We start from the raw sequence: 68,148 nt of genomic DNA on the forward strand, positions 1-68,148 counted from the left end.
CTGTAATCGCAGCCTGAGGAAACTGACCTATCTTACATCCGTATCTGAATGCCTCACAGTCTTTAGGGTATTTATCCTCCTAACACACCTGTGAGGGAAGGCGTAGCGCGATAGAGTCCCGGACTGGGATTCGAGGCCTGGTTCCGTTGGGTGGCCTTGGATAAGTCACGTCCTCTCTCTGCCTCAGTTTCCCCATCTGTAGATGGGGATAATGGGACTGACCTCATTTGAAGCATTTTGAGATCGAGTGAGGAAAAGTGCTAGATATTTGTTGTCTCCCATTGCTGCCTCAGTTTCCTCAGCTGTACAGACTACGTGACTTGCCCCACGGTCGCACAGAGACTCTAGCAGAGCAGGGAATTGAACCCGGGTCTCCTGAGTGCCAAGTTGGCACTCTAACCACTGGGCCATGCTTCCTCCAAGATCCAAAGGAGGCTAGGTGACAGGTGGTCCTAGTCTCTGAGCCTAATTCCCGTGCCTGTGCTGAGCATGGCAGTGTCTGAGACAGCCTGACAAGCACGTTGAGTTAGGCCCCGCACTGAATGAGGAGGCAAATGGAGAGAGCGCGGCATAAGGGTGACTCAACTCAGCTGATGGGGAATCAGGACTCCTGGGTTCTATTCCCATCTCTCCCGCTGCCTAGCCTTCGGCTCCGTGCCTCAGTTTCCCCATCTGTAAAATGGGGATAGTGCTACTTTGTAAAGGTCTCTGATGTCTGCCAATGAAAAGCACTACAAGAGAGTTGGGATTTATGATTTATTTATTACTACCGTACCTGGCTTTCACACAGCAGGGGTGAGTCTAGTGCTGCCGCAGGGTCTCAGCGATCGGGGTGGGGGTTTAGAGAGAGGCATCCCGTTGAAATGGCCGGAGCAGCTGGAATCCAGGCTGGGACGCTGGGGCTAACGCCCCAGTGGTGCTGAGAAGCGCCATGGAATGGCCAACGAACACAAGGAGTCCGTAGCAGAGCTAGGATGAAGACGTGGGAGTCCTGATCCTTTGCTCTGAGCACTAGGCCGTGCTACTCACTGTGATCAAGGTAGCAGCATTGTACACTGGGACTTGTCCATATTAAAGAGAGGGGGCAGGCTGCAAGTTGCCTTGGATGATTCCCAAGGGCTGCATTCTTGGTATGGTATGTCCTGCCTTGCCAAGTCGGAGCACGGTCCAGCCGTTTCAACGGCCCAATCAGGAAACCAGACGTCTCTCTCCAACAGTTGGTCTCTGTCCATCACCCCTAGACTCTGTTGGAAAAGCATCTCTGCTTTTCCTTTTGTTTTTTAAATACATAGAGGCAGAGCTAATCCCATTGCAGACAGAGCTAGCAAACGTGCCTTCCGTGGTGCAGACACAGTCTATAAACCCTTAGACATAGCGCAGGGTGCTGTCTGAATGCTTTGTTGAGCTTCAGAAAGCCATAGCTTCGGACAGAAAATCGAGGTGTGCAAACAACACAGGAAAGTCAGAGGTCGCGGTAGCTCAGGAGTTCAAGACGTCTTGTGTGAGAATTCCACACCCGTTAGGCTATGAGAAGGAAAAAAAAAAATCTGAGACAGTTACGTGGCTGGAATATGAAGCACCTGTTGTCCTTCCACTTAGCCAAAGCTGCTTCTCTTTCTCATACAGCCTTCAGTGTTCAGCATTGTCAGTTCTGAAGTGCTGTAGCTGCAGAATGGCTGTGCCGCAGAGCTGATGTTCCCCCCCCCCCCCACACACACACACACACCCCACCACTGGAGCTAGTGTGCTTCTTCCCTGCCTTTGAGAGAACCAACCTCCCCCCACACACACACAGACACACATCCTGCTAAGAGGGAGTTCTTTCTTCACAATCTAGTTAATCCCCTCTTGGAGCAAAAAGGGCCAAGGAATTTTGGGTTCCTAGATAGGCCCCTCTGGATTAGAAAGAAACTGCAACAAAAGGGTCGTTAAGTTCCCCTTGTGACACTGATTTGTGCCCCGGATCCCCATCTGCTAAACCAGAGGGTTAATGGGGGAGTGTCGTGATAGGAGAAAATGGGTCTTTAATTGTTTGCTGAATAGGCGGTGAAAGCCAGTTTCCTTTTCAGCCCCCTTACTGCTGTCCCTCTCCTCTCTTATCTCTGCCTCTCTTGTGCAGTCCTGATCCTGGTATTGTGCTTGCGTGCCGGGAGCAGGTGAATCTCCAGGGACGCCGGCGACGCAAAATCTTGTTGGTTTAAAAGCAAAAGTTAAAAGCAGCTGTAGGTCCTAACGCATGCCCTGAAAATGCTTCCTTTTGAGGCTTTACAGTTGGTCTACCTTGTCCGCTGTCCGGGCTTTACCAACATCCAGTGCCTGATGCTTAAGGTGAATCCCCTTCTCATCCAGCCAACTCAATCTAGTAACTTTCTCTTTGTTAAGCTAAAGGGGTGACTTGATCCCAGTCTATAAATACCTATGCGGGGAACAAATATTTAACAGTGGGCTCTTTGGTCTAGCAGACAAAGGTCTAACGCGATCCAATGGCTGGAAGTTGAAGCTAGACAACTTGAGATTGGAAATCAGGCATAAATTTTTAACAGCGAGAGTAGTTGACCCTTGGGATATTGTTCCAATGGTGGTCGTGGATTCTCCATCACTGACCATGTTTATATCAAGACTAGATGTTTTTCTGAAAGCTCTGCTCTAGGAATTATTTTGGGACAGGTCTCTGGCCGGTGTTATCCAGAGGTCAAACTAGGTGATCACAATGGTCCCTTTTAGCCTTGGAATCTGAATTGCACAATACCGTACGTGGGGGAAACGGGGAAGAAAAGTGAATTCATCTCTCCCACCTGAGGTCTGATTTGCACCAACATAACTGGTCATAAAGCTGTCCAGATGCAATAGTTGACTCTCTCTGATCTCCTGTGGCGATGAGTTCCGCAGGTGGGCTTTCCGTTGGGCTCAAGATATAGCCTGTTGCATGTTTGGATGTGTAATCGTCCCACCTGTCTGCTGTTGTAAAGCAAGAGAGGCCTTAGACCTGGTTATAGAACAACGCAGGCTGTGCTCCGGGGTGGCCAATCTTTCTTAATCGATCTCGTATTTCTTTTTCCTTGCAGGGATCTCCAAGGCAGTCTGCTTAGAGGAGAGCCCTGCAAAAGGATCTAGACGGAGAAAGATCTTTTGGGACAGTCCCCCCATGTGATCCCAGCTTCACTGGCAGCAGGATTTGCATTCCAGGTCGTGCCCTCCTCCACCCCCGGGCCAAACCGTAGGATTTAAAGCTGAAACCATGTGAGGGGGTTTCCCTTGCTCCCCCCTCTCCCCTGACCCCCTTCCCTCCCCTCCCCCAGCCTTGGGCGTGCTGCTGCCGAGCCGCGTTGACGCGCCTGCCACCATGATGTTCCGGGATCAGGTGGGAATCCTGGCCGGCTGGTTCAAAGGCTGGAATGAATGCGAGCAGACGGTGGCTCTGCTCTCCCTTCTCAAGCGCGTCACTCGCACCCAAGCCCGCTTCCTGCAGCTGTGCCTGGAGCACTCGCTGGCCGACTGCACCGAGATCCACATCGTGGAGTCGGAGGCCAACAGCGCAGGTAAGTTGGGCGCAGCTTTGGGACGCGGCTGCTGTCGGTCCGGTGGAGCCGTTTGCCCCCCAGTCTGAGGTGGAGCAGGCTGAGATTAGCATCAGGAACGGGGTGGGTTTAGATCAGCGTAGTTTAATCTGACTCTCCCCTCTCTGAACTCTAAAATGAGTCCATTGTTGTGATATGCGAGACTAACCATCTCTGAAATGCAGCCATGTCTGGGGCGAGACAGGGCAGCTGACAACAGCCTTGCACCAATGCTATACAGAGGTTTAGGGTGGAAAAGGAGGCATGCTATATCCATTAGGATTGTAAACCTCTTGGGTCAGGGGACCGTCTTTTTTGTGTGTTTGTGTAGCAAACTGGGGCTCCTAGGTGCTACTGTAATACACCTGTACAGCCCCTAGCGTAATGGGCTCCCGGTTGATGGCTGGGCACAACTGTCATACAAATGATGGTAATTTAGACTCTGTTAATCATCCTACACCAAAGATTGAAATAGACAATTGGTTTATATAATCCAGCCCACCGGGAATCAGGGCAGCGTGCTTCCTAAGTACAATCCTCTCTCTGACCTAGTTCTAAACGTTCCAGGAGCCGGGGCTCCTTTTTCCATGGGCGGAGAATGTTCCCCAGCTTCAACTCAGCCTCTGTTCCCCTCTACTCCATTTCATCCCCTTTCTTCCTGGTCCCACCCCCAGCCACTCTCCCGCCTTTGCTATTCACATTCTTCGGATTCTTGGAGAGCAATTGCAGTGTATTGGAACTACTTAACTCTCCTCCCTGGTAGCAGCGTGTGTCTCTTTGCACTTGGTCACTTAAGCATCTCCGAAGCACAGAAGTTTAAAGCTCTTTCAGGGTAGATCTGGCCTTAATGCAGATTTACTTGTAGGGTGATGCAGCGTTACTCAGCCTTCAGGCTGGCGACCCCTTATTCGAAGGCAAACATTTTCCTGAGCCTCTGATGCTTACTATAAAAGAATAAAATATATGTAACAATCAGTGATAATGCTAAGCCTGTATAACTTTTTTGTGTGTTTCGAGAGGTTGGTCGAAGAATGCTTGACCATGAAAAGGTCAGGATGTGCCAGAAATGGGGGAGTGAGATTTTCCTTGCTTTAGATTGTAATAAAACTTTTCAGCATCTCGTAACCCCCTTGAAAGTTGTGGCCTTCCTGGTTGAGAGATGCCTGGTCTAAAGTCTTGTAGGCATCCATGTTCTCCCTCCTCCTCCCCCTCCCCCCCCCGCAACTATGTTGGGGGGTGGGGAATAAACGTGAGGAAATCAAACTGTCTTAATCAAACTGGGGCAAATCTCAACGTGGACACTTAAGGCGTGTCTACATGGGGACCCTCAGGAAAATTAATCTGAATTAACCAAAAGGTGTAAATTTAGTGCCATCACTTTAGACCACTGGGTGGACACTCCCATTGTAAATTAAAGTGGCCTTAATTTGATTCAGTTTAATTCACTATGGAAGTGAATTATGAGAGTGAGGTTTTGGAATTGAATTAAACTCATCTGAATTAAGGCCACTTTCATTCTTAATGAGTGCATCCACACGGGGTTTAGTGTAGTTTAACTAATCCACTTTGAATTTACGTGTCTAGCCAACTTGGATTAATTTTCCCGAGTGTCCCCTTGTAGACAAGCTCTTATTTCATTTTAAGCTCTGCTCACACAGAGATTTTTGTTTGTGTCACTGTCATTTAGGAGTGTGATTGTCTTGTTGTAGGTCGTCTTTTTACATCAATGTAGTTCCATGGAGGCAGTCCCTAGAATAGATGTTGTTATACTGGTCTCTAACTGGTATAGCATATTCCCATATGGAAAGCAGAATGAGCTATAGGGAGAACCCTGTTAAATTCAGAGTCCATTGTAGTCAGTTTCACAGTCATAGGATTTTAAAAATTGTAAATTTCATGATTTCAGATATTTAAATCTGAAATTTTATGGTGTTGTAACTGCAGGGGTCCTGACCTAACTGGGAACGCAGCAGCGCAGAAGTAAGGGTAGCATGGTATGGTATGGTATGATATTACCACCCTCACTTCTGTGCTGCTGCTGGCCGGGCGCCGCCGGCAGAGCTGGGCACTTGGCCAGCAGCTGCCGCTCTCTGGCCACCCAGCTCTGGGCGGCAATACCACGACCCCTCTACAATAACCTTGCATCTTCCCCCCCCCCATATGACCCTCTTCTGGCTCGGGACCCCCAGTTTGAGAAATGTTGGTCTCCCGCGTAAAATCTGTATGATGTAGGGTAAAAGCACACAAAAGACCAGCTTTCACGGGGGAGACCAGATTTCATGGTCCGTGACACGTTTTTCACGGCCGTGAATTTGGTAGGGTCCTAGCTATAGGCCAGGTCTGCTCTACAGACATCTGCCAGCCTAGCTACATCAGTAAGGGTTGCGAAGAGGTATGATCCCCGACCAACCTAGCTTTTGTCACCAAAAGCCCCAAAGTAGATGTAGCTAGACCAGTAAAACTGCGTTTTTGTACCAGTGTAAGATGCACTTACACTAGGACCGCTTTACTGCTTTAGCTAGGCCAGCAAAGCACCCCTAACACACATCTGGCCACAGTGATATTAAAAACATGGATAACTGCATCCGTCTGCGGGGAGGCAGGGGTGTCTTTGTGTGTACCACTGTCATTATACTGGCATATTTAAAGTGTGTGCAGACAAGCTCCAAGACACCTTAATGAGCCCATGCTTGTGTAGCTGGTCCTAGCAAAGCGACTTAATATTGCAACTAAGTGCTCTAAGGGCTTGTCTGCACTTCAAATCTGTGGGTGAGGGTGGTGACAGTAATCGCCTTAGTGCAGGCGCAGTTACACCAGCGTAAGGGGCTTTTCTTCCAATACAGCTGCTTCTGCTTTGCCAAAGCAAGGTACGCTATACCAGGAGAACTCCTCCTAGGGTGGGGGGTTGTGTTTTTGCCACTCAGACTGGTAGCAATGGGGTGGAATCTGCCCTTTACATATCCTGGGGTGTAGATATGAAGCAGGGGTGTGGCCAACCTTCTGACCCTGTGAGCCACATGCAGTAATCTTCAGAAGGTTGAGAGCCACAAGACGTGCACAGCCTGTCCTGCCGGGTGGCACCTGCTGGGGCTAAAGCCCTGAGCCCCCCCTCCCTGCAGGGCAGAAGCCCCAAGCTCCCTCCCTAGTCTAGTAGATGGAGAATGGGGGGGTGGAGGAGGGAATGGGGGGCTCCATGGGTTGTACTTTAACTGTAAAGGGGCCTCGGTTTGGCCATGCCTAATATAAAGTGTCAGCAAGACCCAACGTTTTTTCAGTCTTAATTTTGTGGCTACCTTGGTTTAAAGCTTTTCTGTGTGTGTGATTTTATTTTTTATGAATTTTCCTAAAGAAACAATCAAACAACTACAAAAAGGTCAAGAACTTGCGGCTTGTATGTGTTACCAGATCCTGCCCCTGTCACAGGCTAGCCAATACGATGATGCCGATAGGTGACTTTACAACTTGTCAGAGCTGCAAGACCAGACAATGCAAAATCAGACAATATTACGCAGACGTAACCTGCTAGGGTGAGAGAGACAGTAAAAAGACACACAAATAGGCAACAAAGGGAAGGGGGGGGGGGTGTTGAAGAGGGAGGGGAAAAAGCAGAGGTCAGATGAATGGCAGTCCGGTATTATTTGAGCTATCTCCGCATTCTTGATCCAAACGAATCAAGAAACAGGGTCATAAGAACGGCCAGACTGGGTCAGACCGAAGGTCCATCTAGCCCAGTATCCTGTCTTCCGACAGTGGCCAATGGCAGGTGCTTCAGAGGGAATGATCAGAACAGGGAATCATCAAGTGATCCATCCCCTGTCACCCATTCCCAGCTGCTGGCAAACAGAGGCTAGGCACATCAAATTTCTTTGACTTTCTATCATTTCTCTCTACGTCGTTAAGCTGTTCTTTAACTCAATTCCGCCCCCGAAATCAGCACTAGCAAAACTCTTTAGACAGTTCAACATTGTTTCTGTCTAGCTGAAGCAAACTACGTAATGCCGGCCATGGATGCATCATGGGAAAGCTTCTCAGCCAAAAGTAATTAGCCATTTCCCCTCTTTGGTAGCCAGTTTTCAAAGCAAAGTAAAACTTGACCGTCTAAGGGGCCTCTTGTGTTGTTCCTGAAAGGGAATGATCTGAATTGAAAGGACCGTTGGATTTAAAAACAAGTAATGAGTGAACTGTAAAAAGCATGTTGCTTTTGAGCTGGGAAGAAGTGTCCGATTCGGAATGGGTCAGGCCTCAGAACAGACTAGATTTTGAAAAAGAATTCCACCTATTCGGCTTTTTTAAAGCAAGAGCTCTTGATTCAGCTAAAATTCCCCCTCTCGCTTGTGCCACGCTTCAGCTCGCATGTGAATTTTAACAGCCTTGTTCCAGAATTCCCCCATGAGGCGATTTGAGATTGGAAACGTGGCAAACCCTGTGCCGCATGGCACCCTTTTAGCCCCCAGCTGTTCTCTGTGGGTGAGGATGGTCCTTGGTCCCTCGATGAAGTAGCAAAGCAAATCTTGTCAAGTTTGCGCAGGGCCTGCTGGCAGCTTGCAGGAGACACTCGCTGAATCGTTGGCCTCAGCCTCTGCGGCCTGGCCTTTCCCTAAGCCTTAATTTCCAGGTTAAAAATAGCGCTGTGTGTGTGTGATGGGAGATGCCCCAGAGGTAACCGCTCTGTCCTTTCCAAGTGTGTCTCCTGCTCCCTGGCTGAGATTGCGTGCTCTGCTAGGGGCAGGCAGGGATGGGTCATAGCCCAGATTGGAGTGTCAGACGGGTGCTTGTTTCTACAGTCGCTCTGGCGATGTGTGGATCCCCCTAAATAAACCACGAAGGCGATAGATTCCAGTTCCATTAATTGGACCACCCATCCTCCGGGGACTCGGGACTTAGGCCGAGCCAGTGCTTTTCATCCCGAGATCTGTAAGCGCCCTGCAAACGTATGGCTATACCTGTTTTACAGATGGGGAAACTGAGGTGCGGGGCGAGGCAGTGACTTACCCTAGCGCTCTCAGCAAATCGGTGGAAGAGCTAGGAATAGAACCCAGGAGTCCTGCCCCTCCAGGCATGTGTCATGCCCACACTGTCTCCCTTGCAGGGGACTCTCAAGAGCGGAGTAGCAGCACAAGATGTGGAAGGGGTCCTTGTGCAGGGCACTCCTCTGTGCAGCAGGCCCGTTCTTCCACAGGTGTGGGAAGGATCTTTCCCTAGGAGGCCAAGAGGAAACAGCGGGTAGGAGCTAAGATTTAAAGAATTAAGATTGCCGGGCCTGCATGTGCCGCTCAATGTAGCTTCCCTTGGCAGAGGGTATCTTCCATCCGACAGGCACGCGGTGAGCAGACCCTGCCCTTCCGGGGCTGTGGGCCCCCCTGCGCAGTTGGTGGGTAGCTCCAGGCCTGTAACTGTAACCTTTGGGCGTCTGCCCGTGGTGATGGCAGCGTGTACTGGAATCTGTCTGCTCTGACTTTGTAGGGAAAGTTTCTCCTGAAGCCTCCCGTCCCCTCTCTCCGGCAGTGAATGTTCTTCAGCGCTAGGGGGGGCGTTGAAGTCGCTATTAAAGAACAAGAGATCCCAGTTCTGCAGCCTGCGCTGCCAGGGAAGAGTTGGCTAGAGCTTCAAGCATCCAAATGCATTCCCCATGGTGTTGGGGAAACCGAGGCAGGGCAGGAAAGTGACCCCTCCACCCTCAGGCTATACACGGTCGGTTAGTAGCAGAGCTGGGATTAGCCCTGAGGTAGTGTTGAGGGAGCTGCACAGACTGCGCCAACAGCACCACCAATGCAGCTGCTTCTGGGGTGGAGAGCAACGCGGACCAACAGTGGAGGTGGGAGAGGAAATTTTGCCTCAGGAGACCAGGGCAAAGCCCCTGCTCCCTCAGAAAGTTCCCAAGGAGATATTCATGTCCATGCAGAGTGGATAGGACCTTGGATCTCCTCTGACCCGAGACACTCTCACCCATCTTCCTGGAACGCTAGGGCACTATCTCTGAAGGCTGAGGGGGCTTGGTCATCTCTGTTGAGAGTTTGAACCCATGGCTGTTCCAAAGAGCCGGTAGCACCTGCTTGAGTTAAGCTTGGGTCTAGCTGACCGTTGACCAGCTGACTTTCAGAGCTCCAAAATCCGCAGGCTGACTCGGATGGTCTTGAAACTTTCTGTGCCTCATGGGGGTACGGCGTAGCGTGACCGAGTCAAACCTGAGGTGGTTTGAGCGTGGGGTGCCTGAGATACAGCCCCCTCCCTTACAATTTTTCTTGCATGAGATCAACATTTGACATAAGAACGGCCTAGTATCCTGTCTTCCGACAGTGGCCAACACCAGGTACTTCATAGATTCTAGGACTGGAAGGAACCTCGAGAGGTCATCGAGTCCAGTCCCCTGCCCGCATGGCAGGACCAAATACTGTCTAGACCATCCCTGATAGACATTTATCTAACCTACTCTTAAATATCTCCAGAGATGGAGATTCCACAACCTCCCTAGGCAATTTATTCCAGTGTTTAACCACCCTGACAGTTAGGAACTTTTTCCTAATGTCCAACCTAGACCTCCCTTGCTGCAGTTTAAGCCCATTGCTTCTTGTTCTATCCTCAGAGGCTAAGGTGAACAAGTTTTCTCCCTCCTCCTTATGACACCCTTTGTCAGAGCAGACAGATTTCAGAGGGAATGAACAGAACAGGGCAGTTTAGAGTGATTCATCCCCTGTCGTCCACCCTGTTTCTGGCAGTTTAGGGACACCCGGAGCATGGGGTTGTGTCCCTGAGCATCTTGTCTAATAGCCATTGATGGACCGATCCTCCAGGAACTTATCTAGTTCTTTTTTGAACCCGGTTATTCTTTTGGCCTTCACAACATCCCCTGGCAAGGAGTTCCACAGGTTGACTGTGTGCTCGGTGAAGACCTGCTTCCTTTTGTTTGTTTTTAAACCTGCTGCCTGTTAATTTCATCTGGTGAAATTAATAACGGTTCTTGGGACTTTGGTTTGAACCCCAGGCGTGAGCAAACAGAGGCGCCAAGTTCCTGGCGGGTGCTTGACCCCTGCTCCACCCCAGGCCCTGCCCCTACTCCACCCCTTCCCCCAAGCCCCCACTCCTGCCCCCTCCCCCCCACTGCATCCTGCATGCCACTGAACAGCTGATCACAGCTGGCAGGAGACCTTGGGGGGGGAGGAGCTGATTAGTGGGGCTGCCAGTGGGTGCTTAGCACCCACAATTCTTTTTCAGCCCCGGAGCACCCATGGAGTCGGTGCCTATGGTTCAAACTATGGCGCTGATCCTCCCTGAACCGATATCATCTGTTTAGGATTTTATTCCACTGCACACTGAGGTTGGGGTAGCTGGCAAAGGAGAGGAAGGATAAATCCAATGGTTAGGCACTAACCTAAGACTTGGAGACCTAGGTTCAATTCCCAGCTCTGCCACAAACTCCCCGGGCAAGTGACTTTGCCGCTGGCTGCCTCAGTTTCCCCATCTGTGCAATGTTGACAGTAGCCCTTCTCTGCCCCACTAAAGATTTTGAGGCGCTCGGATACAGGAGGCCAGATAAGGACTTAGGACTCGCTCTGGTTCACAAGCCCTTATGCTATGTCTGCTGGCTGTGCACGTGGTGATTTCCCAATAACTGTACGGTTATTTACCTAATCCCTAAACGGTTGAGAAAGCTCTCTGCCAGGCTCCCCGTCCCTCAACTTCCCCCCCATACGCCCATAACAAATACGTCCGCTTCAGCGTGGAGCACCCTCTCCCTTCAAAGGCCTCTTTTACCCTCCCCGCCCAGATCGATTCCGGTCTTTAAGTTTCGCGCGCTGTCCGGGGGAAGGGAGTTCAAATCAGAGCTGTCCCGTTAGTTTTGGGCAGAGTGAGCTGGAGAGTTCAGCAGGGAGAGGTGGCATGGCCTAGTGGATAGAGCACTGGAGTTTAATCGCAGGTCTGATGAGCCCAGCTCTGCCGCTGACCTTGGTTAAGTCGCTGCCTTCCCCGTGCCTCGGTTTCCCCAGCTATAAAATGGGAGAAATGAGACCACATTTGCCAAGTGCTTGGAGCTCTCTTTGTTGCTGGAAGTGGTGACATTTTGGGGGACACACAGACTGATCGCCTGGATTGCTTGAGCTCACCGTGTCTGGGGTCGGGGTGTCCATTCCAGGTGGCTGGTTCTGGTAAGCCCCCTTGGTCACCCCACGCTGTGGCTTTCGGTAGGATACAAATCTCCCTGCCTGAAGCTGTTGCTAGTGTTCCTACACACCTCTTCACTAGCTGTCTTGTTCCTCCCCAGAAGTGGCTGCATTGATTTCTCTGTGGCGAAAGTGCCTGGAGGAAGGAGCAGGCTCCTGTTTGTTCCGGTTCTTCACCCCCTCTGCTCTCTCTCCCCCAAACAGCTGTCATCAGCCAATGGCACCAGGAATCGAAGGACAAGGTGGTCTCCCTGCTCCTGTCTCACCTGCCCCTGCTGCAGCCTGGCAACACAGAAGCCAAGTCCGAATACATGAAGCTATTGCAGAAGGTCCTGGCCTACTCCATCGAGAGCAACCTGTTCATCGAGGAAAGCCGGCAGCTGCTGTCCTACGCCCTCATCCACCCGGCCACCACGCTGGACGATCGCAACTCCCTGGCCCTGTGGCTCAACCACCTCGAGGAACGCCTGTCTAGCGGCTACTCCGGCCAGGGCAGGGGCCGGCCCGACACTGCCTACCACTCGCGCCAGGGCTCGGATGAGTGGCAGGGCCCGGGGGACTCGGGCATGGGGGAGCTGGGACACGGCTGGCAGGAGAAGCTGCCCCGCGAAAACGGACACTTGCCTTTCCACTCCTCCAGCTCGGTGCCCTCGGCCATCAACAGCATCGGAAGCAACGCAAATGCAGGTACGGGGCGGGGCCAGGATGGGGCGTGGGCAGTAGGTAGGCGCTTGGAGGCCAATATAATCTTATTGCCAGTCCGAGTTGGTCTAGCTTCAACATCCAGCCATTGGATCGTGTTTGACCTTTCTCTGCGAACTTGAAGACCCCATGATCGAATGTTTGTTCCCCACGTAGGTACTTAGTCTGGGATCAAGTCATCTCTTAACCTTTTCCTTAAGCTGCGTAGATTGAGTCTCACTCTGATTAGAAAACATGCCTTATTCTCATGGCTGCCTTCTGTAGAGCTCAAAATACTTGACAGAGGTGCGGTGTCCCAACCTTGTTTTACCCATTGGGGAAACTGAGGCACAGAGCGGGTGAAGCCACTTGCCTGTGGCTAGTCAGCAGGAGAGAGGGGAACAGAACCCAGGAGTTCGGAGTCCCTATCAGCTGAGCCGTGCTTCCTCCTCGGACTCCGCGCCTGCTTCTTGATGGGCCCCAGAAGAAAATATTTTGAGGCCCAAGCAGCGGGGGGGGTTGGAGGGATGGCAGTGTGTCCAGGTGGGTGGTCTGTGGTGTTTGGGGGCAAAGGGAGGTGGGGACGATGACAGATCAAATCTAAGCTCTGACATTGGGGGACAGGTCAGCGCCCCGTGGCTCAGTGCCTCAGTTTCCCCATCTATAAAATGGGGCTGATAATATTGGTTGCCCCTCCATCCCAAGGGGCATTAGTTTGCACGGTGCTTTGGGCCTGCAAAGTGCTTGGAGTCCAACGTGCCATGGCGGCTGGGGGTGTGCTTACACGTACGTACAGATGCCACGGTGACTGGTGAGGTAAATGAAGCTTGAAGACGGTCAGAGGAGTGTCAGGATGGGCGGCTGGGGGTGTCAATTTTGGAGGTGACCTACTGAACCCCACCCAGTGGCGTAGCCAGGTGGAGGGAACAGGGGGCACGATCCAAAAAAGAAAAAAAGGCGTCACCCGCTGTGGCGCTTTTACTCACCTGGCGGCGCTCCGGGTCTTCGGCAGCGGGCCCTTCACTCACTCCGGGTGTCTTCGGTGGCACTGAAGGACCCGCCGCCGAAATGCCACGAAGACCCGCAGAGCGTGCCGCCGAAGACCCGGCGCGCCGCCGGGTGAGTAAAAGTGCCGCAGCGGCTGTCACTTTTTTTTTTTTTTTTGATCGCTCCCCCTGTCCCCTCCGGGTGAGTAAAAATTTAAAAGGCGCCAAGAAATTGACAAGGTGCCACTTGTGCTCAGTGGGGGAGCGGCCGCTGCCCCGCTCCCCCCCCTAGCTACGCTACTGACCCCACCACCTCCCAATAACTGCCTCTCCTTCTATTAAAGAAACAGGAGTTGTTATTATTAAAGCTAATCAAATGCAGTCGTTCCTTCTAGACACTTTTTCCTTCCCTTCCGTCTCCTCCTGTCCCATTGGGGCGGTTCCGGGTGGATTTCCCTCCCTGCAGCCCCCAGCGCTCCGGTGGCTGTGGGGGGAGTGGGAGGGGAGAAAACGTGTGTTCTCTTCGCACCAAAACAGGAATAACACGAATCAAAACGGAGGCAGCTAAACTTGACTTACCAGCGTCCCCTTTAACTTGAAAGCCGCCTCTGAGGGTGTGCCCAGGGTTTGTACAGTTCAGGGGGAAAACCAACTGTATCCCAGAGCGGCGCTTAGACCTGGCCGTAGCTGTAACGTACAGCCTGGGTCCCTTGGCCGAACCGGGCTCTGCCTTGCTCATGTGCCATCCCCCTGCTTGGCGTTGGCTAGCTCCTTGGCAGTCCCCACAGGGGCACTCGGGATAGTGGGAGATCCGTAGCGAGGGAGGGGGAGAGAGCGGTGGCAGGGGCTGGAGGGTACCTGCCTCTTTTCACTGCCGCCAAATACAGCAGGGAGACAAGACGGGGGTTGAACTGCTCCCCGGCTGCTTCACGGTGCTGGGGAAGCAGACGGAGCAGTGCAGACAGAACCCCCCAGCCCAGACTGACCCTCCTAAGCCCTTTGCTGCTGTTCGTCCCTCTGCACGGGTGACTGGCAAAAGGAGCGTGGTCACGTGGCTAGTTCCCCGATCGGTGTGGGTTTGGTTCTCACTTGCACTGTCAATCCTCTGCATGCCCTGGAGCAGGGGGCTTCCCGGAGAGGGGTCCCGACTCCTGCTGGTCAGTTGCATCAAGGCCCTTGGATGAAATGCACCATAGCCGTGCAGAGAATTCTGCCCATGTGGGTCTGGGGGAGCCTCGCTGGGGGGGCAGGGCCCATTCTGGGGCCATATCCTGAATGGGGAGAGGAGGAGCCCAGCTAAAAACCACTTTCCGAGCGCCAGGCCCTGAGGCATCAGCTGCCTTGAGTTGTAGGTGGCTGATCTCTCCTCTCTCCGTCCGTGTCTCTCTTCCCTTCCCCCCCCCCCCCCCCCCCCCGCCCAGAGGCGCGAGGCTCATCCTCCCTGGTCGATCTGTAGGATGGGAGATCCAGCCCCGATGTCGTCATGCTAATTCTCTGCCCTTCCCTTCCAGCTCTGCCCTGCCAAATCCACCCCAGCCCGCTCAAGCGCTCCATGTCCCTCATCCCCACCAGCCCGCAGGCCCCCGGCGAGTGGATGAGCCCCGACGAGCTTTGCGCCCGGCAGGCGTTCATCCCGGGGGACCATGCGCCCCTGTCCCCCCAGAGCAGCGTGGCCTCCTCGGGCAGCGAACAGACGGAGGAGCAGATGGGCAGCCGAAACAGCTTCCAGGAGGATGGCAGTGGCATGAAAGGTACGGCTGGGGGGAGGCGCTCTGCCGGCCAACCCCGGAAATGCTGGATCAGACCCCCGCCTGTGCAGCCCTAACCGGGGGGATTTGACCAGGGCTGCTAGGCCGGGGGCTGGAGGGAACATGGGCAGTGGTGAGCAAGGGGGATGAGCCTTTCCTATGTCTGTGACGGGTAGAGCCCTGCGCGGATACAAACGTGGATCCACGTCCGATCCGCAGCGGCCAGGATCAACCCGCGATCTGCTAGCTGTCTTTTACCTGTATCCAACCCCGCAGCGGCAAGCCGTCTCACAAGGGCTAGTGAGGGAGGCGGAGGGGTCTTGCAGGGAAGAGGCGGGGTGGGGTCTCAAGAAGGGGCAGCGCAGAGGGGGAGTCGGGGGGGCCACATCAGGTGCTGCTCCCGGAGGATCACAAGCGACGGCACACGGCAGCAGTGGTGAGGGGGAGGGGTTGGGCACCAGGTCCAATCCCAGGAGCCGGCGGGCTGGGACTGGGAGCGTGTCCAGTGCTGCCAGGCCAGGCCGTGGTGGGGGACGCTGACGCTGCCCGAGGGGCCCGAGCTGCTGGACAGGAAGCGGCACGGCGAGCGGGTGCTGGACCGCCCCGACGCCGACCTGCCGCTGGCCCCAAGCACACTGCACCCCCCCGGGCTGCCGGACACCGCAGGACAGGTGCCACCAGTGAGTAGAGCCCTCACGGTTGTATCTGCATCCAATCCACTATCTGCAAAAATGGTCCATGGATTTTCAGGGCTCTAATGATGGGAATCCTGCTGTGGGTATCAGCCAGCCTTGGTCGAATGCCCTTCCAATACCCTCTCTTACACACGCCCCTTGTCACCTGAGAAGGCCCTGCCTTGAAAGGGGAATGTTCCTGTGGCTCTGGGGAGCCCCAGAGTGGCCGGTGCGTAACGCCGGCCGTCCCGGGAGCTGCGGACGCTTCCCCAGGCCTGGCCGGTGAGTGGCGGCTTGGGTCACACTAAAGGGCCGGTCTCTCCCGTCTCCGCAGACGTCCCCTCGTGGCTGAAGAGCCTTCGTCTGCACAAGTACGCAGCCCTCTTCTCCCAGATGACGTACGAAGAGATGATGACCCTCACGGAGCAGCATCTGGAGTCCCAGGTGAGGAGGGGACAGCAGGGTCCCAGCCTCCACTCGCCCGTGCGCTTCCTGGGGGCAGCAGCCACCTTGCGGGTCCCGGGCAGGGGGACTGTGGTGTCGTAGGACAGGCGTCTTCCACAGACTTAGGGGGCCGCTCCGGCCCCCGCCAGCTGGGAAGGGGCTCTCAGGACTGCATAAACGTATGGACACCCATCACTGTCCCCACAGCTCCTGATTTGATCCAATCACTAAATTCCAGGGGCTTCTCTGGATACCTCCAGCCCAGAGCCCGAAATTCCCACCTACCCGTGGGGCAAATGCCACGGAAGAGCCCTGAGTTCCTGTCAGGCAGGGGGCACCTGCGGCTGTGACCTGTTCCCAGGGCGTGTCTCTGAGTCTGTCAGGGGCTGCGTCCGTGGCTGTCACCTTAGCTCCCACGTCTCTTCCTTCCTGCACAGAACGTGACCAAAGGAGCCAGACACAAAATTGCCCTGAGCATCCAGAAGCTGCGGGAGAGGCAGAGTGTTCTCAAGTCTCTGGAGAAGGTAAAAGACCCACCGGCTTCCCCTGCGAGGTCTGAGCCGGAGGCCTCGAGGTCAAGGCACCCAGCCCCGGGGTTGATTCCTGACGCTTCCTTAGGCCCCTCGAATCTCCCACCTGTAAAACGGGGGTCGCAGTCCTTGCTTAGGCTGTGAGCGCCTTGGGATCTGTGCCTCTCGGTCAGGGCCTGCATTGCACCTGGTGCAAAGGGGGCGGCGCAGCCCTGATCTCGGTCATGGCCCCTAGGTGCTACTGGAATTCACGTAGTGGCAGATCGCACATCTGAACCGCAGCCGGGGGAGTTTGCTTCGAGGCTGCTGGCGTTAAAACCCAAGATCTCGGGGCAGGTGCCGTGCAGGGCAAACAGGATCGTGTGGCTGCGAGTCCTAAATTACCTGCCACACAGGGCTGCTGGGACTCGAACCCGTGATCTCCGGTGCTCTGAACCTGATGCTTGGACCACTGCGCCCCTTGGTCCTTTTTTGAGACGTGGGGCTGCCCTTAATTTTTCATGGCATCTTCCCCACCCCCTTTGCCCTTTCTCCCACCCCCTTTCCCTGGCCCCTCCGCAGGACATCCTAGAAGGAGGGAACCTGTGGAACGCGCTCCAGGAGCTCCAGCAGATAATCATCACGCCCATCAAAGCATACAGCTCCCTCCAGGCCATGGCCACGCCCAAGGAGGGGCAGCAGGCGGTGCCTGAGCGCCACGGAGCCCCCAGGCCGGGCCTGGACAAAGCCACCAACGGGGCAGAGGACAAGGAGCCTGCAGTGGACGGCTTCCCATCCCAGACGGCCTCCCCCTGCGACGGGGAGTCGGCCACGGCACCCATCGCGGAAGGGGACATCCCGGGGCAGTTCACCCGGGTGATGGGGAAAGGTAAGGGCGTCCCCGTGCCCGGCATCCGGTCCGGAGGGCACTGCCTTTCCCCCAGGGGCATTCAGGGAGCCCGGGGTGGGGGTCCTGGGGCATTAGAGGGAGCGCTACTGCTTCTCTCCCGGATGGGGGCGGTACAGATTCGGGGGCATGCCCTCGTGTTGGCATGTGTGGCTGGGGCTGACTGACGTCTCCAGCCCTGTTTCAGGCGGATGGGTCCCACTGACTCCCGCTTGGCGGGGCAGGGAAGCTGGATGACTTATCCCCTCTGTCGTGGGAGGGGGCGGGAGCTGGGCTCAGGACACCTGGGTTCTCTAGCAGGTAAACAAAACGAAGCGCGGGAGGAAGGTTGGCTGTGTGTGTTAGGCATAGGACACCTGGGTTCTCTTCCTGGCTCTGGGTGGTCAGGAATCCTGGCTTCTATTCCTGGCTGGGGGAGGGGGATGCGGTCTAGTGGTGAAAGCAGAGGGGGGTTGGGAGTTGGGACTCCTGGGTTCTATTCCTGGCTGGGGGAGGGAAGTGGGGATTGAGTGGTTAGAGCAGTGGTGGGACTGGGCAGGATTCCTGGGTTCTTTCCAGCCCTGCTGCTTGCTCACCACTTGTCCTTGGGTGAGTCCCTTTTCCTGTGAGCTGCAGCATCCCCTTTCTGCTGACCCACCTCCGGGGGGACATGATTTTTATAATTTAATTTAATTTAATTTTAATTTAATTATTTAATTTTTTTAAAATTTAATTAATGGAGATATCCTATCTCCTAGAACTGGAAGGGACCTTGAAAGGTCATCAAGTCCAACCCCCTGCCTTCACTAGCAGGACCAAGTACTGATTTTGCCCCAGATCCCTAAGTGGCCCCCTCAAGGATTGAACTCACAACCCTGGGTTTAGCAGGCCAATGCTCAAACCACTGAGCTATCCCTCCCCCCATGCTGAGCATTGGGCGGGGGGCGGAGGGGAGAGGCTCTGGAAGGGCCTGGGGAGTAACCCCTCTGCTCCCCTCGCAGTGTGCACGCAGCTGCTCGTCTCCCGGCCTGACGAGGAAAACATCACCAGTTACCTCCAGCTCATAGAGAAGTGCCTGACTCACGAGGTATCGTCTGCATGGAAACCTCCCTCTGATCCCGGGGGCGGGGGCTGCTGGCTCCCCTCAGGACTCCTGGGTTCTTCTCCGCCGTGCCCAGCAGGCCAGGCCCCAGGGCTGTTGAACTGATCCAAGCGGGTCATTTAAGGACCTTCCCCCGCCTCCACACACACACACACACACACACACACACCTGCTTTGGGCTGGATGTGTGCTCGAATCCCTCCGCTCTCTGTAGCAAAGTGCCCCGTTCTGTGCCCCTCCTCCCTGCGGCTGCTCCCGCCCCCTCCTTATGCCCCAGCGCCAGCCCAGCGTCCTGACGGCGCTGTCCCTGTGCGCCGCAGGCATTCACGGAGACGCAGAAGAAGAGGCTGTTGTCCTGGAAGCAGCAGGTGCTGAAGCTGTTGCGAGCGTTCCCCCGGAAGGCCGTGCTCGACATGCAAGGGTACCGCCAGCAGAAAGGGTAGGTTTGCAGGGCTCAGCTGTGGAATGGCGTGAAGGCTGGGAGTACGGGGGGGGGGGGGAAACAGAGCTGAATAACACCCCCTGGGTGATCTGGCTAGACAATATGGCCCAGTGGATCGGGCTCTACGGAACCTGGATTCTGGTCCCAGCTCTGCCTTGATGTGTGACTTAGGCTGCCTCAATTTCCCCAATCGCAGTTGCAAGGTGGAACCAATAAATAAATTGTAGGTGTGGGGGGGTCCCCAGCGGTGCCTGGAGCCACTTGGCTCCTAGATCGCTAGGATCTAATGGCTGTGGAAGGGAGGCAGCAGGACCTAGCGGTTAGAGCATGGACGGGGACTAGGAGTTGGGACTCCCAGGTTCTAGCCCCAGCTCTCTGGGGTCATCGCTGTGGGCAGGTCGCTGCCTGTCTTGATTCCAGCCCTTCCTCGCCGCCGAGGGGGGGCTGGGGAGCTGGTCGGTCGCTCCCAGGGGCACAGAAGCAACACGCCTCGCGTTACGAAATCCCCCATCCTCCCACATGCTCCTGCTCTGCGGCCTTCCCCCTGACGAGCCCAGGGAGGAGCAGGCGCTGGGATCCCGGCCGACAGGGCTGGCTGGGGGTGGGGGTGTCTCCGAAATCCCAGAGGGGGGGGCAGGCTCATGCGAGTTTTGAAGCCCTGCTCTGTGCGCTGCCCCCCAGTCCAGGCTGAGCGGCTTGGGTCACCTGTCAGGCATCCCCGGCTGTCTCTTCCTGTCCCCGTCTCTGGGAGCGGGGACGCCCTTGACCGCTAGTGGCCAGCTGGGATCCATCCACATGTCAGCTGCGACCCAGGCCTGTGGGAAGCCCGTTTAGTTTGTGCCCCTCCTACTGGGGGGGAGCGGAGGGGGGTTAAGGCCGGTTCCAAGGGGCAATCCGTCTCTGCGCAGGCCAGATTTTCAAGTGGCGGGTGGGGGAGGCCACTTGAGCTGCATTTAAAGGACCCCTATTTTCACAAGGGCGGGAGGGTGCTAAGCACCACCGGAAAACCAGCCGCACCCTCTAGGCTTCCCTGGTGGGGCCCCCACCTGGCAACACATCACAGATCACTTGGCCCAGGGGTGTCTAACGCCCTGAGATGCTCAGATGTGTGGGCTGCTGTGGGAGGGGGCGCTCCAAAGACCTGTCCCACGTGAAATTGGGGCGGGGGGTGTGTCAATCCAGCAGCAGGTAGCTAGCTTCTCTGGTGACTTCAGAACAGTCCTTTATTTATTTTCGCCTTCTCCCCTCCCCCAGGTGGGCCTTTGGTTCCAACTCTCTCCCCATAGCTGGATCTGTGGGGGTGGGCGTCGCGCGCAGAGGGCAGCGGCCGTTCCAGATGCCCCCTCGAGCCATGCCCCCGAGCCGCCTCGGGCTGCTGAGTCCGGCGGGGATTGGAGGGGTCTTGCCCCGGCATGCACTTACCAGCCCCATCGGGAGCCAGGGACGACAGGTGAGTCCGGCGGGGCGGGAGGTGTCGCTCCGGCCGCGGGTGTGGGCCGGTTTCTCTAACCGGACTCCCTCGTGGCTCTGGCTGACGCCCCAGCTGAGCCGAAGGGGATTTTACAATGAACGGGAGCAGCGGGTGCCAGCCTAGAAGGGCTCGTTTGTCTAGGTCAGCAGGTTGTAGAGAGAAATGTCTAGGGCCATGAACACAGGGCTGGGAGGGGAGAGGGGTCCACTGGAGAGGGCTGGGAGCCAGGACTCCTAGGTTCAATCCCCAGCTCTGGGAGGGGAGTGGGGTCTAGTGGTTGGAGCAGGCAGGGCTGGGAGTCAGGACTCCTGGGTTCTATCCCTGGTTCTGGGAGGGGAGTGCGGGCTAGTGGTTAGAGCAGGGGGCTGAGAGCCAGGACTCCTGGGTTCTAGTCCCAGACCAGCCATTAGATTCTCCGTCATAGTCTCTCCGTGCCTCAGTTTCTCCATGTTACTCTGGGGTTAATAGATCTGCCCTGCCTGCCAGGGGGCATGTGAGGACAAATACATTAAAGATTGTGAGGCGCTTGTGTATTACGGTGACCAGATAGGTATCTTGAATGGAACTGGGAGCTAGGACTCCTGGGTTCTATCCCCAGTGCTAGTGGTTAGAGCAGGGCGGGCCTGGGGGAGGGAGGATTTCTGAGCCCCATTCCTGGCCGTAGGAAAGGAGTGGGATCTAGTGGCTAGAGCAGGATAAATTGATGGGGCCCCCCCCTCTTTTTTTAAATGAATTTCTGCTCTCCAAATGGCCTGGTGGGGCTCTCTGTTTGGGAGAGGGAGGGTTAAGAGCTGCTCTGTGAGGTCGGAAAGCTGGGATTGCAGAATCGAGCTGGGCTCTCCCCTTGCAGTGTTATCTCCCCGCCCCTGTGGGGGGCGCCAGGGCCTTGTGACTGGCTCGGGCACGGGAGCCCGGCCCCCTCTCCCAGCGTAGCGTTAGCCCGCTGTTCCTTCCAGGGGAGCGTGACTCAGAGCCACGCCGATCCTTTGCTGCTATTGAACGTTGCCTCTGGATCCCCCATGTGCCAGGCTGGCGCTGGTGAGCCTGGGGGATCCAGCTGCTCTGGGCCAGGCTCCTGCAACCTCTCTCCCGGTCTTTCCCCTCTGTCCGCAGAATCTGTGGTTCGCCAATCCCGGGGGCAGCAACAGCATGCCGGGCCAGAACCGCAGCTCGGTCCAGCGCACCCATTCGCTACCCGTCCACACGTCGCCGCAGGCCATCATCATGTTCCCCCAGGGTGAGTAGCCAGGTGGCTCGCCCGGTACCGGCCCTTGGCAGACTCAGGACAGGAGTTGTTCTTGGAGAGACTGTTCTGCCCAGCTGAGGCCGGTGGGAGGCCGTCTGCTGCCAACTCGCTCTCCTCCTCCTCCTCTCCGGCTGTTTGGGCTGTGGGGGGGAAGCCTGTCGTGCTCCTCCCCAGAGCAGGCTGCACGTGTTGGCAAGCAGTGTCCATCTGCTGCAAGTCAGGACTCCTGGGTTCTATCCCTGGTTCTGGGAGGGGAGTGGGGTCTAGTGGGTTAGTGCAGTGGGGGCTGGGAGCCAGGACTCCTGGGTTCTATTCCCGGCCCAGTCATTGGATTCTCCATCACTGACCATTTTTCAGTGGAGAAGGTGGCAGCACACGGGTTAATAAGGGGATGAGGCTCGAAGCTGCCACCTTGCCGGGTGGGCCGGGGCGGTCACATGAATGCTGCATGAATCCAGTTTCCATTGCCCACCAGGGAGTGTGGGGGCACCTGGCTAATCCCCTTCCTCCGCCCCCCCTGTAGATTGCCAGATCCCCGGAACAGACCTGGAGATCAACCCCACGCTGGAGTCGCTGTGCCTGAGCATGACGGAGCACGCGCTGGGCGGTGAGATGCGGGGTCAGCCCCGGGAGGGGAGCGTGTTAAAGGGCGATACAACCCAGCAGGTCCCCGGGAGACCGAGATGGGGCCCAAACCCTCCCCTTGACCCCGCCCTAGGGTGGGCGACTCTCTCTCAGCCCTAGATCGCAGCCAGACGCATGGGGCTCACGTATCTATCGGTGACCTTGTCTGCAGTGGGGTGCCTGTGGCGGAACCCAGCACGCAGCTGGGTGTAGTCGGCAGCAAAACCCTGGGCCCGAGACCTCCCGCTACTCTTGGCATTTGGGGGGGCCCGGTGAATTCCTGGCTTCTTTCTTGCGCCTGGAGCCACCGCCAGGCACGCAGAATCACTGGCCCCTTATGAACGCCCTTGGCCCGAACCCGGCCACGGGACGACGACTCGTCCCCTTCTGCCTCAACACTGAACGCTCTCCGGTCCTGTTTTCTCTCCTAACAGATGGCACCGACAAGACCTCCACCATTTGACCAGCCTCGGGGATCCGTGGTTCCTGAGACGCTTTAGGGGGTTCTCTTTATTTTTTGGGGGGGTGCTTAAAGGGGTGGTTGAATCTTCCACCCCACTCCCCCTCCCGCCCTCCCCCAGCGTTTGCCATCAACTCCGCCACGGTGGGGGGGTTGGAAGAAGCTCTCACTACAAACTTACCATCTTATATGTTCTAATATTTTTCTACTTTATTATTACTTTAACTATGGTTTAATACTGAGCTGCATCCTGTAACTCCCAGGGTAACGAAGCCAGAAGCAGCAGGATCTTGGGTCACGCATGTGTGTGTGTGTGTCCTCCCGCCCCCCTCTTCACCCCCCCCCCCCCCCGCCCATCCTTTCTCAGCATGGGGAAAAAGCTCCTGAGAGGGAGAAGGGGAGATAAAGCGCATCTCTGATTCACTTTCCTCCCCACCCCAACCCCGGGGCAGTACGGCCGCTCTTGGCCGATGCCGGTTGCCACGAAAGGCACCGGGGGGCTAACCTGGCGAGCTGGTTTCTTCTGGGTTAGCCCCCCCACCTGCTTTTCGCACCTGATCCCTGCGATGGGGGGAAACACCTCCACAGATGGGGGCCGAGAACTCTTCTGGAACTGTTATTAAGTGCCTGTAACTCCCCACCCCACCCCTGTGACTACTTGGGGGCGTGGCCTTTGAAGGAGGGCCACGCCCTCCCCCATAAGAGGGTGGCTGGGGGCGTGGCCTTTGAGGGGGTCCGTGCTCTCTCCCCTTGGGCAAGTGGTGGATTCAGGGAAAGGAGCCACGCCTCAGAGAAGGGGTGTTGGGCCGGGGCTGAAGAGCGGGGGTGGGGGGTGATGGGGATACCCGGGGGGGGAGAGGGGTCGGCGCATTGGAGGGTATTTAACCCTTTGGGCGTCTTCTCCTGGGGTGCATCCCCTCCGGAGGGGATTATAAAGTGCACGTGATTGGAGCATTAGAAGGTTGGTGGGTGTTGGTTTGGCTGCATCTGGGGCCCTCGAGAGTCAGCTCGGTTGACGGGTTTGCCCCCCCCCGTGTGTGCCCCCGGCAGAGGCTGGGAAGGCTCCGCCCACACAGGGCAGACCCGCCCGGATGAATTGGCGGCTCTGCCTGTGGGTCACCTCTCCCTGCCCGGAGCTCGTCTGCGTTGGCAGCGCCGTCAGGCCAAGCTCAGGCAGCCGGGTTAGAGCGCCCCTTCCTGGCCGGGGGCCGCAGTGCGGGGCTCTCACGATGCTAATGAACTGAGAAAGGGCTGTGACGCGGGGGGTTGTTTGCAAGCCCGTTTGGGGTGGTCTGGAAGACACCCCCCCCCCCCCCCGGTTTGGGGGCGGCGGGGACAGCTGTTCCGTAAATGCCTTGATGGGGGTGTGAGGGGAGATGAGGATTGAGCCCTGTGAGCTTGGGGGTGGGTGGGGGGCCTCAGGCAGGAGCGAGCCCTCCCCTAAGCCCCAAGCTTTGTGTGTGCGTGTGCATGTGTGTAAAACAAAGAAAACACTACATGGGCTGGGGGGTGGGAGGAGCCTGCAGGCAAGGGGTGTGGCTTTTACCCATCCCAACCCCCGTTTTGATTGGATTAACCTATTTTTTTTTCCTTCTGATTTGTGACTCATTTGTTTAAAAAAACAAATAGATTTAAAAGCTTCCAAATTTTCCCTCCCCCGAGCTCCGCTCCCACGAGGCACCGAAGGGTGCAGGCCCGGCTGCGGGAAAGGGGCCCCCATCTCTCCACCACCTTGCGCCGTCACTGATAACTGGGCAACGGGAGGTGCAAATGACGCCGTTTCAACGGGGGAGCGGCACTGGCGCAAAGGACTGCGCCAGGCGGAGAACCAGGGTCGCCCCGAGACTTGTGGTATCCTCAGGCGTTCAGGGGCAGCGGACGGGGAATCTGGGGTGAGGGTCACACTAGGGATTTGAGGGGGGCAGGGGAGGACTGGACTTTGCAAGAGCCCCATGGATTTATTTTGGGGGGGGGAGAGGGGAACAGGGTCCTGCCCAGACCTAGGTACAATTTTGTCTTTTCCCAGAAAGACGCCCTGGGACAAAAGTCCCTTGTCTCCCCAGATGTCTCTGCAGCGTGGGGGGAGACGCATGCCCCAAAGTAGATGACCCCCACAGGCTGAGCCCCTCCCATTGGTACAAAAGAAATTCCCACCCCACCCCCCAGACCTGTTTAAATGTTAAAGGCCTTTCCAAAGTATATACCGCATAGTAGTGTGTACACAAAACAACCCCCCCGACCTATTTCTACAGTAGAGCGACAAGGTTCCTGTTTCAGATAGAAATGTTATTTTAGATACATTTTATTATGAATAACTTTTGTTATGACTATGGCTGGTAACCATGAATACGTTATTAAAAAACAAAACGGAAAAAAAAAATTTACAAAAAAAAAAACCAAAAACCAAACCCGGCAGCCCGTGTTCGCTGGCTCTTTGTCTCGCTGCGCCCCCGCCTCTCGCTGTCTGACCGTGTGAAAGGACCTGCCCTCGAACCAAATACGAGACCTCCCCGTGGAAACCTCCCAAAACCCTCTCTGATAAAGTTGTACTTATTTTGTAACCCTGCTTTTTATTCTTGATTTGTTCGGGGGGTGAGTGTATTTCTTTACAAAGGTAAGAGCCAGGATGGGACAGCTGGCCCAGTGGTTAGAGCGGTGGTGAGCGGTGGTTTGCTACTTGGCCAGGCGGAGATCTGGGCACCATCAGGTATTTTTAAAACCAAGGTTTTGAGGCCTTCGCTAGCGGGGAGGGCGGGGCACTGATTGTGTTTTGTTCCTTCCCTATGCAGGGCAAGTGCCAGGGGAGCGGTAGGAGGGACCCAGATGTGCCACAGCTGTTTAGGTGAATCCTGTCTGGTGTGCCCGGCTTTCAATGTCCGTCCCCCCCCCCCTCCAGGGCCTGCCCCTTCATGCCAGAGGCTGTGCTGCTCTGGGACGCGTGGGCACCGCTGGGGGCCAGCTTGGCTTCCCAAATGGAGAGCCAGGGCTGGCTGCTTGAGGCGGCAGCATCATCTCTGCTCGCGTGTGAGGCGTAACTGGTTTTTTCTCCTCTCCGTGATCCCGAGCGGTTTTCTCTCTGCAATAGCTGGTGCCAGGCTTCTCTGCAGTCACCCCCAACTCTCGGCTGCTTCATCCAAACCGTCTTGGGGCAGAAAATGGGGTTTTCAACAGTGATTTCCTCCCCACCCCCTTCTAAAAGTTTGCAGGCAAAATTCAGCTTTGTGGGGTCAGAAAGGTCTGTGTTTTGGGGAGGCTCGCCTGCCATCGGCCCTGGGTGTCATCCTCCCGCTGCTGCGGGTCGCCCTTTCCCTCTGGGGCCGGGCTCTGCTGACTGAACTACATCTCCCACTGTGCACTGCTGCCAGGGACTGCGTGGTGCATTGTGGGAGATGTAGTCTGAGCCGGGGGAACAAACGGGTCCCTGAGCCTCCCCTGCAGCCTGTCGACACCAAACTTGGGGCTTTCAGCTGTTTTTTTCCAAACAGGCTATCAAATCCCCCCCCACACACACACACTCTTCTCTTCTGCAGACTAAATAACCCCAGTTCCCTCAGCCGCTTCTCGTAAGTCATGTGCCCCAACCCCCTGATCATTTTCGTTGCCCTCCGCTGGACTCTCTCCAATTTGTCCACATCCCTTCTGTAGTGGGGGGCCCAAAACTGGACCAATACTCCAGGTGTGGCCTCACCAGTGCCCAATAGAGGGGAATAATCACTGCCCTCGATCTGCTGGCAATGCTCCTACTAATGCAGCCCAATCTGCTGTTGGCCGTCTTGGCAACAAGGGCACACTGCTGACTCATATCCAGCTTCTCGTCCACTGTAATCCCCAGGTCCTTTTCTGCAGAACTGCCGCCTAGCCAGTCGGTCCCCAGCCTGTAGCAGTGCCTGGGATTCTTCCGTCCTAAGTGCAGGACTCTGGGATAGCGCCAACCAGCCTGAGTCATGTGAGCCCGTACTGCCCCTCCCCTGGCCCTGCAGGGCTGTAACCAGCCCCGCTCTCCAGTTGGAGCAGACACTCTTGTAGCAGCTGGTGGGAGCACTGGACGGGACTGATTGCACTGCCAGAGAGCTCGGCGCTTCTGAAAATCAGGGCTGTGGTTCGGCCCTTGACCACTCACTCGCTGGTCTTGGTCCAGGCCTCAGTGTCCTGCAGCCCCCGGCACCTCCCCCTTCTCTCCACAGCTCTGCCTTGGCCTTGCTCCTGTCTTTGGAAGCCGGGGGTGAGACACTTTGGAGTGAGGTCTCGGATTCTCTTTCCTGGATTGCTCTCACACACACACACCCCCGCCTGCCCCCAGGAGGCAGAACAAACCTATCCTGGGCCTGTACCGTCCCCCCATACTGCCGGCCTGGAAGTGGGGCCCAGTTTGCTGCTTGAAGTGTCCCTAAGGTGGGGGATTGTGGGGCTGCCCTGGGGGGGAAGATGGGTCCTGTCTCTCACACCCCCAGGGCTGGGTGGCTCTAGGCCACACGGCTGGAGAGCTGAGATGGTGCTTGGCTGGTTGCGGGAAAATGGAGATTTATAAACAACTCAAGGGGTGTCTCCGGAATGGGGAGACGCCCCTGCTCCCCACCCCTAGAGCAGACTGGGCATCCTACGGTCAAAATCCCCCAGACTCCAACAGCTGCAAGGGCAGGGCGGCCTATGGACCAGCTGCTGGTCTGGTGAGTCCCAGGCCGTTCACTGCCCTGGAGCTCAGTCCTGGGGTCGTCCCCTTGCCAAGGGGCCTGGTTCCCCGCTCCCGGAAGGAGGTGGTTGAGTGAAAGATGCCTGGAGGTTGGGGGCTGCTGGTGAATTAGCCCCCCAGCTAGCGCGGCTGCAGCACAGGGCCAGGCCCGCTGCTCCCAGCCATCCCTCAGAATCCACAAAGGGGACAGTTCGCCTGTTTTCTACAACCCTTTGGAGGAAGGATCTAGCTCCTGCATGCAGAGACCGTCGAGGTCCCAAGGCCGGCAGGGGCCAGTGCGATCAGCTAGTGCGGGACTTCCTGTATAGCAGGCCCAAGATAATTCCCAGCGCAGAGCTGTTAGAAAAACGCCCCGGCTTCATTTAAAAATGGGCTGCGCTGGAGAATCCACCTCAACCCTCGCTCCATGGTGCCAGAGGTTAATGCCTCTCACCATTCAAAACTGACATCTCCGTTCCAGTCTGAATTTGTCCAGCTTCAACTTCCAGCCAGGGGGTCGTGTTCGACCTTCCTCCGCTAGACTGAAGAGCCCTTGATTAAATATTCATTCCCTGGGCAGGTCCCCCCCTTCACCTTCTCTTTGTTAAGCTGTCATGGTATTCCTAGAAGATCAGGGTTGGAAGGGACCTCAGGAGGTCATCTAGTCCAACCCCCTGCTCAAAGCAGGACCAATCCCCAAATTGCCCCCTCAAGAATTGAACTCACAACCCTGGGTTTAGCAGGCCAATGCTCAAACCACTGAGTCTCTCACTACCAGGGAGGTTTTCTAACCCTCTGATCATTCTCATGACCTATCTCCGATTTATCAACATCCTCCTTGAATTGTTGGAGCCAGGATCCCAGCAGCGGCCGCAACAGGGCCAAACACGGAGGGGAAAGAACCCCTCTACTCCTATGCGAGATGCCCGTTCATGCAGCTGGAGTAGGGTGACCAGACAGCAACTGTGAAAAATCGGGATAGGGGGTGGGGGGTAATAGGAGTGTATATAAGAAAAAAAAACCAAAATCAGGACTGTCCCTATAAAATCGGGACATCTGGTCACCCTAAGCTGGAGCAGAGCCCTGCCCCAGGGAATGGTACGTAGGCTGCTCTTGTATTGTGCGGCCAGGGTAGGGGGATCGGTGGCAGGGGACAGATGGGGAGCAGACCAAGGAATGGGTCTGTCACCCCCACCCTCTTGGAGAGCTGGGATCCCAGCACGTGGCCTCCAAAGGAACCGAGCCGGGAGGGTTGCTCCCCGTTACGAGGGGCCCAGCTCCAGTGAAAAACCAGGGGCATGGAGCCCAGGGCTGGAATAGGGGGTGAAGGGGAGTGGGTCACGGTTGAGCATTGCCCCTATTTTTCTCAGTTCAGGAGTTTCATCCCAGGTGGAGCCAGGGCCGCCAAAGGCAGCCTCTCCCTGCCCTCTAGCCGGAGCAGAGACAGCTCCGAGAGCCCCCAAATCATCTGGCAGCAGCCTGCCCCCTTTCCTAGCTAGCGGCGGGGGCTGAGGGCCGGAGCTGGGTGCCCCCATCCCTGTTGCAGCCCAGAGAGACAACCCCAGGGGTCTCTTACAGTCACAGCAACAAGACTTTATTCCAGCAGCCCAGCCCCTTTAAATAAAACAGCTGATTGAGGCTCCGGCTGCGTCTTTGGGGCAGGGGCTCCTTTAACCAAGTTTCCCCCTCCTAGGCCCGGGGCGGGGGGGGGGGGGAGCATGGTTCCGCCCTTTGCTGAGGCCGACTGTCCCAGAGCACGGGGGGCACAGAACCTGCTGTAAAAGGCAGAAAGTTCACGGGCAATATCTCCCCGTATTGGCCCTGATCCTGGAGCCAACCCCACGCCCCTCGTCTTTGGGCCACGGGCAGGGCGCTGGGCTCAGTTCCAGCGGGTGTCCAGCCGCCGCACCCGTACCCTCTGCTTGTAGTGGTATTCCTTGAGGTACTCCTGGAGCGCGCCGGGGATGGGCAGGCGGCCGATGCCGTCGTAGGAGGTGCAGCCGGCCACCACGGCCCGGCACAGGTGCTGCAGGGCGAAGGGGAAGGGCCGGCGCACGGGGCGGGAGAGCAGGGGCTCGAAGAACATGCAGGCGCTGGGGTCCTTGTACCGCTCCAGCAGGCCCGAGACGGTGGGGGCGTGGAAGACGCCGGGGTCGTGCACGTCGAAGCTGAAGTTGTGGTTCCACTGCTCGACCCGGGCGTGGAGCGAGCGGCCGTAGCGCCGGAAACTGACCGAGAAGAGATAATCCTCCTGGGCCGAATCCCGCAGCAGGAAGGTCCCTTCCGGCTTCCCCTCCAGCAAGGCCTCGGCCTGGTAGCGATCCATCACCCCCCAGTAGCAGGGCAGCCGGGTTAGCTGCAGCAGATCCGGCACCAGGCAGTGGATGTAGTCGATCTGGGTGTGGACACGAAGCTCCGGCTCCGGGGCCGCCACCGCCGCCACCAGCTCCTCCTCTTCTTCCTCCTGGGGGGCCAGGGTGGCCCAGTTGTCCCCGGCCAGTTCGTTCATGCCAGGGGCCAGCTTGGGCCCCAGTTTGTAGAGCGGGTTGATCTGCGCCGTGGCCTCGAAGGTGTGGATCATGGCGTCCGGGGGCGGTTCCACCCCCTGCTCGATGCTGATGCGCCGTCGCTCCCGCAGCCGGTCGTCCTCATCCTCTGCCGGCCCCGCCCCGCCGCAGGCCAGCCCCTCCTGGGCCGACACGGGCGCCGTGTGCTGCTTGATGAGGTTCCACTTGCGGGCCAGCTCCGAGCCGGCCGGGAAGGGGCAGGTCTCCAGCATCAGTTCCCGCAGGTGGATCTTGCGCTGGGAAGGGGAGAATTCGGGGGAGCGGGCGCCGCCGTGCCCCTTGATGGGGAAACACTGGCCCACCGCATCCTGGATCCTCTGCCGCAGCGAGCGCCCCACCCGCCGGCCCGGCTCGGCCCCCTCTGAGTCCTGCCCCGCCGGGGTCTCCGGGAGCTTTGCTCTCCTGCGTCCGCCGCGCCAGCCCCCGGCCTCGCCTGAGCTCTCCTTGGGCCGGGCGCCTCGGTCCGGCCCCTCTCCGGCCTGGGACATGACAGGGCCGAGCGCTCAGGGGACTCGGGAAGGTGTCAGGGGGTCCGGTCTCTGCTGGGGTGGGGCGACCCCAGCTCGCTCATGGTGGGGACGGGGAGCATCCAGCCTGCACTGAAGGGAGAGAGTTCATTAGAACCCAGACCCAGCTGTGTTCCACTCCACCACTGCGCCCCACCCCAGAAGTGGCTGCATCTCAGCGCCGGGCGAGGAATCCGTGTATAAACAGCCCTCCCGTCATGCGTCATCCCAGAGGTGGCTGCATCTCAGCACCGGATGAAGGATCCCCCAGCTGAGGGGGCACTGGGCTGGCACAACCGGGGTTCTGTCCCATCCTGCCGCAGGTATTTCGTTCAGCGCTAACGGGGAAGTGACAGTCTCCACTCATAAGCCCCCCACCCCCTCCACCTGCCCCTGTCCCTCAGCACTCAGGGCGGGGGCTTGCTCAGAGCATGGGGGAGGGGGGGAGAGACACGGTCCCTTCAGCCAGGAATGAAGCCAGACGACGGCCGTTTTGGGGTCCAGCCCAACCATCTGGCAGCAGCTGTGAGGGTCTGGGCCTAGGTTGCTCCATTTCAGACCCCCGTCCCCCAGATCTACTCCCACCCCATTCTGTCCCCAGCTCTCCCACCCCATATCCCTTCCCAGCCCTGTACCACAGATCTACCCCCACCCCATATCCCAGCCCTGCCCCGCCCCACAGATCTACCCCACCCCATCCTGTCCCCAGCACCTCCCACCCCATATCCCAGCCCTGCCCTACAGATCTACCCCCACCCCATCTTCCAGCCCCACAGATCTACCACCACCCCAGCCCTGCCCCACAGATCTACCCCACCCCATCCTGTCCCCAGCACCCCCACCCCATATCCCAGCCCCACAGATCTACCCCACTCCCCCCACATCCCAGCCCTGCCCATTCACCCCCCACTCCTGCCCCACACATTTACCCCCCACCTGTACCCAGCTCCCCACACACACCCCGACCCCCACTCCCTGCCCATTCACCCCCCCGGGCCGGGGCCGGACTCACCGCGGAGGGCCCCACGCGGCCAGGCCGGGGCCGGGCCGGGGCTGGGAAGCGGCGACCGAAGACGGAGCCAGCCGGGGAGGCGAGGCCGGGCCCAGCGCCCAGCTCCCCCCGCAGCGCCGCCCAGCCGCCGCCGGGGGAAGGGAAGGCCAGGCCGGGAGAGAACCCAGGCGTCCTGCTCCCCCCCCCCCCACCCCCCAAGAGCCGGGAGAGAACCCAGGCGTCCTGCTCCTCCCCCCGCCCCCCAAGAGCCGGGAGAGAACCCAGGCGTCCTGCTTCCGCCACCCTACCCCCCAAGAGCCGGGAGAGAACCATGGGGTCCTGCTCCCCCCCCCCTCCAAGAGCCGGGAGAGAACCCAGGCGTCCTACCCACCCCCCCACACACACCAGAGCTAGGAGAGAACCCAGGCATCTTGGCCCCCAACCCTCACCCACTAGACCCCACTCTTCCCTCCAACCTGGGGAAAGAAAAGAACCCAGGCGTCCTGCTCCCCAGAACCTTCCCCCACCCTGCCCTAACCACTGGACCCCACTCCCCTCCCCGAGCCTGGAGAGAGCCCAGACACCCAGGCCCCCAACCCCTCCTGCACCAGCAGATTCCACTCCCCTCCAGACCTAAGGAGAGAACCCAGGCGTCCTGGGCCCTCTCCCCAGCCCAGTTCCCCATCTCTCCCCCAACCCGGGGAAAGAACCCAGGCATCCTGGCCTCCAGCCACTCCCCCCAGTTCTGACCACCAAGCACCACCCGCCACAGGGAGAGAACCCAGGCATCCTAGCCCCCACTCCCCCTGCTCTGACCACTGCCCCCTCCCATCCCAGAGCTGGGGAGAGAACCTCCCCCACCTGGCCCCAGGCGCTTTGCACATTTGTGTGCATGTTGCACACAAGTTCATGTCTCTTGCACACACCCTGCTCATGCCTCGCTCTGTGACGTCCTCCCGCACCCACCCCAGGACCTGACACTCGCTCACAGCCGAACGTGCCAGGCCCACAAACACCCACGTCCATCTCCTTCGCACACGTGGACCTTTGCACATGTCCTTTGCACGCTGGAGTGTGTCTCTCTCTCCCCCCTGCCATGTCTCACACTCACAGCCCTCTCCCCCACACACACGTGAGTCTCTCACATCCGCGCGTGCCACACACTCAGCCCGGGCCTGGTCGGGCCCCTCCCTGCAAAGCCCAGGGTTTGGCCTGGGTCAGGGGTGCCTCTGCGGAATCACCCCAAAAATGCACCACCCTCAAATCCCTCTTGGGGTAAAGCACAGGGCCATGCCCAGGGCTTGATCAACGCACCCCTCCCCCTACACAATCCCAGGAGGATCAGGGGAAGATAAGCACAGTCTCCCCCCCCCCCCAGCTGATTCTCATCCCCCAAAAACCAGCTCTCTTTGGAGGGAGCAGGCCAAGCTAGCAGACCCTACTGCCCCCCCTGAACCCCAGCCCTTCCAGCAAACGTGAGGTGTGGGTCTGACATCCCCCAGGTACCACCCGGCCTGTGGAAACGTTGGGCCCCCTTAACTCTCTGGTTCCGGCTACCACTCACGCTGCCCTGCCCCGCACAGAAATCAATCAACCCGGGACGGTGCGCCCGGTTACATGACGTGAATGATCTCCCAGCCACTCGTGGGCCGTACCCAGGGAGGCCCCTGCCAGTCGCCCCAGCCTTGCCCCCCAGAAATGTGCTCAAGCCCCCCTTGGCCAGTGCAAGCGCCTCAAGCCGTCGTTGAATACAAGAAAATGAAAAATACACCAGCCATCATTAATCCGGAGCCGAGATTCCCCCAAGCCCTGCCATCAAAACACTCCCAGTTAGATAAAAGAATAAAACTCGTTTATTAACGAAAGAGAGAGAGAGAGAGATTCTAGGTGATCGAGGCCTCCAAAGGTCAGAACTGGTTACAAAAAGAAAGTGTTCAAATCGCAATCGGCGCAATCAGCCTGAACCTCGCCACAACCTGTAAGATTCAAAGCCAGCGGCTTTTCTCATCCCTCTGGCTGTCGCAGGCGGTTCACAGTTCTTGGTACCCAGGCTGGAGTCCTTCCAGCCGGCTTGTTGCAGTAGAGACAGGGCAGAGAGAGGGGATGAAGACAAAAATTCATTGCCTCTTACTTTATAACCTTCTCGATGACTCCCACCCCCGGGGACAGACAAAGCAGTCGCCTGCGTAGGTGAGATTCAAAGCATCTCTCCGGTGAATTGTACATTCGTAACACTCCAGGCCTGTTATTTCCCAGACTCACAACGTGTCTGAGTAACAAACCTACAGCAACATCTCCGCCCTCCTTAGCCAACGCGGGTCCTCGCCTGCGAGCAGGAGAAGGACACTCAGCAGCTGATGAGTTACAAAGCACACCTTGGGAGGGATCATACCCCTAGAAAAGTGGGGGGCTACAGGGGGTCATTTTGAGGTACAGTATCAGCAGGTGCACCCCCAACCTTCGCCTCACCCCCCAGCGCTGAGATACAGCAGTGTGCTCTCCTTTGGCCAGGGCCTCAGGGGAACAAGGGGGGCAGTTTCCCCAGCCGGGGGAAATGCTGGTCAGTTTCACTGCCCCAGATGCCAGCATCGCTATACAAGGTCCTGCCCCCACCCCCAAAGCCCGTCTGTCCCTAAATGCCCCCCTAGCCCTCCCCAAGAAGGGCTCTGCCCGACCCCCTCCCCACGCAGGGGTCTGATCTCCCGTCACACTGCCAACAGCCAAAGGGCTGGTGAATCCCGGTAACGTAGAGAGGGGAACCCAGCCTGCCTCCCTCACATATCAATGGCAGCTTCGAGCCCAGCCCCTGGCAGGGAAAGGGCAGAGTTTGGGGCACAGGGGAACGGGGCATCTAGGGATAAACAAGCCCTTTCTCCCCCGGAGTACCTGTCCCCCCCAGGGAGCCTTCCCGGCCCAGGCCCCAGCCCTCTGAGTGGGGACTCTGCAGCCGCCGCCAGCTCTAGGGAGAACAGGCCCTGCTGGCTAGGAGGGGGCTGGACAGCAGCTGCCGGACCCTCTGCTCGCAGCCAGAGGGAGGTGGTGATGCCAGCCGGGCCGCCCCTGGCACCAAGGGGGTGGAGATCCCTGGCAGGGCCGGCGCCGAGCACAGGGGGTGGGGAGAGACGCCTGGTTTTAGGAAGAGACCCTTTTATTGAGGCCGGAGAGGGGGTTCTGGTACAGGCTGGTATGTACAAGGGGCAAAACAAACAGCAGAAAGAATAAAAACACCCCAGTGTCTGAGGGGGACGCCAGAGGGGATCCCCTGGGGCGGGACGGGCACGCCCAGCAGGTCCTTGACCAAGCATAGGGGTGCCAGGCAGAGCCACTTCCTCCCAAGTTGGGGGGGGATTCCAGCAACTCCCGGCACAAGTGAGCCCCCCATATCAGGCCCACATCCTCCTGGTGGCAGCAGGGTGGAGGGATAGTCCCCCAAGGGGGTGGGTGAATCCAGCCCAGGCAGCGGGGGGGTCAAGGGGCTGCCCCCCCCCCAGCAAAGCCCACTCAGTCGCTTTCGCTCCCCTCCTCGCTGGAGTCCGAAGCGGCCTCGCTGCCGCTCCCGCTGCGCTCGTCCTCGTCGTCCTCCTCGGCGTTGGAGCCCTCGCTGCCGCTGAGGAAGGGGCTGCGGCTGGCCCGGCGCCGCCGGCCCCCCCCCTTCGCTGCCGCTCTCCTCCTCCCCGGGGCTGCGCCGCCCCCCGCCCCCCTCGCCCTCCGAGTCCTCGTCGTCGCTGCCGAAGATCTCCTCCTTGTCGCGGGCCGCCCGCTCATCCTCCTCGCTGGCCTCCGGCGAGCCCTCGCTGGCGCTGCGCCCGCTAGCCTCCGGCTCGCTCTCACTGCCCGAGCGCCCTTCCTCCTCCTCCTCCTCCTCGCTGGCCTCCGGCTCACTCTCGCTGCCCTTCTCCAGCTCCTCATCTGCGGGGAGAGCCGCGGGGTCAGAGCCCGGCCCCCCCAGCGGGGAGGGGGGCAAGGAAGGGAGGGGATCACTCCCCCCGGGGGGAGCTGGGGGTGATGAAAGGGAGGCTGAGAGTTGATAGAGACGGGGGACCATCCCCTGGAGAGGGGGAGGGGTGATGGAAGAGAGGGACTGTCCCTCCCAGGGAGATGGGGGGCTGATGGAAGACAGGGGACCATCCCCCCCATGGGAGGGGGAAGGGGAAAGAGAAGCGATGGCTCCTCCCCTCCTATTCTTTTGGGGTGGGGGCGACAGGAGCCATCCTTGGGGGTGGGATGTACAGGGGACTCGGGGGTGGGGGGGGACAGAGGACCAGCCCCGTGGGGGAGGCAGGACTCAGGGCTGCCCCCTGTAGAGGGAGCGGCAGCACCATCTCCGGGGGTGTGTGTGTGTGTGTGTGGGGGGGGTTGTCCGGTGGTTGTGTTGGGGGGGGTCAGAGGGACCAAGGATGGAGTGCCGCGGCAGTTCCAAGGGCAGCCACCAGAGGGAGCCGGGAGCCCTTGTGCGGCCAGCAGCGGGTGGGAGGGAGCTGATGGGGGAGGGGACAGGCAGAGGGGCCCCTTTTCCCACGCCACCCCCCCCCCCCTTCCCCGGCCGCTACCTGAGCCCTGGGCCTCCTTGTCCATCTCCTCCTCCTCTTCCTCCTCCGGCTCGTGATTCTCCAGCTGTGCCTTGCGAGCCTCCTGCCGGGGCGGGGGAGCCGGGTTAGCCATGGGGTGGGGGGCACACCCCACCCACCCCGCCCAGGCTGGGACCCCGCCCAGCGCCCCTCCTCAGTCAGTGAGAGTGGGTGGCATGGGGCCTTCAGGGCAAGGAACAGGACTCCTGGGTTCTCTCCCCAGCTCTGGGAGGGGAGTGGGGTCTAGTGGGTTAGTCCTGGAAGCCCGGACTCCTGGGTTCTATCCCCAGCTCTGGGAGGGGAGTGGGGTCTAGTGGTTAGAGCGGGGGGGCTGGGAGCCAGGATTCCTGGGTTCTATCCCCAGCACTGGGAGGGGAGTGGGGTCTAGTGGGTTCTACTCCCAGATCCCAGCGTAGGGGGTGAAAACAGAAGCTACGTGGGGGGCACGGATGCACTGACTGCCCCCCAAAGGGCTGCCCCTCCGCCGCCCAGCACAGAGCCCAGCCCTAGCCCTACCTGAGCCTCCAGTTCCTTCTCGTTCATGTCCCTGTGCTTCACCACCAGCACGGCGTTGGTGCCCGACTGCACGCCCGCCTTGGCCCTGCGTTTGCTCAGCCGCACCCTGGGAGAGGGGCAGTGTCAGGCCAGGGAGAACGGCCCCCGCACCCTCTTCCCAGGACACCGCTCCATGTGCCCCCTAAAGGCACATCCCGGAGCTGGGGATCCCCCCGGCCCAGCAGGAGGTCAGGGCTCCCTGGGACGGCCCCAGCGCCGCTCAGAAACCAACCGAGCTCCGTTCGGTTCTTCCCCCCCCTCCCCGGCGGGTCAGGAACCGGGTAGCTCCAGCCTCGGTTTACCCTCAGCCCGTCAATTCCCATTGGTTAAGGCGCCGACGGGCAACGGCCACTAACTCAGCCCTCTCAGAGCCGAGATCTGAGCCGGGCCGTGGGCACCAGCCCCGATCCGCCCCCCAGCCCCTGGGGCAGGCCCCGCCCCCCGCCTCACCGGGTCTCCAGCTCGTTGTAGTAGACCCCGTCACCCTCGCGGAAGATGAAGAAATAATTCTCCTCGTAGCCCTTGCTGGCTTTGTTCTTCACGTTCCAGTTGTACTCCCGGGCGATCTTGTAGTCGTATCTGGGGGGGGGGGGAGGGGGGGGAGAGGTCAGCACCCCACAGCTCTGCCGCCCCCTCCTGAGCAGAGAGCTGATCCCACCCCGCCTCCCCATTCCCCAGCACCGCATCCCCCACCCCCTTCCCTCCACTCTCCCATACCCAAGTACAGCCCCTGTTCCCCCCCCCCCTCGGCCCTGCACTGCCCCCCCGCACTCCCCCGCACTCCCGCCCCCCCCCCCCCCCAGGCCCCTCTCCCAGCCTCCCCACCTCCCCGGCCACGTACATATCTTCGGGCGCATAGTCCATCTCCTCCTCCTGGTCCCGCTTGCGTTTCCGTAGCGTGTCCTCCACGGGCAGGAAATAGGCCACAAACTGGTTCCCCTCTTCGTCCATCATCCCTCTGAGATGGCCGGGAAAGGGTTAATGAGGAACGCTCCCCACCCCACCTCCACACGGCGCTCCCCTCCCCACCGTGGAGCACCGCCCTGGGGCCAGCACTGACTGCCGGGGAGAGCGCCCCCTACTGCCCCCCTGAGTCCCTGCGGCACAGCGCCCCCTAGTGCCACATTGGGGCCAGCATTGACTGCAAGGGGAGAGCGCCCCCTACTGCCCCCACCCCGTTCCCTGCAGCCCAGCGCCCCCTAGCGCCACCCTGGGGCCACCACTAAATATGAGAGCGCGCTCATGGGGGCCTCCCATCCAAACAGCAACCTGCCCCCCGTTTAGCTTGGAATCCCCTCCCCCGGCCCTACAGCAGCAGGCCACGAGGGCTGAGCCCGGGGGGAAGGGGAGCCTCCTTCCAGGGCAGGACACCCCCTGCCTTGCTAGAGCGCTTGGCCGTGCGGCTCTCCATGCTGGGAGGGGGTGAGCGCCGGTACCCAGCGCCGAGTGGGGCCGGGGGACGCCCGGCTCTTGGGGCCCCGGGAAGGGCTCTGCCTAGCGGAGGGTGAACCCCCACCCAAGGCTGAGGGGTGCGGCATTACCTGATCATCGCCTGAGACATCATCTCGAGGGCCGCAGCCCCGCTGGTGTCCTTGGGGGCTGGGTCCGAGTCGAAGATGACCTGGGCGCAGGGGTTGATCCACATCTAGGGGGGAAGGAGTCGGTTAGCGGGGTGATCCCTGCCCCCAATGCAACGTACTCCCCATGGATGGCCCCTCCATCAGGCAGACCCTCCCCTGGGCACCAGCCCCCCCACTAGCCCTTTGATCTCCCTCAGCATCAAGGACGGGGGGAGCCCCCTCCAGGCTGCACTTCCGTCTGCGGGAGGGGAGTCAGGGCCAATGGGGAAACGGAGGCACGGAGCGGTGACGGGACAGGTCTCCTGCCTCCCGACCCGGCGCGCTATCCACCCCGACGCTGCCTCCCCGAGGCTCGCTTAGCCCCAGACTGGGAGATGCTTAGGACCGGCCCATCCGCTAACAGCTGCAAAGGAGCCTCGAAGGTCCTTGCGTGCCACAGGCCAGTGCCCGTGGGCCTAGGGAAGCCAATGCTGGTGCCCAGCCTCCCTCCCCCAGCCTTACCTTGAAGTCCGGGAACACGGGCATCACTTCCATGGGGGTGACGCGAGGTTTGCTGTAATGCTGGGAGATCTGGGGACGGAGGAAGCAGAGAGACCGTGAGAGGCCGGCAGGGGAGGGGTAACCCTAAACCTCCTCTTCCCCCCCCCCGCCCCTTCCCCTCCAGCCCCTCTGATGGGGTGCTTTCAACAGGAGCCCTTTAAGGCTTAAAGGCACAGCACGTTGTGTGAGAGGTGGGGGATATTTAAAGGGGCGACTCACCGATTTCTGGGCGTCCTCGAAAGTCTTCTCGATGGCAGCGATCTGGCTGTCCCGGTCCTTGTAGATCTCCTCCTCCGTGAACTGCTGCTTGACGGACACGCCGATCCTGATTGCAGGGAGAAGTGCGCAGAGTGAGGCCTGCTGGGAAAACGCTGCCCCCCCGCTGGATGCGATGCTCCCCGACCCTCGCCCGCTGGATCGAACCGGATCCAACACCACCCGCAGCTAAGTCCACGAGCGCCAGGCCTATGCTGCCCCCTGCTGGACGCAACCAGTCCTGCGCCAGGCTGCGTCTCCCCCAGCGGCTGAAGATACTGCGCCCCCAACGCAGGCAGCAGACAGACTCTGCGACCCCCCCCCGCCAGATGCAGCGAGGGGGCAGCTGCTCCTTGTGGCAGGGGGCCACGCAACATTACAAGAGGAAGCGGAGATCCCAGAGGGAGGGTAACCTCCCTCCCAGATAGGGGATGGTCCCTCCCCGCCCCCCCTCCCGACTCCGGGATGCTGTCCCTGCCCAGGAGAGCCACCCCAGCCGGCCCCCCTCAGACTCACTTGACCTCCGGCTTCTCGTTGGACACGCCGTAGCGGTTGAATTCGGTGGAGATGTATTCCGTCTTCCTCATCCACGGTACCACTTTGGCATGCTGCTGAGATCTAGGGCAGAGGAGGGCGGGGGGCTTATAGGCCGTGGGGCGGAGGGAGCTGCCGACTGCCCCCCCGATGTGTGGGGGGGAAGAACCTCCCACTGGGGGCAGGGTTGAGTCGGGTGGGACTGAGCAAAGGGGACCCCAAGGCCGCAGAGGAGGGCTGGGAGAGCTGGCTAGCCAGGGGTTCAGGGATGGGCTGCTCTCCGCAGCCAGGGGGCGCCGTGTGTTTTGGGGGCCGGGTTACCTCTTCGAGCTGGTGGGAGCCTGGATTTCCTCCTCCAGCAGCTTCTCGTCGGCCGGATCCAGGAGAACTGAAAGAGGCAGAGCAGGATGGGACAGGACACACGCCAGCCCCACCTCCCATCATGACCCCCCCCCTCCCCCCAAAAAAGCTCCTGGCCTTGGCTCTCAGTGGGGCAGGATTGATTGGGGACGGGCGCAAAGGAGACTCTTCAGTGAGCAAGATGCTTTGTGGGGGGGCACTTTGAAACTAGATCCTGGGATTCAGGGTTCAAGGAGGGACCCCTGAAATGCAAAAGAGGCCCCCCCTCGCCGTGGGTATGCACGACACCCCCCCCCCCCCAGTGAGCACAAGACACAAACGGTGCCCCATGATCCGTCAGCGATGCACATGTGGGCGCCCCCCCCCCAGCCCAGCTCTCACCATTGGGGTCGATGCGGTACGTATCGGGGTTGATGAGGTCGATGGTCACACCCAGGTCCGGCTCGGTGAGGAGGTCGTGTTTGTGCTGCTTCTCCAGAGAGGTGGCTTTGTACTGCACAAACCTGGGAGAGGGACAGGTGAGACGCCGGCCCGGGAGAGCCCCCGGGCAGAGCCCTCTCCCCTCCCCCAGGGCGGCAGTGGTGCGGGTGAGCCGGGCGGGCCCCGATCCCAGCCCCGCTCTCTCACCTGTTCTGGTCGAAGGGGTATGTAATGAATTTGGGGTCGAAGGGAATATCCGGGAGACTGTTGCAGTATTTCACCCGACACACCACGCCCGATCTGGAAGCACAGGGAGAGACATCAGCACCCCCCGGATTCCTGGGTTCCTTATCCCCCATCCCACCCGCCCAGCCTGGGGTGACAGGGTGAGTCTAGAGCAGGGGTGGGCAAACATCCAGCCCTCCAGACGTTTTAATCCGGATCTCGAGCTCCTGCCAGGGAGTGGGATCCAGGGCTTGTCCTGCCCTGGTGCCCCCATCCCAAGCGCCACCCCCGCAGCTCCCATTGCCCGGGAACTGCAGCCAATGGGAGCTACAGGGGCGGTGCCTACAGACAAGGCAGTGCGCAGAGCCACCTGGCCGTGCCTTCGCGTAGGAGCTGGAGGGGGACCATGCCGCTGCTTCCAGGAGCCGCTTGAGGTAAGTGCAGCCTGGAGCCTACACCCCTGATCCCCTCCCGCGCCCCAACCCCTGCCCCAGCCCTGATCCCCCTCCCACCCTCCTGAACCCCAACCCCACCCCAGAGCCTGCACCCCCAGCCGGAGCCCTCACCTCCTCCCACACCCCAACCCCCAATTTCATGAGCATTCATGGCCCGCCATACAATTTCCATACCCAGATGTGGTCCTCGGGCCAAAAAGTTGCCCACCCCTGATCTAGAGCCAGGCACCATGGAGGACTGGGATCCCGGACTCCTGGGTACCTTATCCCCTGCCAGCCAGGGGGGATGGAAAGAGTGCATGCGGAGGGAGCTATGGGCGGGGGATGGCGGAAGGGGTCATGTGCCAACCCCCCCACCCCCCCGCGGGACTGCGCTGGAATCTCCAATGTCCCATGTCAGCGGCGACCTACGATCGTGCCCAGCCGCCGTGAAAAGAGTTTGCCGCGAGTGACAATCAGCCACAGTAATTGCTCTTCCCCCTCACCCCCCCCGGCCTTTGCCAGCAAGTCCAAGGGCTGGGCAGGGGAGCTGTAAAAAGAGGACTGGGCACGGCGGTGGGGCAATTGTGAACCGTGGGACGAGGAGGGGTCATACCTCTCAGGCAGGGTCCGATGAGCGTTGGGCCTGCAAAGATACGGAAATAAATAATAACAGGAAATAATCACAACACCGTGAGCTCTTTTCGTCCAATGCCCTTTACCAAGGAGTGTTGGTAGCATTATCCCCATTCTGCAGATGGGAAAACTGAGGCACGGAGCAACAGAATGAGGGTCAGCGTTGGGGGCAGGGGGAGGCTGCCCCAAAGTGAGAGCCCTGCCCAGACTCTCCACGTAGAGCGACACCGATTTAAAGAACTTTAGCAATATTGATGCACTGCCCCTCCCCCACAGGAGGCAAGTCAACAACATCAGCTCTACTGGCCGGATGGGGAAACTGAGGCAAGACCAGCAGCAGGGCCAAGATCAAGCAAGCGAAACTGCTGCGGACTTTGTGCGGCCACTTCTGGGGTGGGACACGGTGGCCACACGGTGACGCTATGCTGGAGTTTAGTGGGGGTTAGGTCAGGCCTCTCAGGTGACTGTGAACGGGCCTCCCCACAGGGCTCTGGCTGTCCACACACTGGGAGATGGAACCCAGGAGTTTGGGCTCCCAGCCCCCCACCCTGACTCTCCCCATCATCCCTGACCGGTGGGGAGGGGGCGACGGACGGGTGGGGTGGAGAAGGGACCCAGGAGTCCAGGACCCTGACTCTTCCTATCACCTCTAGTGTGGGGGGGAAGTCCAGGCTCCCAGCTCCGCCCCCCCCAACTCTCCCCATCACCCCTGGCAGGGAGGGGGGAAACCAGGAGTCCGGGCTCTCAGCCCCTCCCCATTACCGCTGCTGGGGGGGGCGGGACCCAGGAGTCCGGGCTCCCCCCAACTCTCCCCATCACCCCTGGCCGGGGGGGGGGGGGGCGAACCCAGGAGTCCGGGCTCCCCCCCAACTCTCCCCATCACCCCTGGCGGGGGGGGGAACCCAGGAGTCCGGGCTCTCAGCCCCTCCCCATTACCGCTGCTGGGGGGGGCGGGACCCAGGAGTCTGGGCTCCCCCCAACTCTCCCCATCACCCCTGGCGGGGGGGGGGGGGAACCCAGGAGTCCGGGCTCTCAGCCCCTCCCCATTACCGCTGCTGGGGGGGGCGGGACCCAGGAGTCCGGGCTCCCCCCAACTCTCCCCATCACCCCTGGCGGGGGAGGGGGGAGAACCCAGGAGTCCGGGCCCCCATGACGTCACGGGGGTATGAGGTCCCGGCCGTGACGTGCGGCCGGGGGCGGCCCTACCTGTGCCCCGGCTCCTCCCGCTGCGCCTGGGTCTGGATGGTCGGGGCCATGGCGGGGCCGCTGCTGCGATCGCTGCTGCCCCGCCGCGGGGCCTGCGGGCGGCGAGGGTGGCCGAGGCCCGCCTGACGGGAAACGCGGCCGCGCCCCGCGGAACGGCTCCGGGAGGAGGAGCTCGATGATGCGGGGAGGCGAGGCGGTGGGATCCCGGGCGGGCAGAGACTTCGCTCCGGAGACAGGCACCGGGGTAAACACCTACGGACGGGCTCACAGGGCCCTGCTGCCGGGCAGTCTCACGGGAAGCGCGGCTCGGAAAGGCGCACTTCCGGGGAGAGAGCAGGGCATGCTGGGAGTTGTAGTGCCGGGAACGGCGCTCCCGGAACGTATTGCGCATGCACGCTAGAGGCGCGGTGCACGACGGGAAACGGGAGTCTCAGTCAATGGGGAGCGATGCATGCCGGGAGCCGTAGTTCTAGCCGTGTGAGGCGGGGCCAGCTGGACGAGGCGGGGAGCGCGCAATGCATGCTGGGAATTATAGTCCCTGTCTGGGTCGGGCGCGCGTGGTGCACCCTGGGAATCGTAGTTCGGGGAGGGGGGGACGTTGTAGGCGCGGTGCATGCCGGGAGCCGCTGTCCCTGTTGCGCGGGCCGCGGTGCATGTCGGGAGGAAGCCGTAGTTGCTAGGGAAGATGGCGGCCCCCCAACAGCAGCAGCAGGCCCCGTCTCAGGCTCCGGCGCCCGGGCCGCAGCTCACGCTCCAGGCGGGCCCGGGGCAGCAGCCCCAGCTGCAGGCTCAGGCGGCCGCGCAGGCCCAGGCCCAGGCCGCCGCGCAGGCGCAGGATTTCGACCCCGTGCAGCGCTACAAGATGCTGATCCCGCAGCTGAAGGAGAGTCTGCAGGTGGGGGCGGGGCCAGGGGAAGGGGCGGGGCCTGCGGGGGCGGGGCGGGGCCTACAGCTGGAGTTGAGGGGGGAGGTCTAAACTGGAGGGGGTGTGGCCTGAAGGGGTGGAGGTGGAGCTTACGGGGCGGTGGTTGAGGTATAAGGGGCAGGGGGGGGGCCCATGGGGGTTGGGCATGCCTGAGAGGGGCGGCCGGGGGCTGCTGTGGATGGGAGGAGGTTGGGGCAGCAGCTGCTGGGGTGGGCAGAGTTAAGGCTGTTCAGTGGGGCTATTTGCTGATGAGCACGGTGGGGGCCATTTCTGTGTTGCAACAGGGTGGGAGCATGGCTGCGGTGCCCTTTAACCTGCCGCACTGTGTGTTTGATGAAACGGTAACTCACTATTTACTAGGTGTATTACAGTCGCGCCTAGAGCCACCCTCACTCATATCCAGGCCCCCATTGTGCCAGGCAGACCTAGTGAGAGACAGTCTCTGCCCCCCCCAAGGGCTCCCAGTCCGACTAGAGAGACAACTGGTAGGAGGAGAGAAGCATCATCAGCTTAATCCAGCAGATGGTGGAGTGAGGCCCAGCGAGGTTAATGCCCTGATGCTGCAGGCATGTGCTTCACCATAAGCCTGGGAATAACCCCCTTGATTCCAGTAGCAAGGCATTTCCTGGGTGCCCAAAATACATGGGGGGGGGGTGTTTGCCCAGTTAGAGGGTAAGTGATTTGTCCACAGGCACACAGGGCATCTGTAGCAGAGGCAGGAAGAGAATCCAGATTCATTCCAGTGCCTTAACCAGAAAGCCAGCCGCTTACAATGCTTAGATAAACAGTTGGTCGTCGCCATCGTTTGCCATTTGGTTTGTTCCTGTGTGGTCGCAAGGGCTTCACGGGCTGAAAGTCCAATGTCGGAACAGACTTCATGCTCCCATTGAATAGGGGGTCTGCCTGTGAGCTGCCTTCACCCCTCGGTTGGTGGGATTTTGTCCCAGATGTTATAAGCCACCCGGAGAATGGCGTTCACCGGAATGTCTCGCGGCATTCTGGCAACATGTCCGAAAAGTGTAAGACGTCGGCTGCGGACAATGGCCCCAGAAGTCTGTAAACCAGAGCGACTGTAAACGTAAAAGTCATTCCGCTTTATGCACAATATACGATGTTGGCATTTTGTGTGGAGAGACTCCAGCTTTGCCCAGTCTGAGCGATATAGCGTCCACGTTTCACAACTGTACAGCAGTACGGAGAGGATACAGCTCGAATAGATCTGAACTTGGTTGTCGTGCCGAGGTGATGTTGATTCCCTATTCGTTGTAAATGACCCATGGCAGACGCTTCGATGCCAATTGGGTGAAGAACCCCTGGGTGAGAGCTGGAGGGGCTGTTGAGTATCAAACCCAAATACCAAAAGCTGGAGACTGCTTTGGCAGTTTCATTATTCAAAACGATTGGAGTCGCGGGTGGACCTGATCCTAAGTTTTGCATCTTCATCTTTGACCACGAAACACGGAGGCTGACCTTGGCCGACAACTCCTCCGTTTGCTGGAGTGCCTCACTCTATACTAGGAGAACCACGTCATCAGCAGAGGCAAGGTCTGAGAGCGAGAGATCACTGATCTGAATGCCCCGGGACCAGACGGAAAGCTGCTTTATGAGATCCATTGCCCGGCAAAAGAGCACAGGGGCCGAGACTCAGCCCGTCCTGACACCAGATACCGATTTAAAAGGTGCCGAGATCCGATTCCCCCAGACGTACACGGGCAGTGGTTCCGTTATGCAGCTTGCTAATCAAGTCCCGTAGAGTGGCTGGGACACCTATGCCCTTTAAGGCCTTCCATAGCCCGACTTGGTCAACTGAATCAAACGCAGGCTTAAGATTGACATACACCACGTGCAGGGGCTTCTTGAACTCGCAGTGTATCTCCGACAACAAGTGGAGGGTGAAAATAGCGTCTAATATGGACCTGTTCCCCGTAAAGCTTGACTGTTTGGGCCGACGCTTCTGATGTAGCCGGGGCTCCAAACACGCCAGCAGAACGTGCACACGCCCATTCCCCGGCACGGACAGCAAGGTGATCGGCCTGTAGCTCTTACATTCGCCCGTCAGACCCTTGCCCTGATAAAGCGAGATCACAATACCATGGTTTCAGGCGGTTGGCAAGGATCCAGGGAAAAGACAGCCAGAAGCCAGCCTGCCTCTCGTCAATATTGACGTTGGAGTGTTCTGTGTTGTAATAATTAAGTGGACTGAGAGTCGGAACAGTCTGTTCCTTATTGCATTGTTTCCCAAGGAGTTGGGTGTGCCCCCTGGAGGGTTATGAAGGACTAGCTAGGAGTGGGATCCCTCTCAGTTTTTCTCCAGCTCCTCAATGAGCAGCGGCAGTCAAAAAAGCGAACAGAATGTTGGGAATCATTAAGAAAGGGATCGATAAGAAGACAGAAAATATCATGTCGCCTCTATATAAATCCATGGCACGCCCACATCTTGAAAACTGTGTGCAGATGTGGTCGCCCCATCTCAAAAAAGCTATATTGGAGTGGGAAAAGGTTCAGAAAAGGACAACAAAAATGACTAGGGGTACGGAACAGCTTCCGTATGAGGAGAGATTAATAAGATTGGGACTTTTCAGTTTGGAAAAGAGATGACTAAGGGGGGATATGATAGAGGTCTATAAAATCATGACTGGTGTGGAGAAAGTAAATAAGGAAGTGTAATTTACTGCTTCTCATAACACAAGAACTAGGGGTCACCAAATGAAATTAATAAGCAGTGGGTTTAAAACAAACAAAAGGACTTATGTCTTCACGCAGTCAACCTGTGAAACTCTTTGCCAGAGGATGTTGTGAAGGCCAAGACTATAACAGGTTCAAATAGAACTAGATAAATCAGGGGTTCTCAAACTGGGGGTCGGGACCCCTCAGGGGGTCACGAGGTTATTACATGGGGGGTCGCGAGTTGTCTGCCTCCACCCCAAACACCGCTTTGCCTCCAGCATTTATAATGATGATAAATATATAAAAAAGTGTTTTTAATTTATAAGGGGGGGGTCACACTCAGAGGCTTGCTATGTGAAAGTAAGATGGGGTCACCAGTACAAAAGTTTTAGAACTACTGAGATATGTTCATAGAGGGTAGGTCCATCAATGGCTATTAGCCAGAATGGTCAGGGATGATGTCCCTAGCCTCTGTTTGCCAGAAGCTGGGAATGGGCAACAGGGGATGGATCACTTGCTGATTACCTGTTCTGTTCATTCCCTCTGGGGCACCTGGCATTGGCCACTGTTGGAAGACAGGACACTGGGCTAGATGGACCTTTGGTCTGACCCAGTATGGCCGTTCTTATGTTTAATTGACCAAAGTAAGTCTCTAGCTGCTACAGTTACTGAGAAAACCTTCAGAACAGGAAGCAAGTGCAACCAATTTAGAGAAGTCCAACTGAGTCTGCAGAAAGCCTGAGCCAATTGCTGTGTGGTGGTGGGTTGAGCGAATGACTGGTGTAGAGAAAGTGACTAGGGAGGGCAGTGTTGTTTATTCCGTCTCATAACACAAGAACCAGGGGTCACCCAATGAAATTAATAGGCAGCAAAACCAACCAAAGGAAGTATTTCTTCACCCAACGCAGAGTCAACCTGTGGAACTCATTGCCATGGGATCCTATGAAGGCCAAAAGTAGAACTGGGTTCAAAAAAGAATTAGACAAGTTCATGGAGAATAGATCCATCAATGGCTATTAGCTAAGATGGTGAGAGACACAACCTCATGCTCCGGGTGTCCCTAAACTGCCAGAAGCTGGGATTGGACGACGGGATGGATCACTCGATGATTGCCCTGTTCTATTCATTCCCCCTGAAGCATCTGGCATTGGCCACTGTTAGTAGACAGGATACTGGGCTAGCTGGACCATTCGTCTGGCCGTTCTTATGTGGGTGTCTTGCCCTGTTAATATCAGTGGCTACTGTGTCTGGTGCTAATGGATGTCCTTTAAAGCTGCCCATCGGCATCTTCTCGTGCTTTGAGCGCGGAAATGGAGGCTCATCTTACGAAGCTCTAACCTATGTGTTGGCATTGAACAACGAGATTGAAAGGGGAAGGTTGAGGTAGCTTTTGCTTGCCTGACCAGAGCCTCTGCATGGGAAAACGCTACATGTCACGTTTCAGTTTCCAGGTTTAATCAACATTAAGAGAATGCCTTTTTTAAAAAACTAAAACCTACCTCGAGATTTCACATCCGTTTCTCAGCCCCCGTCTGAGTCAGGGAGTTTGTTGCCCAGCATCATGGGGCTTTTTAAAAAAGGTTCATCTTAAAAAAAGCATTTTGTAAAAACAAAATATTTACTTTTAAAGCAAAGTGAGTCATCCTTCTCCCAAAATAGAAACTCAGGAGAATGAAACCAGGGCAGAATCTGTGTGTCATGTCAGAAGGCACTTGTGACTGAGATTCTGGTAAATGACTCAGCACTGGGTTAGATAATAATGTCAACATCTCAGAAACTGCAACGTTCAGATAAAATGGAACAGAACTTTAGCCCAAATTCCTCTTGTCAATATGCCATCTGGCCTGATTTGACTCAGCAAATTCCTGGACTAAGTTTGGTTCCAGTTCCTGTTAGTCTTTCCCGACTTAGAGCCCCTAGATGTAAATCGCATTAACAAATCCACAAGAGCAGTATTGTTCATATCAGGGGTCGGCAACCTTTCAGAAGTGGGGTGCCGAGTCTTCATTTATTCACTCTAATTTAAGGTTTCGCTTGCCAGTCATACATTTTAACGTTTTTAGAAGGTCTCTTTCTATAAGTCTATAATATATAACTAAACTATTGTTGTATGTAAAGTAAATAAGGTTTTTTAAAATGTTTAAGAAGCTTCATTTAAAATTAAATTAAAATGCAGAGCCCCCCGGACTGGTGGCCAGGACCCGGGCAGTGTGAGTGCCACTGAAAATCAGCTCGCGTGCTGCCTTTGGCATGCGTGCCATAGGTTGCCTACCCCTGGTTCATATATTTCTTGCTTTTTCAAACAAGGAGACTGATATTGACCACCTGGATGGGGGAGTGAGGTTTAATTATTGTTTGTCAAATGCTTTGATTGGGGTCTAGTGGCTGGAGCAGGCAGCTGGGGGTCAGGACTCCTTTGTTTCTGGCTTTGGGAGGGGAGTGGTGGCTAGTGGTTAAAGCAGAGGACTTTGGCAGTTTAGTCCTTTTCACAGCTCTGGAATGGGTGACCTTGTGTGAATGGCTTCATGGCTCCCTGCCTCGGTTTAACGCCAGTGATTTGCTTTGAGATCCTAGAGGACCGCACTGCAGTGTGGTGTTTAATATTTAATGGCTGTTTCCTGCCAAAGCCAGGATTCTTGTTGCGGCTGCGAGGGTCCCAAACACAGCCTCTCCGGGCACAGACGGCATCAAGTTCCAACTCCGTTCCCAAAGCTAGCCAAGCAAAGGCGGGAGCGCCAGCACCTGTCGCTTACCTTGCACCCTCTGACTCTCTTGCTTTCTCTCGCCCTCCAGAACCTGATGAAAATCGCGGCTCAGAATCTCGTCCAGAACACGAACATCGATAACGGGCAGTGAGTATTCTCTCTCCTCCTCCCCGGGCAGGGCTAGCTTCTAACCCAGGAGCCAGAAGGCTTTCACCCATGTCTTTAAACTTCTCAACGTCAAAGGGCACTCCCCCTGGTGTAAAGGAGGAGTAACTCCGGTGGAGTCCATGGGGCCATCTCGAGATAGGCTGGGGTGAGTGATTAGCTCTGTTGCGTCAGTGAACAGAGCCAGGCCTGCATTCGGTGCCTTTCTGGAGCCCACGTTGTTCTGGTATCTAGCACCCAAACTTCCCGAAGTGGCCGTGGATGGCAGGCGCACCTCGTTCTGGGCACCCGATGGCTCCTGTCGGTACCGTCTGGGAGAATGAAGCCCTGGGTCACTTGAATGGGTCACCCCAAATCAGTGCTGATTCGATCCCAGCGTAGCTGAGTAACGGCCAAACGCCACCCCCGCCTGACAGCTGCTGGGGGGGGCCACGTGACAGGAGTTAGCTGGGTCTAATTGGAAGGGGCACCTGCATGGACAAAACCTGCTCTCCCCGCTGGCACTCCAGCCCCATCGTGGGCAGGTGTTACAGAGAGGCCAAGGACTGAATGGGGGACAGCGACTGAGCCCTCCCCCCCCCCCATGCTAAAGAGGTGACCCTCTGCGGTGGGGGAGGCATATTGATGGGAGTGTGGGAGAGGGGAGGGTTTGCCCTGCAGCTGTCCCCTTTGTAGGGGTCACCCCAAGACTCATTAGCGTGTCCCCTTTAAAGCTGAGGTGGGCTATACACGCTTTCCAGCCCACTTTACCAGCCTCTCTGTTTCTCTCCTTGCCCGCTCTGCTGGAGACTCCGCCCCTTCTGTGTCCGCTTGCCCCACCCCCTTCACTGTAAATACTCTGGAATCCGGAGGCATTGCCCCATCTTGCTGTGCATTGGGGCGGGGCAATGTTCCCCAGGGGTACCCAGGGTTGGGAGGCACCTCAGCACCACCTGCCCTTAGTGTCAAGCAGCTTGTCTGGCCCAGCTATGGCTCAGCTCCCTGAATCCACCAGCCTCTGGCAGCACAAGCCCTGCCCTCCTCGCGCTCTCTGGAGCAGCAGACACACGCCAACCCCCAAGTCCTTGGCGAGTGCCCAGGACACTCCCAGACCTGCTGTTCCCACAGGAACCGTGCACAGCAGCTCGTAAGATGCAACTCAGGCCCAGCACTTTGCTCAACACCCCCTCACTCCGCTATCTTGGTAGGGACAGCGAGAAGTTGTTGATCATCAAAGCTCAGAGGATCTTGGAAACACGGTTACATATCAAATAAAACCTTAACGCGCTTCGGAGAGTCTAAACTCAACAGGTTAAACCTTCTGTCTGCGGAAGTTTGATCTCCCCTGAAGTTCTCTGCAGTGTTTTCAACCAAGCTGCCAGAAAAGGCCCCTTTTCATGGAACAAAACTGCCGTCCTTTTTCTTCCTCAGTGACTGCTTGTCTTCTCTGCGCCCCCAAAGATAGTCAAACAGCCCTTGATGTGCATCCAGCTGATAAGGTCCCTCCCCGTGCTGTCTTTCTCTTCCTGTTAAATCCCCACAAGCCAGTGATGGGACCCTGCACAATGTACTTGTTAACAGGTAGTTGGATCGAGAGGGCCTGTCTGAGAGGAAACCTGTTTTTCACCTTTGCTGGTGACCAGTACCTTGATCCAGACTTGAAGAATGTATTTGGAGTAGATATAGATGCATAGAATCTGCACCTACATTTCCCCAATGATATTGATGAGCACTGGGACACCAGCTTTCATGTGGGAGCTCACGTGACGCTCTTTGGTGAACCAGAATGTACATAGCAGACTCAAGAAATTATTGTGTCCCCGTTGCCAGTTGAGGTTCATGGGTCACAGGGGGGACTCCCAGCCTGGGGTCCAGCAGTCCCATCAGAGGATCAGCCCCATTCTGTCTGCCCTCTCTTGTGGGGCCTCATCCCTGACCCAGGAGGTGCTGGGGTTTGGGTCTGCCTGCCTTCCTCGGAGTCGAGTACCACGGCTGCCTCGTTACGGGTCCTGTCATTTCAGGAAAAGCAACGACGGGTTGGTGCAGCGCTTCGACAAGAGCCTGGAGGAGTTCTACGCCCTGTGTGACCAGCTGGAGCTGTGCCTGGTGAGTTACAGTGCTTCATGGGAGTTGTAGTTTTGATGGCGTCATGTCCCCATTCTCCTCCATAGGCCGGGGGTCCCCAGCTGGACTCAGTGTCCCATGATGCACCCACGAGGCAATTGCCTCACTGCAGTTGCTGGCTGTGGTGCATCATGGGAGATGGAGGCTGTCCGGAAAGCCCGGCCCATAGAGAAGGAGGCTATGAAGCAACCAAACTGCGTCTCCCATGTTGCCCGCTACTGCAGTGATGCAATCACCTCGCGCCATGAGACATGGTGCCTCATGGGAGATGTAGTCCTACCCCGTCTGAAATGTTTCAAATGTTTTTTATTCCAAGTGGCTGTCTGAAAATTTCCTTTAATTTTACTAAAAACTGCGTTGTTCGACCCCAACTAACCTTTCTTAGTTCTTGATTTGCCGAAATTTAAAAAAAACAACCTTTGTTTTTGGTTTGACCTACATTTTATTTATTTATTTTATTTTACTTCAGAATTGCCAGAGAGCCAAAAAATCTGTCATTTGCCCTGCTCTGACTATGTGGCTCTGTCTCCCTCCCGTGGCTGGGTCAGGCAGAGCAGTTCAAGCTACGGGCTTGATGGTTAATGGTCCTTTTAGTTCAGACAGTGGAGTCTTCCACTGTTAGTTCTAGGCATTGTGGGCTTGGTCCCTACAGGGGACCCTGCCGTGGGCGTCACCACACATCCCTTTAGGGAGTATCGATCTTAGCCATTGACACGGGGCTCTGCAGCCGTAAACAAAGACGTGGGCCCTGCCCCGGCGAGTTCAGCGGGAAGGCTGAGGCCTGAACAGACCATGGAGACTGAGCACTCGCTCTGCCCTCTACTGAAGGGGGCCTTTTCTGGGGCAGCGGCCTCCAGGGGCGGGGGGGCGTTGTGGGGACGGCTGGGAGAGGTGACTTTGAAGGAAGAGGAGCGTCTGTCAGAAGATGATGTGGTAGGACGTCCCAGGCATAGGGAGTAGGGTTATGGGAGGGCTGAGAGCAAGGGGAAGGGAGGGGGTGGGAGCTGTGGGGCTTGGAGAAATGAGCACAGATGCACTGTGGGTACAGGCAAGAGTGTGAATGCAAAGAGGCTAAATGTGATGTGGGAGGGGTCATTGATGTTGATCTGTCCAGGGGCAGGTTAGAGGCTAGAGGGGCGATTGCTCTGACCAAGGCCGGAGGGCGCGTGGCCATACCCCATGTGTTCATTGTTTCCCTCCCCTTCCAGCGGCTGGCCTACGAATGCCTGTCCCAGAGCTTCGACAGCACCAAGCATTCCCCCAACCTGGTGCCGACAGCCACCAAACCCGATGCGGTGCAGACCGAGAGCTTGCCCTACACCCAGTACCTGAGCATGATCAAATCCCAGATCTCCTGCGCCAAGGACATCCACAACGCCCTGCTGGAGTGCTCCAACAAGATCACCGGCAAGATCCCTGCCCAAGGGGGGCCGTAGCCCACGGCGCCGGCACAGTTGTTGCTCCTGTTCCTGCTCGGCAGCCGGCGTGGTTTGAAGGAGACTTGGATCGTTTCCAGGCCGGCACTGTGTCAGCCGGTGAAACTTTACAAACTTGCATCTGACCCAGGGCCTGTCTCATGTCCTCTGAATTCCCTGCCTGGGTAGATGGTCTCGTTTGTATCGAGAGTGAAACGAACGTCCCTGGTCCGTTTCCTCCTCCCCTCTCGTTCTCCTCTAACTCCCTCTGGTCTTACTCCTTCCCTCCCCGCCCTCCCATTTCTCATGTTCCCTCCTTTCCCCCTCACCTTTCTCACATCTCCTAGGCCTGATCCTCAGCTGCCATCCGTCGTCAGACCTTCGCCGAGCTCACTGTTGCGACGCTAGCCTATGCCACCCGGTGGCTTGGCCCACGTACATTCAGAACGCATTAGCCCTGCTAAAACTGACTCACCTAGCACAGGATCTACTTGCTGAAGTCTCCCTTGCCAGGGCCTAAGCACCCTCCACTCCCCTTTGACTTCAGGAGGGGTCGAGGAGACCTGAGATTGTGCTGCTAATGAAGTGAGGAGGATCAGACAGAATCTTTCTCTGCCATCAAATTAAAACTTCCCCCCACCCCAGGTGAATGGGCTGGATTGTAGCTTTCCAGGTTGGTGGGTGTATTATTTATTTTTCTTAAACAGTAACCCTTTCAGAGAAATGCCATTGAGTTAAAACAAGGCCCGGTGTTAATTTCCTCCTGCCATCACACTGACTTTACCTCACTGTAACCCTTCTGTCCTTTGAGACATTTCTCTCCTGACCTGCCTGGAGCGAGAGGGGAATCGGACTCCAGCTCATTTCAAGCTTGTTAATGATAACGCCTTTGATCCTTTAAAACAGAGGGCTGGACTGTGATTCCATTCACACCAGCGTAAAGCAGAAGTAACGAACAGAATTATCTCTGCGTCAGACTGGCATAAAACCTAAAGGAGAATCAGATCCAAAGAGTGAATTAAAGCAAAACAACTTTGATTCAGTTTGTTTCCCTATATTTGTCAGACTGAGTCTAGCTTGGTCAGTTTCACTTTCCATTTCTAGTCAGTTTCACTTTCTCTCTCCCCTCCCAATTTGCTCCCGCAGCTGAATTTTACTCCTGGGGGGAATTCTGCACCACAGAGCATGTGCAGAATTCCTGTTCCACGCAAATTGGTTTTGTTTGTTTGTTTGTTTCCCCGCAGAGCGATAGATTCTGAAAAGGAAGACACAAGAGGGGTCACATGTCCCTCCCTGGCAGCAGTCCCAAGCGGGCACAGGGGGGGGGTGGGAGAAATGTAAATCACTGCTGCAGGGCTGGGTGTACATGCAAGACGCTGACCCTGTTGCTCACTATCGCGATGTGCCCAGCGGGGAGGGGCAGGGCACCGGGGTGTTTGTGGGGCAGGCCTGGCCCTTGCACTGTGTCAGGGTGAAGGGGGGAGGACTGCAGGGTGATGCCCCACCTCCGTGCAGCCCCAGCGTGCGCCCCTTGCCGCACATGCCCTGCAGAGGCGTGGCGCTGATGCAAGCAGCTGTGAGAAGCTGTGAGGAGCCTTGGCTGGGGCGCCATTTAGGGAGGGTGGGGGCGCACCTGCCCCCCCCAAGTTTCACACTGGAGGTCAGCTCGCGGCGCATGCCCCAGCCGGAGCTCTTACCTGCAGCACCACACAGGCAGGTCCCCTCCTCCAGGAGCCGGAATTCTCTGGCTGCAACTCCTGTGGTCAGTTTCCACCCCTGCCCTAGGGCCTCTGGGGGTGGGGCAAGCAAGCAAGAAGATGGGATGGGGGAGCACAAGTCCCTAGAGGTGGCGGTGGGAGGGGGGAAGAAGCAGAGGGTGCACAGGGCTCCCAGTGACCGGGAGGGTGTTGGAGCTGGGGGGGGGGGGGAGGAAGGAGAGTCAATCTCCAGGGGAAGAGAGAGGTGAGGGCATAGGGCTGGGCCCTGAGGGAGGGGGGCAGTGAGCATAGGAGGAGCAGTTGAGGGGGCACAGTCCCTGTGGCAAGGAGCCCGAGGGGGAGGGAGCTGAAAAAGAGTGGGGAACTAGGAGCACCAAAGTGGGTCTTTGGATTTGTTTGTCCTCAGAGAAGCAGGGAGCACGTTCCCCTCTTCCAGGGAAGAGACTTGGGACAAACCCCGCCTAAGCTGATGGCTTCGCTCAGCTGACCAATCTGCTCTCTACCTTCCTCCCCATCTCTCCTACTCCAGGGTGACTTAGACCTTGGTCCTACAGTGCAGATCCATGCGAGCTCAGGGGTTTCTTTAACTCTACTCCGGGGGGAATCTTTTTTGTGCTCTGTATTGTTCCAGACATACTTGCTGACAGGGATTTTGAAATAAATTCCCCCAAATCATTGAAACTGGCAGGATTATATTGTGTTATTTTGACAAATAAAATAAGCAGAATTTTAAAAGATTGTGCGCAGCATTTTTCATTTTTTGGTGCAGAATTCCCCCCGGAGCAGAATTTGGGCTCTTCAAATTACAAGGTGTGGTTTTAAATCTAAATCAAGGACAATGAGTTTCACACACACTTTGGGGCTTTTTTTTTTTTTTTTTAAAGAAATCAAGCATTTCCTATTTGGGTTTTTCTAAAACCTTTTTTAAATTAAACCATAACGTGGATTTGGCAGCGGGGCTGCGTTCTAAGCCCCGAGGAGTAAATCCACTGCCTCCCATTGAAATCAACAAGCACGTGGTGGATTTCCTCTGGCGCTTAACAGATCGGAACCTCGCCCGCAGGTTTCTTGTCATCGTTGTTCTAATAAAAGTTCTGACCTGTCTCTTTGCAATGGGTATGAGGGTTAGTTTCAAAAAGCTGATGCGTGATGTTGCTTCTCTCATACTCTGTCACTGCTGGGGGCAGAGCCCCGGCCTAGTACCCTTCCTTGAAATGTGGGATTGTAGTCCAACTGCCCTAGGCCCTGAAAAACCAGGGGTGAACTGTCCCATGCCCACTCCCCCGGAGTTCCACCTACCCAGGCGTGCTTTGGTTCACAGTTTAACCCCTTGGGGAGCATGTGGCCCATAAAGCAAGGGACTTTGCACCTGACGACAGCCTGCAGAGGGCAGGAGGGGCCTGTCTGCCTGAGAAGGTGACTGATCTATCCCGCAATAGTCATATCCTGCAAACAAGATCGAGATCTTCAAAGGTATTTAGGACCTTAACTGCCGCTGTCATCCGTAGGAGTTAAGCACCTAGCTAACTCTGAGGATCATCTCCCACAGGTCGAGTGCTGAAATGTCTTTGGAGGATCTCAGCCTGTGTTCCTTGCTTGGCAGGCCATTTGGGCAGCCAGCCAATCCTGCGTTCTTCAAAAGGATGCAGCTCCGGGGCTCTTAATGAGGGATGGAGGGAGGAAGGCTTCTCCCCTGATAAGGGCTCAGGGAAAAATCCACCTGCCAACCCCAGCTCCCCTTGTCTTCAGCTGCAGCGGGTGCTTTCTGGGAATCTGGCCCAGAGCCGCTCGCCTTCAGCACCCAAAAATCAGCAGCCGCTTTAGAAAACGCTGCCCTCAGCCCGCTCCAGGAAGTGGGCGTGGGCTAGCCCGAGCGGGCCCTGCGGCTAGGGACGATCGGGGATTGGGCCCAGAGTTGAATTCGCTAAGCCAGACTCTTAACAAGCCTAGAATCCGGATCCCTTTGTGGATCTGCTGTAACAAGGGTGCGTTTCAGTCCTCCTCCCTGCGATCCTGGAAGGAGATGAGTCTCCTGGGGGCGATTGCCCCTGGCTTGTGGCCAGCGGTCACCCAGTCCCCAGCCGGCCATGCTCAGGACAGGATCTTCTATGCTCTTGCTGTCCACTGATGCAAAGGCCCCAAGCTTCCTGCCCATTCACAGCAGCTGATCTGCCAGAACTAGGCAGGATCAACTGGGTCTGGGCTTCCTGGGGCAAAGGGCATAGCCCGAGATGCAAGAGAAGGTTGTGGGGCCCACTGGGATTGTTTAGTCTGCAGAAGAGAAGAGTGAGGGGGGATTTGATAGCAGCCTTCAACTACCTGAAGGGGGGCTCCAAAGAGGATGGAGCTCGGCTGTTCTCAGTGGTGGCAGATGACAGAACAAGGAGCAATGGTCTCAAGTTGCAGTGGGGAAGGTCTAGGTTGGATATTAGGAAACACTATTTCACTAGGAGGGTGGTGAAGCACTGGAATGGGTTACCTAGGGAGGTGGTGGAATCTCCTTCCTTAGAGGTTTTTAAGGCCCAGCTTGACAAAGCCCTGGCTGGGATGATTTAGTTGGGGGTTGGTCCTGCTTTGAGCAGGGGGTTGGACTAGATACCTCCTGAGGTCCCTTTCAACCGTGATAATCTATGATTCTATGCTCATGTGAGGTAGGGTGGCTGGTTGATCCACCCCCTAGGGGGCAGAGAATAGCCACAGGGCAGTGTGCTCTGGCCATGCCCCCGATCCGCCCCCTATGGGCTCTGGGGGGCAGAGAATAGCCACAGGGCAGCATGCTCTGGCCACACTCCCGATCCACCCCCTGTGCTGGGGCCTGTACGCCCAGCTCCACGCTGGCTGGGGAGATCCCCTGCTCAGGTGAGAGTCTCGGGGGGCCGTTTCCACCCATGTTGAAGGCCCCCGTGCTGCCGGATCCCCTCCCTGCAGTTTGGCGGGGCCCTGGGTGGCTTTGGCCGATGTCTTTGTTCCTTGACCTCAAGCTCGTCAGAGCGACATGACCGGGAAGCTGGGCTTCGAGGAGTTCAAGTATTTGTGGGGGAACGTCAAGAAGTGGCAGGTAGAGAGGTGGGGGGAGGGGGGTGGCTATCACGCATGGCTGAGACCCGACCGTACCCCCCCTCCGGGCGTAGGGACAGGAGAGGGAACGAGAGACCTTGGGGATCCCAGTCTGGGGGGGGCCTTTTTAAGAGCCCTGGACTCCAAGGAGCCTTCCCAGCTGGAATTGACGTGTGTCACGTTCAGCCCTGTGTGTATGGGGGCTTTGCTGCTGCATTGCCTTCTGGGTACCCAGAATTCCCAGCGCCGCTCCCCTGCCTACCTGCCAGAGGTACCGGGGGTGTCCAGCAGGGGGGTAGCTGGGATCCAAACAGTCCCCTCCTTGGGGCAGAGTTAAGGGGCTGCGTTGCCTGTGATGTTCCTCCCGATCCCTCCATCACCCAGCGTTCTAGGGAGGGGCTGCCATTTTAGTGTGTGTGGGGGGGTGTCTCTCTCGTGTCCCTCCTGCCCCCCATGTGCCACTTGAGCAGTGGGGTGGTGGTTTCTTATTTCTCTCTCCCGCTCTGCCGTTCTCGGGGGCGGGGGGAGGAATCTTGGCTTCTGTTCCCTTCCCCCCTCGCCCGTGTCTGCCATCTCTCTGCCTATGGCCCCCCTCCCTGCCCAGCCTCAATCTGCGGCTGTGTGTTTGTGCTGGGGGGGTACTCTCTTATCCCATAACCAACTTGTCCCCCCCCCCCAGTGTGTCTACAAACAGTACGACACGGACCGATCCGGCACCATCGGGAGCAGCGAGCTGCCAGGCGCCTTCGAGGCGGCGGGTAAGGAGCCGCTGAGGGGTGGGATTGGCGGGTGGGGGGGATGACCCACAAGGGCTGTCTCAGATGGGTGGGGAGTGATTGTCTCTCCCCCCACTCCCCCCAGGCTTCCAGCTGAACGACCAGCTATACCAGATGATCGTGCGCAGGTACTCAGACGAGAACGGCCACATGGACTTCGACAACTTCATTAGCTGCCTGGTTCGCCTGGACGCCATGTTTCGTAAGTGGCCTGCGGGTCGGTCCTGGGGATGGGGGGGGGCGAGTTCTGGGGTCCTCTGCCCCCCCTCCCCTCCATCCGCCCCTCCCACCCCGGCCTCTAGTGTGAGCTGGGCCCCTCCCATCTGGGTTTTGCTCCATGTGTGTACAGCGCCTGGCACAATGGGGGCCTAGTCCATGACGCGGGCTCCTAGGTGCTACCGTAATACACCTAATCGCGCTAGAAGGTACTAGTGCCATGATGGGCCCCTACGTGCTACCGTAATACATCTAATGGCCATAAAAGTGTACAGCGCCTGGCACCAGGGGTGTGTGCACTGCTGCCCCCTTCTGGCTGGGATCGGGATCGCTCAGCTGCGTTTCCTAGCTCCCTCTGCTGCTAACAGCTGATGAATATCCTCGGAGAGCAGCTGGGAGGGGAGTTCAAATCCCTTCGGCATCAAGGCCGCCCCTCCCGGGGGGGTTTCCTCCAGGCGGTTGTGGGGGTCTGTGCCCATAACCCCTCCTGCAATGAGGCGGCAGCGGCAGGGCTGGGAAGAGGACGTCCAGTTCTCGGCAGGTTCCTGCGGTTGGAAAAGGCAGGTTGCATCACAGCAGAATTTTTAGGGCCGAAGCCTCGGAACCGGGGGCCCCCTGCTCCCGCTGGTCGTGGTCAGGGAGGGGGAAGCTGCATCCGGTGGCTGGGGGGGGGGAAGGAGGGATGAGCCCCTCGCAGGGAGGGAACGCTCTGTCCTAGGCCAGCGTGGCCTCCCCTCCCTGCCAAACCCGGGAACAGCAGTGAGCTCTTGGAAACAGGAACCAGCTGCCAAGCTCCAACCCAGCAGCAGGGCGGGAACAAGGAGCCAAGCCGCTTCGGAGACAGGCCAGGCCAGATTGCACAGTCAGTGGGGTAAATCTGGAGTCACTCCCCAACTGGCTTCAGTGCCGCCTGGGCCAGATTCTGATCACAGTCAGTGGGGTAAATCCGGAGTCACTCCCCAACTGGCTTCAGTGCAACCCGGTGTCGGGGACTCGAATCCGGGCCAGATTCTGATCTCAGTTGTACCTTTGTGTGAACAGGAGTCGCCACACGGATGTCAGTGGAGTGACTATAGCTTCCGATCCTGTTTCCGTCAGTGTGAAAGCTGGAGTAACTCCACCAGGACAGATCCTGATCCGAGGTATCCCCGTGTGTAAACCTAGAGAGAGTCCACTGGAGCAAAGGCCAGGTGCTGATCTCATTCCCATACCTTCCCCCTGGGTCGCTCCCTCCCTGTGCTGTGTGTTAATAACTAACGAGGCCTGTTCCGGCCTCCTGGCATGTGGGCCAGTAGCATTTCCCTCATTTTATAGGTGGGGAAACTGAGGCACAGAGAGGAGAAAGGTCACACAGCCAGAAGAAGAACCCAGGAGTCCTGACTGTTACCTCTCTGCTCTAAACCACTAGACCACACTTCACCTCCCAGAACTGGGAATGGAACCCAGGTGTCCTGACCGCCAGTCCCCCCTCTTACCTCTAACCATTGGACCCCACTCCCCTCCCAGAGCTGGGACTAGAACCCAGGAACCCAGCCCCCGCTCTAACCACTCCATTGGGTGTAGCTGGCCCTGTGCTGCGCGGCCTGCATTGCCTGGCAGTGACGGGGGGGGGGTGGGGGTGGAGGGGCTGTTTACAAACCCAAAATCAACCCCCCCCCCCCGAAGTTCCTGCGTGGGCCTCTGAGCTCATTTCCTGGTTCAGATTTTCAGCCCTCCAGCTGAGAGCGGGGGTGTTGGGGGGTGGAAAGGAAGGGGGGGCTGTGCTTGTGGCCAGGGGGGTGGGGGGGCGGGGAGTGGCTGATCTAGGCTGAGGGATGAACTCACAGAGAACAGCCTGTTCTTTGCACGGCAGGAGGGGAATTCTCTGCATTGTTTCTGATTTACGCAACCTCTTCCCACCCCTGCTGCGGGGACGGGCTGGCCGGCGGGGCGGGGGGGCTCGAAGTGGGGGGGGGGGAAGAAGCCCCTTGATTCCCCCCGAAAGTCCTGCCTCCCCAGCCCCCTACTCTATCCCCTGCAACACAGCCCTCTCCCCCAGCTTTGCAGAATGGCCCTTTTGTGGTTCAGTGAGCTGGCAGGCCAAGCCCCAGGGCTGCCCCTAGTGGCAGGCGACCCCCTGGGGGAGGGAGGGCAGAGAGTGATACAGCTGGGGAGCAGGGGGCGGGGAAAAGGGGACCCCTCTTAGCGTGAGCATCCTATGCTGCAACCCTGGCACGCCCCTGTGCCTTGCCCCCCTCCTGGGGAGCACTGGGGCATGGGCCGGGCCCCCTCTGAGCTCCAGGGAAGTGGGAACTGGGCCGGGGCACTTCCTTGGGGGGGGCACCATACGGGGCCCTGGTAAAGGCCCCTGGGGTTGTTCTCCGGCTCAGTTCAGGCTGTGCCCACTGGAGCATGTGAGTGTGACAGGGATGTGCACTGTCAAGGTGTGAGTGTGAGCGGGTGTGCACAGTGCAGCAGGTGTGTGAGCGACACACCGGGTGTGCGTGCGAGAACAGGTGTGCCGTTGGGTGGGTTTCCGGACGCGCCAGCCAGTGCGTCACTGAGAGAGTTTGTGGGTTATAGCATGAGCGTGGCAGGGCGCTGTGGCAGCGGCTGTGTGTTTGCTGTGGGTGAGGTGTGAACCCCGCCTTTCCTTGGAAGAGGGGGGAGGGATGTGTTGTGTTGTGTTTGTTTGGGGGGGTGGGGATGGGAGAGAGAGAAATCTGTGTCTGGGGAGCTGAGAGTGTCTGAGAGTTGGGCGGGGTTGTTAGCTGTGTGTGTGTGTGTGTTAGCTCAGTGTTTGTGTTATTGTGTCTTGGTTAGCTGTGTGAGCTTATCTTTGCATGTGTCTGGGTTTTTTAGCTCTGCGTGTGCGTTAGCGCAGTGTAGTTGTGTCTGTGTGTTAGCACGGTGCGGTTGTGTTAGTGAGATTTTGTGAGCTCGGTGTGTGTATCAGTGAGCTCGGTGAGGTTGTCTCTGCGTGTGTGTCAGTGTGTTTGAGACCTCTGGGCAGCTGTGTCAGTGTCCGTGTGTGTTTATGAGCTCTGTGTGTGTCTCAGCTGTATGTCGTGATGGCAGTGTGTGTGTCAGTGTATTTGTGAGCTCTGGGCAGCAGTGTCAGTGTCCGTGTGTGTTTGTGAGCTCTGTGTGGGTCTCAGCTGTATGTCGTGATGGCAGTGTGCGTGTGTGTCAGTGTATTTGTGAGCTCTGGGCAGCAGTGTCAGTGTCCGTGTGTGCTTGTGGCAGTGTCTGTGTCAGCATGATCTCTTCCTTTGCACAGCACGTCACACCCCTCGCTGACACGGGCCCTGGTTGTGCCAGGCTCAGCCTCCTTCCGGCTCAGCATGTGCCACTCAGGCGGGCCCAGAAACCAGCCCTGACCCCCCTGCCCAGGCTTCCAGGGCCTCTGTATGACAAAGGCCAGGGCCTCTGACAGCCTGCAGGGGGCAGCACGAGAACTGGGAATGTGCCCAGGGCACGCCAGAAACCGTGTAAACAGCACACCAAGCAATTGTGAGTGTGAGGCCCAGTCCCCTGCTCTAACCACTGGACCCCACTCCCCTCCCAGAGCTGGGGAGAGAACCCAGGAGTCCTGGCTCCCAGCCCCTGCCCCTGCTCTAATCACTAGACCCCACTCCCCTCCCAGAGCTGGGGAGAGAACCCAGGAGTCCAGGCTCCCAGCCCTCCCCTGCTCTAACCACTAGACCCCACTCCCCTCCCAGTGCTGGGGAGAGAACCCAGGAGTCCTGGCTCCCAGCCCCTCCTGCTCTAACCACTAGACCCCATGTGTTCACATCTCAACTCCCCATGTGTTTTTGTGATTGGGATCAGGGTGGGATTAGGCCAAGCTGAGACCCTGCAGTCCTGGAGACTTGTATCGACCCAGAGCTGAGCGCCGGCTCGTGGGATGTGCACGTGGATGACCGCAGGGTGCAGCGTGAGGGCTGGGCCGAGGGGTCCCGGGACGCTGTGGCTGGCAGGAGCCAAGCGGCCGTGTGTGCTTGGAAACTGACATTGACGCTAGCATTTGGAGGCTGGGGCTATTACATGTATTGCGGTAGCGTGGAAGAGCCCCAGTCATAGACCAGGAGTCCATTGGGCTGGGGCGGGGTGTACATTTTTATTGCTATTATTTTAGCGCTATTACGGTAGCCCCCAGGTGCTCCAGTCACAGCCCAGGCTAGGGGAAGCAGGCTGAGCTGATCTGCAGCTTGGAGAGAGAGAGAGAGAGAGTGTGTGTGTGTGTGTGTGTGTGTGTGTGGCAGCAATTGGCTCAGCCCCATCGCCCTGCAACACCCCAAACCCCAGCCCCCTTCCAGCGGGATGGGAGCTCCCAGCAGGCCCATGGCCAGAGACACACCCGAAGGGTCCTTGGCTTTAAGGGGGCACTGGGGCACCTGACAGAGGGTCTCCCAAGCTGGGGGATGTGGAAGGACGGAGGCAGGAGAGTTAGAGAGTGGAGCCCGGGGCTGAAAGCCAGGACTCCTGGGTTCCCATCCCAGCTCGGGGAGGGGAATGGGGGCCGTTGGTTAGAGGGCGGAGGCTGGGAGCCAGGACACCTGGGTTCTATCCCCAGCTGTGGGAGGGGAATAGGGCCTAGTGATTAGAGCAGGGGGCTGGGAGCCAGGATGCCTGGGTTCTCTCTCCAGCTCAGGAAGGCAGCGTACTCTAGTGACCTCAAAGAGCACATGGAACCAGAAATCCCAGCTCTGCCACTGACTCACCGTGTGCTGTTCCTTCCCTATGCCTCGGTTTCCCCATCTGCCAAGTGGGGGTAATTACTCCAGCGCACACGCTTAATTAGTGTTTGCAAAACACATGGTTATTACTATAGTGACGGTGACGCTCTGTGTGTCCTTGGCACCTTCCGTGTGAGGATTCCAAAGTCCCCTGGCAACACGAGTGAGGCTGGTGTCGTGGCAGATTCTCCAGAAGCTGGGTCACTCCCTCATTTCGCAGCGGGAGAAACAGAGGCACGAGTGGGGGGGATTTGCCCAAGGTCACTGAGGGCAAAGACAACGGTAGAACCCAGGAGTCCTGGCCTCCAGTTATGCTCCCACCCAGAGCCAGGAACGCAGCCCAAGAGTCCTGACCAATAAGTGCCCTCTATAACCCATCACATGCCACACCCCATCCCAGAGCTGCGGATAGAACCCAGGAGTGCTGGCTCCCAGCCCCCTGCTCTAACCAATAGGCCCCACTCCCTTCCCTGATCCAGGAGTCAGCTTTTAATTCCCAAACAGCTCATCCTCCTTCGGGCCACACGCCTCCTCCTCCCTGAAGCCCCTGGCTGCAGCATCTTCTCCCTGGGAGCAGCCAAGTGGGGAAATTCTGAGTTTGTCCTGGAGATGGGCCAAAGGTGGGAGCAGGGAGGGGAGGGCACACGATGGCCTGGGCTCGGGGAGGGCAGCAGGCGGGATCTGAGAGCAGGCTCTTCTTTCTCTTTCTGTTTCCAAAGTGGTTGTGTTGTCACTGGGCTGGGGTGCGGCGGCGGCTGCAAACCCCGTGACCTTGCTTCAGCAGTTGACGGGAGGCACATTTTGTTCCACTCCCTTCCGTGGTGGTTTCTCGCTGGTGTTCTTGTTCAACGGTGACGACTGTGGTTGTTATTCATGATCATTTACTGTTCTGGGTGTTGTGGTGTCTCAAAGGCACAGGCCACCACCCCACTGTGCGAGGCGCTGTACGTTTGCATTGCTATTAGGTGTATTACAGTAGAATCTTGACACCCTGGTAATGGACCATGCCCCCATTGTGCCAGGCACTGTGCGTGTGTATTGCTATTACGTGTATTATGGTAGAATCTAGGCACCCCAGTCATGGACCCGGCTCCCATTGTGCCAGGCGCTGTACGTTTGCATTGCTATTAGGTGTATTACGGTAGAATCTAGGCACCCCAGTCATGGAGCAGGCCCCCATCGTGTCAGGCGCTGTACGTTTGCATTGCTATTAAGCGCCATTCAGCCTTCAGTTCTGATCCTTAAATTCAGACAAGGTTAAGGCCAGGCCAAGGCTCACTCAGTGCAAACCGCCAGCTGACCTGGGGTGCATGGGAATAATGAACAATTATCAGCTAATTATGAAGCAGTGATATTTTAACTCCGGCGGCTGGCAGGCTGGGGGGCAGACTGGGGATAGGCTGGGGGTGGGGTGGGGAGGCTGGATTCCTGAGGGGATAGGTGGGTGCATGGAGGGGATAGGGGGTAAATGGGGGAGGCTGGGTGCGTGGAGGGGGGCAGGCTGGGGTGTGCAGTGGGGGCCGGCCATGCATTTTCAGGCATAGACCCCTGTTTATCTCATGCCGGTGTGAGGGCCTCCTCCCCCGCAGCCCCTTCTGCTGACCCAGAAATTGGGGGAGTGGCGGGCTGGGCTAGGACTCCTGGGTTCTCTTCCCAGCTCCGCAGGGGCCGCTGGGCCTGCTGGTTGGTGTAGATGCAGCTATTTACCGTAATCCCCAGAGCGGGTGCCCCTGAGCCCCCCGCCCCAGCTGGGCCAGGTTTGTTTTGCTTTGCCTTGTGGGGAATGAGTCAGTAGGAAGAAAGTGATTTCCTGACCCCTCCCCCCACACCTCCCCATTTCCCCTCCCCCGCGTTTCCTGGAAGGGCCCCGCCCCCAAATGGAGTGTCAAACTACGGAGGGAGCCGGAGCCCCCCCTGGCCCCTTCTGGGATGGAAGGGGGGGCCAAGGAGCGCTCAGCCCCTCTGTCCTATTGGGGTTCTCCCTCCCTGCTCACAGACAGGTCGGGGTTGGCAGTGCTGTGGTCCCGTGCACACTAATGTACCCACACGTGCATACATGTCAACACACCTGCACGCACCCATGTGCAAACACATGCACGTAACACACGTGCACATGCAAACATGCACATGCATGCAGGCACATACAGACATATGCATACACGCACACACAAACACCTGTGCGCACACACATTCAAACACCCTCGAATGCACGCCGGCGCAAATATACCTGAGCGCACGTGCATGCAAATATGGGCGCAGGCCCGCAAACACATGCATGTTGCATGCACATGTCAACACATATGCCTGCATGCAGGGACACAGGGACGTGTGCACAGACACATTCAAACACACAGGCTAACACATGCAAACGCACAAGCACACGCCGGCACGTGCACCAGCTCATATTAAACTATGCTCTGGATATGGAGCAGGGCAAAAAGGGGCCAGGGCCTGCTGTCCGCCTGCAGGGTCCTTTTGGGGCTCTCCAGGCTGGGAGGAGCCGGACTGGAGTCTGCACCAGGCCTGAGCCACCTGGGAAGGGGAGGTGACCCAGCGCGCCTCGAACTGACTCCGACCCGCAGCCCCCTGCTAGCCCAGCCCGGGGTCCCCCCATGGATTTCCCAGTTCACCTCCATGACCCTGGCGAGCTCCGATCCCCAGCCAGGGCCAGGGAGCGGCTGATGTCAGGAGCCCTGGCCCATGTGAGCTCAGAGCTGAGTTCGGCTGGCTATTACAGACTCCGTTCTGCGGCCCGGGGAAGCCGGAGGCAGGCAGGGCTCGGCCAGCCAGCCCCTTGGGAGGGGAGCCCTTTGCTTCTCCTGTTTCCCATGCCTGAACCCGGCTCCAGCCTGGGAAATCCCCGAGCTGGGAACTGCAGAGCCCATGAGAGCGGCATCCCAGGCTGTTTCCAGCAGGCTGCATAGGGAATCCCCCTTTCACGCCCAGCGCCAGGTCCTCAACCTGCGCCCCACCCCATCTATCTATCTATCCCTCCGTGTGTCTATTGGGGGCCATCATGTCCCTTCCTGTATAGCAGCTGGTGCCGTCACCATTGGAGACAGGTTCGATGGACCCCACCCCTCGGTCTGTTCTTTCCCTAGAGGGTAGATCTGGAGCGAGCGGGTGCAGTTCACACTTGGGGGCACTAGGGAGCAAATCCGGAACGGGCAGATCCGCTTGGCTCGGACAGAAGAGTCCTGTTCCGTTCCACTGGTCAGAGACCATGCCCGGGTGTGTGTACGGGGTGGGGGTGTCGCTGCCCAGCTGTCTGGAGGTCTAAGGATCCAAAGGGCGCCATGTGCCAGTCGGGAGCTGGGACGGAATACACCCCTGCATTCCCACTCCTGTATTCACACCCCCCTGCATTCACACCCTGCACCCTATTGTACAAAACAGGCCTTGTGAGGGATCATTTGGAAACTGATCACAGCGAAATGTGCCTAGCAACCTTATGCGTAAAGCTATGAAATCCCCCGCGCCCCCGCCGGCCGCTGGTGTTAAAGGCACATGTACAAATCCCCGTAGCCCCATTCGGTGGAACTGGTCAAGCCGGCCTGGCTTACCCAAAGGGACGTGGGTGCAGTTTGCACGGAAGCTGTAACCGGCCTCCTCAGCCTGCCAGAGAGGGAAGAACGACGACACAAGAAAACCTGCATTTCAGCGTAGGCAGGTGAAAAGACGGAGCGGGACCCTGCTTTCCCCCCGGACTCCAGGCCTCCCTGCGCTCGGCTGGGAAGAACTTTCTCTAGGGGATACACACAGGAAGATGCTTTTCAATGGGTGACTGTAAAAGCGAGGGGAAAAGCCACCCCCGCCCCATGATCGCTCCCCACCCAGCTCTCTTTCAGCTAGGGAGACAGGAGAAACCAGCCACTGGACTGGGGAGCAGATTCTGGCCTGAGTGTTTGGCGAGAAGGTGGTAAGGGCCGTCACCCGGAACCGAGTGGAAAAACTCTTTTCTCTTTGATTTTCTTCTCACCCTTTCTGACCTGAGCGCCTCGTGGCCGGGCCTCACGTCAAACCTCCCTCTTTGGCCTGAAATCAACCTGGTTTGGTGTTTCATCAGAATGGATCCGGGGCTGGGAATAGGCTGGGTCACTCCATGTAAGGCAGCAAGCGATTGTACATTGATCGCCCTAGAGGGTCAGCGGAGCTAGTATATCTGGGCTGTCCGGGAGAGAGCTGGATGCAGCAGATCACGGGACCGGGAAGGTGTCGGGGGGCGCTGGGATCAGAGGCGCTGGACCAGGGCTGGCTATACCCAGATGCTCAGGGGGGGAAGCCACACCAGCAAAGCGTTGGGAGGCCCCTAAGGTTGCAGGGCAGGGGGTGACACTGCCCCTCACTGCTCTGGGTGGCACCCCAGAATTTCTGGATGGCTGGCACATGGGGTGGGGGACTGATGCAGAGATGGGGTGGGGGTGGGGTCCAGACTGGCTGTTGGGTTAGGCAGGAATCTGCTGCATCTTGAGCACAAGCTATGCACCAAGTTTCATTCATCACCCCGAAGGGAAACACACACCCCGCCCCGCCCCCCGCCACCCCGTCGGCTAACAAGATGGAGGGGCATCACCGCTGTTCCCCTGGCATCCCGTCCCCAGCAGCGACTGGTGCTGGGCACCGCAAAGGCGGGACCCATCCCTAATCC

General features: G+C 58.1%; 4 protein-coding genes across 5 annotated transcripts; 2 read left to right on the forward strand and 2 right to left on the reverse strand.

Moving 5' to 3' along the window:
• Window positions 1-3,343: 3,343 nt before the first annotated feature.
• Window positions 3,344-22,992, forward strand: SAMD4B (sterile alpha motif domain containing 4B). Of its 2 annotated transcripts, XM_065420944.1 has the most exons (12): window positions 3,344-3,539; window positions 11,921-12,403; window positions 14,895-15,134; window positions 16,140-16,249; window positions 16,687-16,773; window positions 17,341-17,647; window positions 18,646-18,731; window positions 19,067-19,185; window positions 20,443-20,638; window positions 21,773-21,896; window positions 22,429-22,512; window positions 22,964-22,992. In XM_065420944.1, exons 1-12 carry the CDS (start codon window positions 3,344-3,346, stop codon window positions 22,990-22,992), a joined length of 2,061 nt encoding a protein of 686 aa, XP_065277016.1. The 2 variants fall into 2 exon arrangements, with proteins under 2 accessions (XP_065277016.1, XP_065277017.1); XM_065420945.1 differs by lacking the exons at window positions 14,895-15,134; window positions 22,429-22,512; window positions 22,964-22,992 and having other exon boundaries at window positions 21,773-21,904.
• Window positions 22,993-29,537: 6,545 nt separating this feature from the next.
• LOC135893219 (suppressor of cytokine signaling 5-like) lies at window positions 29,538-30,713 on the reverse strand. Its single transcript, XM_065421019.1, has one exon. It carries the CDS (start codon window positions 30,711-30,713, stop codon window positions 29,538-29,540), a length of 1,176 nt encoding a protein of 391 aa, XP_065277091.1.
• A 4,145-nt stretch (window positions 30,714-34,858) lies between these two features.
• PAF1 (PAF1 homolog, Paf1/RNA polymerase II complex component) lies at window positions 34,859-41,943 on the reverse strand. Its single transcript, XM_065420949.1, is given in 14 exon segments — window positions 34,859-35,373; window positions 35,375-35,631; window positions 36,273-36,354; window positions 36,807-36,912; window positions 37,296-37,424; window positions 37,687-37,803; window positions 38,387-38,490; window positions 38,927-38,995; window positions 39,185-39,290; window positions 39,737-39,838; window positions 40,076-40,142; window positions 40,496-40,617; window positions 40,742-40,834; window positions 41,810-41,943. Coding segments are annotated over 14 exon segments (1,638 nt in total). The 3' UTR covers window positions 34,859-35,223.
• A 1,777-nt stretch (window positions 41,944-43,720) lies between these two features.
• Window positions 43,721-54,056, forward strand: MED29 (mediator complex subunit 29). Its single transcript, XM_065420924.1, has 4 exons — window positions 43,721-43,930; window positions 49,421-49,479; window positions 51,498-51,582; window positions 52,809-54,056. The coding sequence occupies exons 1-4, from the start codon at window positions 43,721-43,723 to the stop codon at window positions 53,034-53,036; spliced, it is 582 nt and encodes a 193-aa protein (XP_065276996.1). The 3' UTR covers window positions 53,037-54,056.
• Window positions 54,057-68,148: the final 14,092 nt, after the last annotated feature.

This window comes from Emys orbicularis, chromosome 21 (assembly GCF_028017835.1).
Source record: "Emys orbicularis isolate rEmyOrb1 chromosome 21, rEmyOrb1.hap1, whole genome shotgun sequence".
In the NCBI taxonomy this organism is placed as follows: domain Eukaryota; kingdom Metazoa; phylum Chordata; order Testudines; family Emydidae; genus Emys; species Emys orbicularis.

Bases quoted from the DNA above. Each gene is read 5' to 3' on its own strand.
- SAMD4B (XM_065420944.1), top strand. From the start codon at position 3,344: ATGATGTTCCGGGATCAGGTGGGAATCCTGGCCGGCTGGTTCAAAGGC. The intron at 17,648-18,645 runs GTAAGGGCGTCC...CTCCCCTCGCAG, and splicing joins CACCCGGGTGATGGGGAAAG to TGTGCACGCAGCTGCTCGTC. The intron at 20,639-21,772 runs GTGAGTCCGGCG...CTCTGTCCGCAG, and splicing joins TCGGGAGCCAGGGACGACAG to AATCTGTGGTTCGCCAATCC.
- LOC135893219 (XM_065421019.1), bottom strand. From the start codon at position 30,713: ATGTCCCAGGCCGGAGAGGGGCCGGACCGAGGCGCCCGGCCCAAGGAG.
- MED29 (XM_065420924.1), top strand. From the start codon at position 43,721: ATGGCGGCCCCCCAACAGCAGCAGCAGGCCCCGTCTCAGGCTCCGGCG. The intron at 43,931-49,420 runs GTGGGGGCGGGG...CTCGCCCTCCAG, and splicing joins AGCTGAAGGAGAGTCTGCAG to AACCTGATGAAAATCGCGGC. The intron at 49,480-51,497 runs GTGAGTATTCTC...CTGTCATTTCAG, and splicing joins ACGAACATCGATAACGGGCA to GAAAAGCAACGACGGGTTGG.